Below are 72089 nucleotides of genomic sequence, written 5' to 3' on the forward strand. Positions count from 1 at the left end.
TGGGCTGCCGTCTATGGGGTCACACAGGGTCGGACACAACTGAAGCGACTTAGCAGCAGCAGCTTGAACTTAATTGTATCTACAAAGATCCTGTTGTCAAATAATGGACATGAATTTGGGACACTGTTCAACCCAGCATGGCTAGTCCCACTCTGGGCTTCCAAGGTTGCTTTTCTCTCTAGTAACCAGCTCCTGTGTGTTCTTGGCCTTCCCAGGACCACGAGCACCCCGGGCCTGTGCTCTCAGGAGACCAGGGCATCAGACGGCTCTTTGATTTGCCTCTGCTGAAAAGGTCTGAGCACCTGGGGAACTTAGCATAAAGGGTCCCCAGGCTGCTTGTGGGCAGCCTGCTTCCTGGACACCTTCCCATGGTCAGAGGCCATCCTGCTTGGGACAGGCTCACACAGGACCCGGTGTGGAACTCTCCACGCCTGTGGCTGCGGAAATGCTCTTGGTGATTCTAGAGCTTTCTGAGGCTCTTTTTCCTATGGTGGATCTTTCCAAGCAAGAGGGTCCCTTTTGGTCTGGAAAGCCACTGAGAACCTAGGATATATTTGAAGAAAGGAGAAAAATGAGTTAAATTAAGGAAACAGGGCAGGGGTCAGGCGAAGAGAACAAAGTCTTTATTTAAGGAAGAATAATACAATTTATGAAATGCAAATTCTGGGAAGGATCCTTCCTGGCTGGACTAGAGACCCGCTCTCCTGGTTGCCAGTGTACTACCTCCATTCACCACATTAGTCGATACAAAAAGAGACACAAAATTACAGTATTTGGAACTGGCCCTCCCCAAACGTCTGGATCCATGACATTCAGCTACACAGAAAGAAATTTATTTAGTAGAGAGGAAACACTGCAGCTTTCAAAACATCCAAAAATCCAACCCACTGAGGAAAATAGAGATGATGGCTTACTTTGCATAATAGGCTCCAATGATACTTCAATATTTTTAGTAATTCATGCTTCTAAAATTTGATTTTTTTTTTGCTATCTGGCAGCCTCAGTGAATCCTTGTCATATGACAAATCGAGGGAATTAGGACTCATTAAATATGGTGTTTAATAGAGGGTTACTGTGTAGCTCATCAATAGAGAATGGATGTAAACAGATTAAAATACGATGCACTAAAGTCGATGTATTTGATAGTACAGAAGTCTTTTAGGATCCTGAGGTGTGTAGCCTGAGACGATGCTGTGAACAGTGGCCAGAGCTCCACCCACAACGTTCCCTTTCCCACGTTGACTCCTTACCGACTGGGTCAGCCTGCAAGAGCAGGCGTGTGGGCCCTCGGGTCGGGGGGAGAGACCAGGGCTGCCGCACAGACTAAATCGCGTTCGGGCTGGAGTCTGTCGCGACAGAAACAGCAGCGTTCGTCCAGGGCTGTTTGCCCAGACACTTCCAGGCGTCAGCCTCTAACGCTGTCAGTGACCTTCAGGAGTAAATATTATAATCGTCCCTATTTTTATCCCTGAGGTGACAGCAGCAGAGGGACTGTGAGTAACGCAACCCCAGGCCCCGGGCTGAGCTGCGGACTTGCAGCTGACCCAGCAGCTCCTCACCGCGGTCCTCACCGCGGTCCTCACCGCGGTCCTCACCGCGGTCCTCACCGCCGCCCTGCCTGCCCCGCCCACCCTGCGAGCCTCAGCTTGGGCCTTTATGCTTCCCCAGAGTCTCCCCAGCTCCTGCCTCTGCCCCTCCATTCCTTCCTCCGTGTTGCAAACCCTTATTTTCCTAAAGCCGGAAGAGCCGTCCTGCCAGCTGATGACCCCAACTGATGTCACCATGATTGAGAGCGCTCGTGGATTGGCGAGTTACCGTCTGACTGCTGTCCCTCAGAAGCCAGGCCCTTCTTATCCTCTGATGGACCTCTCTGCCAACAGCACAGCCGAACATGGAGCTGTAGCTATTGATAAATATCCAGGGGATGGATGTGGAAAAAGTGAACAAAAGAAAAAATTCACCTTCCGCTCAAGAATCTAACATTTTCATATTAAAATGTGACAGGGGCACAAACGATTCTTGTCACATCTGTTGAGGACGGGGCCGTGCAGAACCTGGCAGCCTGCACTGTGACAGGTGAGATGGGAGGAGATGAGTGCCTAGGAGGAGACTACCTTCCAGAAAGGAACAGACGCTGGGACGTCAGACCCCGGTGGTGGTGTGGGGGAGGAATCTGGCCCTGTAGCCCCCGGGGGCCCCAGGGAAGCTGGTCAGAGGGAGCAGGGTCCAGCCGAGGAGCAGAGAGGACCAAAGCAGTGAGGAGGGCAAGTGCTCGGCCCTGCAGAGGGGCCCCGGTGGATGGAGAAATGGTCTCAGACAACGTTCTGAGGCTGGCATGCTGCTTCCAGAGGGGCTATTGGGCTTGGAGCCTGGTAACCAGCAGAGGCGAAAGAACAAAGGTGGTTGTTGTTTGGTCATTAAGTCGTGTCCAACTCTCTACGACCCCACGGACTGTAGCCCACCAGGCTCCTCTGTCCATGGGATTTCCCAGGTAAGAATATTGGGGTGGGTTGCCATGTCCTCCTCCAGGGGATCTTCCCAACCCAGGGATTGAACTGGCATCTACCTGCTTGGCAAACAGATTCTTTGCCACTGAGCCACCTTAGAAGTCCCAGAAGAACAAAGTAGTGTTCTAGAACTCCAGCCTGGAAACGCAGTTCTTTAACTTAAGTTGGTTAGTAGTTGTCGTCATGGGTGGGTTCAGTGGCTCCCTTGAAGTTGAGGGATGATTCTGCCTCCCCGGGAGGAGGGGGCACACTTGTCTCCCGTGTCTGCTGTTGTCCCGTTGTAGGTACTCACCCAAAAGATTTACTGCAGCTTCCAAAGAAGAACCAACATTCTCTCTTGCCTTAAGGATCTAATGCAAAACTATTTTTTTTCTGCAAAATCCATTTTTAAATTTCCTTTTTTACAGAATCGTTTTAAGTGATGGAAAATTTGGTGATGCATTCTCCCCAGGGACTCAAGCAGTGTATTTTTGAGGCTGAAAAAGAAGAAGCTCTCGACAACGACCAGCACATTTCAACCATGGAAGGTATCTAACAAGCATGGACTGAGGATGTTTTTCATAATATTTTCATCTTTATTGTGAATGACAGTGATAGCATGTCCAAAGAAAGTGCGAAAGCAGAGGAATGTCAGGGGAAGTCTTTTTTTGTCAGTGGCAGTGTCTCCTGCACTTGCATGAGACCTGTTATGATGTCAATGCAAATGCAAGTGCCATTACAATGTCAGTGTGAGATTTCTCCCCTTGCTTTTGTCAGTTTCAATTAGATGCTTGATGTTACCATAATGCAGTTTCTTCCCCTCCCCCACACTTAATGTACTTAAATTCTGAAAGTTACCACTTTTAAGAACCGTGCTCTATTTCTTAATGGCACTCCACAATGAACCCGTATTAAAAAGTAATACATTTTCCATACAGAAAGGAATATAAAGTAAGTTCCATAAAAGTACAACACACTTACATTTTAAAGTATATAACATTAAATATATTAAAAGCACATTGTGTCACACCATATATATTAAATACCTTGAAAAAAGCCGGCTTTGCAATTTATTTTAAGTACATGAGAACTGCATTTAATAAAATGTTTAAAATATAATTTATTACGGTAACAATTTATTAATAATGATAACTAAATGCTCTTGAAGAGGTTATTCATGAAAGAACGGTTTGTCAAAAGAAAAGACTTTTTCCATTCTAAAGATAAGGGCAATAGTCAGAAAGGCATAAATTTTGCCCTTCTTGGTAATTTAACAATTCTAAAAGAAGCATGCACATTAAAAACCTTTCCCATAACTGTTATTTTTAAAGCAGAGACACTGCTGGAATCTGATTCTGTACATAAACTGATCATTTATTCTATCGGGCTCCCTTTCTGCCTGCAAAGAGTGACACAGAGAGCCCCCCTTGCCCCGAATGTAAATACTAGCTCCTGATTTAAGTGATAGTCAGTTTGTGCTGAAGCCCGGGTATAAATATTTTACATATTGTATAACATAAACATCATTACAGCCCGTCCTCTGGGAGAGCTGGTACGCGTGGGAGATTTGTCAGTGCCTGAAGCTCAAAGCCATGGTAAGAATGTCAGAGATCTGGGATGTGTCACTTTGAGCTTTGCATCCTGTGTATTTATTTCACTCAGGCTGGTCTGTATAAAGTGCCATAAAAGGTACATGCCATACCCAGATGATGATCTGTTCCAGAGGAATGGCAGATCCTGGCCCCAGAGGCAGGCGAATCCCACAGGCTTGAGAGGGGACCCCAAAACGAAAAGACAAAGCAAAGAGGGAAGTGAAGCGTGTATTGACAAATAGTTAAAATTCCCAGATTCTTTTAGGAAACTTAGGTTTAAAACTGAGAGAAATCTCATTATGATTGTTTTCTCTTGATAGATTGTAACCTGCATCCCAGAACAACAACAACAACAAAAACCAGGCATCATGTTAACAATAGACCCAGCCTAGCAGAGGTGTGAATAAGACATGGAAAATTCAGTTATGTCAACAGGATTTGGTGTGCAGTATTCTTCTCCTGTACAACTCAATGACTGCAGGCATGAAAGGAGTGCTTGGGAAAAAAAATGTAAGAATTGATAAATGAAATAAAATATTTAGGACTGCCTGGTTAGCAGTCTGTTTTTGTTTGGGTCGCTACCAAGCTAAGAGGAGTCAGTGTTTCAGAAACAGGCAGTGGCTGCATGGCCCTCACAACAGATCATTAATGTTCCAGAATTGCTAAACTGGGGCTCTGAAATTTCAAAAGGTGGAGGTTTGCTTCAGGTGCCATCAACTTCCATAGATGCTGATAAGAGCATCTGTCAACTCAACTCATCTGTTCTTGTCACTCGCAGAGGGACCAAGGACCTTGCTTGCAGCCAAGAGCCTTGCGTCTTCATAATGGACGTTCCCTGCAGACCTGGCCAGTTTGAGAACCAGAGGAGATTGCTCAACACAAGAATCCAGAAGGAGTAAAACACTGCCAAATGTTTCATCCATGGATCATTTTCTCATTAGTCAGACGTCCATCAGCTGATGACTGGGTGAATAAAATATGGTATTTCCACACAATGGAATGTTATTTGGTGATTAGATGGAATGGTGTATTGACAGATGCTACAGCAGCATGAACTTTGAAAGCATTTGTTGTTCAGTCGATAAGTCATGTGCGACTCTGCGATCCCACGGACTGAGGCACATCAGGGTTTCCTATCCTTCACTGTCTCCCAGAGTTTGATCAAACTCATGTCCATTGAGTTTGTGATGCCATCTAACCATCTCAACCTCAATCTTACCCAGCATCAGGGTCTTTCCCGATGAGTCAGCTCTTTGCCTCAGAGCTTCAGCTTCAGCTTCAGTATTTCCAATGAAAGTATTATGCCATGGGAAAGAAATCTATCACAAAGGACCACACGTTGTATGATTCTGTTTATAAAGAAAAGTCCCAAACTGGTAACTCTATTGAGACAGAAGGTAGATTGGTGATTTTCTAGGGCTCAAGGGGATCATGGCTTGGGAGTACAGAGTCAAGAACAGAATCTAAAATTGTGATGGATGCAAATATATGTGAATATACTAAATGCTCCTCAATTCCATACTTTAAATTAATTGTGTGGTCTCTGAATTATACACCCAATAAAGCTATTGGGTGTATAGCTATTTTTTCTATTTAAAAATAGAAAAAAGTTCAGAAAGTAAACCTATAGCAGTTAAGACCAATGTAACTCAAACTGGTTCCAGTAAAAAAGGAAGATTCTAGTCTATCCAATTGGAAGGCCAAGAATGAAATGAACTCCAGGCGTACCTGAATTCCCAGTTGAGAAAATAACAAGCCTCTTCCATTCTCCATCTTGCAGCCTTTCCCTTCTTCTGAAAGGTTCAGGGGGGCTTCTGGAAGCTCTCTGCTCCCTGAAGTAGCTCCATAGCTCACCACCTTGAAGCTGCAGATCTGTCAAGAGAAGCCAAAGTCACTTTCCAAAGTGATCCATAAAAATAGCACAAGAATTAGAGTTTGGCAAGGAGTGGGCCCCTGGAAGGGAGTGGGGCAGCAGTAGGGCGATCGGTTGCTGGGTGAAAAGTAAAAGATGATGGATACAGATGAGAGCTGAAAGATACGTAGATGGATGCATGTCCATCACATAGGTTTTAAAGAAGCTTCCCAATAACATACTAAAGTATACTGTGCCAGAATGGCATACTTTTAATTACTGTACACCTTCAATATGCTTTATGTCATATAGAAAAAAATTACCTCTCATAATCATGATACTTATCTCCCAGACCATGTTTAGATTTTCTTCTGGATTGTGTGAGAGGCATACTTCTTATAAAATTTTATAAGAAAGCAAAAGTGAAAGTCGCTTAGTCTTAAGTCACCAGGAAAGCCCAATAAGAACAGAGTATTGGAAAAAAGCATAATTCAAGGAGAGAAAAATTTGCAAAAGTATGGAAAATTCTCATATTTTGGTAGATTAATTTTTCCCTACTTGGTAAGTATTATACATTACTTTTGTTCATAATATTTACTGTTTCTGTTTCTCTGCCTTGTGTACTTTCATTTTCTACCTCAATCTCTTTCTCTTCTTTTCAGTATCAATATTTGCCAAGTGAAAGTGAAAGTGTTAGTTGCTCAGCCATGTCCAGCTCTTTGCGACCCCATGGACTATAGCCCACCAGGCTCCTCTATCCCTGGAATTCTCTAGTCAAGAATACTGCAGTGGGCTGCCGTTCCCTTCTCCAGGGCATCTTCCCAACCCAGGAGGATTCTTTATCATCTGAGCCACCAGGGAAGCCCAATATTTGCTAGTATTTGCCAATTTTGATTTCTTAGCTTTACAAACTACTCTTCTGGCTTTGATGACATTATTTAAGTCGCTTTAAGTGTTTGTCATTCATTATTTCGTTTGATTCTCTTGACAAGCCTTTAAGGTAGATAACTTATTTGCATATTACAGGTAAGGAAACAAGGCAAGTCCCACTGCTGCTGCTGCTGCTAAGTCGCTTCAGTCGTGTCCGACTCTGTGCGACCCCATAGATGGCAGCCCACCAGGCTCCCCCGTCCCTGGGATTCTCCAGGCAAGAACACTGGAGTGGGTTGCCATTTCCTTCTCCAATGCATGAAAGTGAAATGTGAAAGTGAAATGTGAAAGTGAAGTCGCTCAGTCGTGTCCGACTCTTCGCGGCCCCATGGACTGCAGCCTACCAGGCTCCTCCGCCCATGGGATTTTCCAGGCAAGAGTACAGGTAAGGAAACAAGGCAAGTCCCACAGTCATGGAGAATTTTCAGCCCAGCCAATTTTGTTCTCAAGTCAGTTTATCTGAGTGCTGGGCCATTTAGTCACTTATGTCAATTCCACTACTTATGTATAATTGCATTATTTTCACACTCAACTTACTTTTGCCTCATAACTTGTGGAATGTTGAGCATATCATGTTGAAATTTCTTATACTTGTTTTTCTATTATTTAAAACATCTTTCCCTGTAGTCCCCCAGACCAAGTCATTAGCATAAGAGAAACATTATTTCGGACTGTGTGGACCCACTGGCTGACCTTTGGCTCCTCTCGAGCACCTGGGTTTGCTGGAATCTGGGCTTAGCTGAGCTCTGAGGAGGACGGGAGAGCAAGGGTGGCTGGCCTCTGGGGCACTGCCACCCTCCTTGTCGGGTCTAGCATAGACAGTTTATATGGTGACTGGCTCCTGAGAGTGTGACTACAGAAGCTTCCAGGCCTTTTAAAGACTAGGCCTGAAATCAGCACTGGATTGTTTCATTCTCCGGTTAAGCAAGCCACAGGGCAGCTCAAATGCAAGAAAAACAATGCTTCATTGGAATTAAAACCAATGATTAGTTTCCATGAATCATCAGTTGCCTTTGGGACCATATTTTACAAGCCATAAAAGAAAATTTCTTTTGCATCATTAAAACCAAAAATGCCAAGCAACCATCCCTTTCTCCCCCAGGAATCCCCACAGCATTACCAGAGTAAATCACACATAGGTTTCACAAATATTGGTTGAGAAAGACTCTTGGCTGTTTTCAAAACAGCCTCAAAGAGCAAGCATTTATTACTGCTCATCACCAGAGGAGTGTAGCAAAGGCTTTACTTGAAAGAGAAGCTGTGGAAACGTGTGAAGGATGGCACGTGACTTCATAAGTGGATATGCAAGGAGATGATCGTCTGCCTGGACAAATGTTTGCTTTGGGGGTGTTTGGTTTAAGCCTATTCCTCAAGTTAAGTTTAATATCCTCTTGAAACAGTTTTCATCAAGTTCTGAAACTGACACGCCTCATGCCTCTCACATTTCTATCTGTAATGCTTCTGTTGATTTGTAAATGATTTATTTATTTGGCTGCACTGGGTCTTAGTTGCGACACATGGGACTTTTCATCTTCATTGCAGCCTACAGATTTTTTAGTAGTGGCATGAAGGATTTTAGTTCCCTGACCAGGGATCAAACCCAGGCCCCCTGCATTGGGAGTCTTAGCCACTGGACCAAGAAGTGGTCCGACCAAGGTGCTCCCTACTTCTGTTGATTTTTAATCTATCATAAAATTGTTTTAGTTATTCTCCATGGCAACCACTCCAGAGGATCCCCACAGACAGAAGAGCCTGGGGGACTACAGTCCATGGGGTCACAAAGAGTCAGACACGATTGAGTGACTAAGCACAGCATGGCATGCTATTTTAAGAAAAGGAAAAGTAAAAATTGTCTTTTCCTTTATAATTTACCTGTCCTATTAAAAGCAAATGATAAAATTTTAAGTGTTAGAATTTTAAAAAATTTCCTTGTTGCCTCCTACATCTTGGGAAGTTGAATTTCCTTTTTTTTTTTTTTTTGCCTTTACTTTCTTATTTTTACACACTTATGCCATTTCCTGGCTTGGTCTTTAATGATCTGGTCTGATTCTCCCTTAGCATGGTTTTCTAATTTACATTTCAGATCTCTGGCTAGCTCTTACCTAATTAAGAACCATCTAATGGGGCTCAGCAACTTCTACTATAAAATGTTCCTAGAGTCATCCCCAGAAGCCTAGGAGATGCCAATTATTGTATGAAAAGAAGCTTTATTAGGTCTTAAAAGTTGCCTTTGAGGAAACATACTCTTTCGTACTTATCTAGGCTATAAAGAAGAAATCAAATTATTTGGATGATTCCTAGATGAGTAGGCGCTTTGTCCATTGGTCTGGTGATCAGGACCAGGTATCCCTTCCAACCCCAAATAGAGGGAGACCAAGGCGGGCTGGGGGGACCACCTGTTGTCTGGGTTCCTAACAACCCAGCAAGTTCATGGCGAGTTACTATGTCAGGAATAATGAGTCCCTGGTGCCACGAACACAGTGACAGCAGCTAATGAGGCGGAACAGTGTGTGATGAAACAATGACATTTTTTTGAAGTCAGCAATCTGAGCTAGAGATCAATAAGTGTTTTCCAGGGTTAATTTACTGGTCACCATTACTGACACGCCATTAGAGCCGAGGATGAGTGCAGGGGTTCAGGAGGGGGCTTCATCTAGATAAGTGTTAAGGACATCAGAGGTTTATTTCAATAATCTGAAACACTGAGCATTAATCGTCGCCCATCTTCTTCAGGGGTCCGAGCACCCTTCAGTCAATTAGCCTTGCCCTCGCCCACACCATCTGATCCTCTCTCAGCCTGGATCCAAGATTCCATCCTGCTCGGCTGGATCTAGACAGGAACACTTAACGTCTACCTGCACTTATATGGGTTTCAGGGTTGAATGACTCCTATTTCTGTTTGGGGAAATGGTAACCAAGAGACTCATTTCTTTCTGTAATAGATATTGTATTATATTGTAGGGTTGTGCTGTGTATAAATCAGATAAAATTTAGAGTACCTGGGCTTTTGTCTTGCCTTTTTTCATGAGCTCAGAGTTTGAATCCAATAGAGTCTTTTCACCTCTCTGTGCCTCAGTGTATCTATCTATGAAACAGGGATAATCATATGTGCATGCATGCTAAGTCACTTCAGTCATGTCCAACTCTTTGCGACCCCATGGACTGTAGCCTACCAGGCTCCTCTGTCCATGGGATTCTTCAGACAAAAATACTGAAGTGGGCTGCCATGCCCTCCTCCAGGGGATCTTCCTAATCCAGGGATCAAATGCATGTCTCCTTCGTCTCCTGCATTGTCAGGTGGGTTCTTTTTTTTTTTTTTAGGTGGGTTCTTTACTACTAGCGCCACCCAGGAACCACAGGAATAATTATAATCACCTTGAAATCACAACTGGAGCTCATGCAATAAAAAAGAATGTTTATTGAACCCTTGTTAACTTACTCTCTAGGCACTGAGATAAATGTTTTCCTTGAGCCATCAGTTAAAATATGTCATGACTCCAGGTGGTCAATTCCATCTTTACTACTGTTCCCAGACAAAGAGGCAAAATGCTTAGGGTAGTTGAAATCTTCTTCCTATGTCAGTCCTTTGAAGTCTTTATTTTATTAATGTATTGCTATATATACATTAATACAGTTTTCATTCCAATCCCAAAGAAAGGCAATGCCAAAGAATGCTCAAACTACTGCACAATTGCACTCATCTCACACACTAGCAAAGTAATGCTCAAAATTCTCCAAGCCAGGCTTCAACTTTATGTAAACCATGAACTTCCAGATGTTCAAGGTGGATTTAGAAAAGGCAGAGGAACCAGAAATCAAATTGCCAAATCAAATTTCGATGATTTGTTGGATCAGCAAAAAAGCAAGAGAGTTCCAGAAAAACATTTACTTCTGTTTTATTGACTACACCAAAGCCTTTGACTGTGTGGATCACAACAAACTGTGGAAAATTTTTAAAGAGATGGGAATACCAGACCACCTTACCTGCCTCCTGAGAAATCTATATCCAGGTCAAGAAGCAACAGTTAATACTGGATATGGAACAACGACTGGTTCCAATTGGGAAAGGAATATGTCAAGGCTGTATATTGTCACGCTGCTTATATAACTTATATGCAGAGTACATCATGCGAAATGCTGGGCTGGATGAAGCACAAGCTGGAATCAAGGTTGCTGGGAGAAATATCAATAACCTCAGATATGCAGATGACACCACCCTTATGGCAGAAAGCAAAGAAGAACTAAAGAGCCTCTTGATGAAAGTGAAAGAGGAGAGTGAAAAAAATAGATGGGGAAACAATGGAAACAGTGGCTGACTTTATTTTGGGGGGCTCCAAAATCACTGCAGATGGTGATTGTAGCCATGAAATTAAAAGACGCTTACTCCTTGGAAGGAAAGTTATGAGCAACCTAGATAGCATATTCAAAAGCGGAGACATTACTTTGCTGACAAAGGTCCACCTAGTCAAAGCTATGGTTTTTCCAGTAGTCATATATGGATGTGAGCGTTGGACTATAAAGAAAGCTGAGCACCGAAGAATTGATGCTTTAGAACTGTGGTGTGGAGAAGACTCTTGAGAGTCCCTTGGACGGCAAAGAGATCCAACCAGTTCTTCCTGGAGGAAATCAGTCCTGAATATTCATTGGAAGGACTGATGTTGAAACTGAAACTCCAATATTTTGGCCACCTGATGCAAAGAACTGACTCACTGGAAAAGACCCTGATACTGGGAAAGATTGAAGGCAGGAGGAGAAGGGGATAACAGAGGGTGAGATGGTTGGATTTCATCACCAACTCAATGGACGTGAGTTTGAGCAACTCTGTGAGTTGGTGATGGACAGGGAGGCCTGGTATGCTGCAGTCCATGGTGTTGCAAAGAGTTGGAGAAAACTGAGTGACTGAACTGAACTGATTGTTATAATCCTTATAACCCTTATGCCTTCGAGTTGATCTGTAGCATCTTGAAAAAGAATTTTAAATGCCCTGATTACAAATGACTCTTCAAACAACCCAATTATGCCATATAGGTGACAACACAGTGCTGCAGAAAAGTGAGTAGCTTACAATTGTCTAAGTTGAAATCTAAAACTTGCCATGTTCCTGAAGTCTGAAATACCAGGAGTGGAGCCAAGTTACTTTTGCATCAATAAAAAGAAAAACAGGGTACCAGCTGAGAAGAATTATTTAATCTGAATTATGGGGAGCAAACAGTTTTCATAACTTTAAGCATTGCTATAAATCAAAAACAACAAAGGGAATTTAAAGTGACATCTGCCAATAGTTGTAACACACTATGTCCTAAAAGGTGAATTTGACCTAAAGGTATTTACATATATATGAAGAATATAGTCTTCTTAATAAATATTAAAGGTGTATATTTTACATATGAATGCACGTTTATATACTATGAGTGAGTGAGTAAAGTGAGTGAAGTTGCTCAGTTGTGTCCGACTCTTTGGGACCCCATGGACTGTAGCCCACCAGGCTCCTCCCCCATGGGATTCTCCAAGCAAGAGTACGGAGTGCGTTGCCATTTCCTTCTCCAGGGGATCTTCCTGACTCAGGAATTGAAGCCGGGTCTCCTGCATTGCAGGCAGACGCTTTAACCTCTGAGCCACCAGGGAAGCCCATATAGCTGGCTCACTGGAAAAGACCCTGATGCTGGAAAAGATTGAAAGCAAAAGGAGAAGAGGGTAGCAGAGGATGATATGGTTGGATAGCATCACCAATTCAATGAACACGAACTTGGGCAAACTCTGGGAGATATAGAGGGACAGGGAGCCCTGGTGTGCTTTGTCCATGGGGTCACAGAATCAGACATGATTTAGCAACTGAACAACAAATACATAAATACATTTAAAAGGAATACATTCTTTTTAATAAAAAAGAATAAAAATTTGATACATATTAAATAAAGAATAGATATTAAATATATTTAAGAAGAATCAGGTCTTTTATCCAAATTTCTGGAGAAAAAAAGAAAGACAAAGAGAAAGAGAGCAAGGATTAAAAGGTGCTTCCAGGAAGGATGAAGAGTTTCAGAGCTCATCATGAACGTTCATGAAGTACGTCAAGAGGAAAAGTCTCAGTGTCAGAATTGCTGATCTGCTGACCCTCTGGTGGTACAGTGACCCCTGAAATAACACCTTCTGGCGATTCTTCTGGGACTGATGACTACTGGTTCCAAAGCAAGATGCTTCTCACCCAGATGCTTCTCCCCCACAGTCAACAGTTCAATTGTTCTTATGTTAATTAGAACTGGAATTCATTAGAGAGATGCAAAGACCTCTCTGAATGGGAGACATTTAAGGCAGTAGTTTAAAAAATGGAATAAGACTTAAAATCCCAAATGGCAAGACACACACCCAGATATCCATGACAGACAGAAATAGATTGTACAAACACAACCCATATTTCAAGCAATGATTGCAAATCAATGGTGTGGTAGCTCCAGAATATAACCATAACTCAACCATTAGTAAAGTATATTAGAATTGCTACCAAAATAGCAAAATTTATCAAAATGAGGATGCAGCAGCATTAAGAAAAGTAAACCAGTTAAAATGTGTTTTATAATTTAGTTTTCTGGACGATAAGATACTTGAAATATAAAATAAAATAATGGCCAAAGTTTAGACATTGGGGGTATTATTGACCGTAGCATTTCAGCAGAAACCAGATAATGAGTCCAAAAGAGAATCAAATACAAGTGGCTATTGGCGGAAGCAATACTCTGATGATGACTTGGCCTTTCCTGGGCGTAAAAGGGCAGGACAGAACAGACCATATGGTGTCCTCCTGACCTTTCATGTTTCTGTGTAACTCTGTATTAACAAGGCAACAGCCAGTCTAAGGAGAGAATGCCATCTGGTGCTATAGAGATATGGAGCAGGATAATCTATTAGATGGATAATAAAGGCAAGGCTGTTGGAATGACACCCACCTGCCCAGGAACTATAAAAAGCCAGGTGCAGGACCTTGGGTTGATGTTGGCCCAGTTGTGAGCAGGGAAAGCACATCGATCCAATTTGCTAGGACTCTGTTTCTATAAAAGCAAAACGATCAACGTTTTCCATTGGATCATTTTCATAACGATGGAGAATAAGTTTGCTGCTTTCAGGTGGAACAGTCATTCTATTAAGGCCACCTATTGAAATGTGACATCACTGCAGATGGTGACTGCAGCCATGAAATTAAAAGATGCTTGCTCCTTGGAAGAAAACCTATGACAAACCTAGACAGTGTATTAAAAAGCACAGATATCATTTTGCTGATAAAGGTCCGTATAGTCAAGGGTACGGTTTTTCCAGTAGTCATGTACAGAAGTGAGAGTTGGACCATAAAGTAGGCTGAGCACCGAAGAATTGATGCTTTTGAATCGTGGTGCTGGCAAAGACTCTTGAGAGTCCCTTGGACAGCAAGAACATCAAATCAGTCAATCCTAAAGGAAATCAACCCTGAATATTCATTGGAAGGACTGATGCTGAAGCTGAAGCTCCAATATTTTGGCCACCTGATTAAGAGCTGACTCATTGGAAAAGACCCTGATGCTGGGAGAGATTGAAGGTGGGAAGAGAAGGGGGCGACAGAGGATGAGATGGTTGGATGGCATCACTGACTCAATGGACATGAGTTTGCACCAACTGTGGTTAGATGGTGAAGGACAGGGAAGCCTGGTGTGCTGCAGTTCACAGGGCTGCAAAAAGTCAGACACAACTTAGCAACTGAACAATTCCAGGGTAGCTACGGAGTGAGTTCACCTTCCATGAAGCAATGCTGAGTTAGAATATGCATCTGCTAACCCCAACCTTCCACTCCATCCCTCCCCCAAGCCCCTCCCCCTGTTCTCTATGTCCATGATTCTGTTCCTGTTTCATAGATAGGTTCATCTAGTGTACAGCACAGAGAACTCTATTCACTATCCTATGAACTATAACAAAAAAGAATATTTTAAAAATATATATACATGTAAAACTGTATCACTTTGATGTACAGCAGAAATTAATACAACATTGTAAATCAACTATATTCCAAATAAAAAAATATTGAAAAAACATTTAAAAAACCACTTTTAGTGAATTCCTAAACAGAAAACAAAAAGTTAAGAAAGAATATGCAAACATTTAGCCAAAGGAATTCCAGCAAAAAGTTTCCACTTAGGATAATACTTGAGATCATGACTTCAAGGACTTTAATGTTCTCAAGAAATATTTCAGGGCCAGGGAAAAAGATGGGTTTTCAGAATGAGGCATTGTTTCTGTCTGCAGCAAGCTGTCAAAGCTTTTGAAGGCGTTCTATAAACAAGGATGAAGCATTTAGGGAAACAGATTTATTGGAGCATTCCCGAGGACTGGAGAGTTTATCTAAGAGAGTAAACAAACAAAAGGTCCTGGTAGTGAAGCTGATAAGGAAGCCAGCACAGCCCTCCATATTCACCACACATCCAGGCCCTCTGCTGCTTGTGCCTGAGAAGGAACTAGCTAGACAGGTTTTCCAGACCCCTCTAAACATTCCTAAATCATTGCGCTCCCCAAATTACAGTCCTCAGGGGTCTCGTTTCATTTTCTGAAAATTGGTACCAGGCCACCATGGCTGATGAAATGAGGAGGGTATCCAAGCAACTATTGTGCTGTTTGATTAACGCTGAGAGGCTGCAGGGAAGGGCCCAGGCTCCAAGCGTCCCATCTGAGACCAGAGCCCAGGAAACCTCTGGGTTAGCCAGACTCCCAGGCTCTTGTTGCCCACAGATTCCATCTGATAATAATCTCATCATCTCCATCACCAGCCAGACATTTAACCAGTAATTTATCCTAATCCTAGGATTGAGCTGGGGGCCCTGAGCTCTGGCCCAGACTCTCTGATGAAACATCTGCAGGACTCTGGGAAAGACACTAGAACTTGTCTGCAGAATGGTGATGAAGTCCATCTATTTATTCAATTAAAATGTGCATTTATACCTATTATGTCCTGATAACTATTCTAAATGCTTGGCTTTGTATCAGGAAAATAACAGCAACCCAAAACACACAAAAATATCTGCCGCACAGTTCACTGTCTCTAGCAAGAGAAAACAGATAATAAAACTAAATTCATTCAATGAACAGATTACATATTAGGGCTTGAATTGTGCTCTTTCCCCCAAGAAAAGATTATTTGGGTTTAAACCCCAGTCTTCATAGCGTGACCCAATTGGGAGAGAGCATGTTTACAGAAGGAATCAAGTTGAAGAGAGGTCATGAATGCGAGTCTTATTTTCAGCATGACTGGTGTCCTTGTAAAAGGGAAGTTTGGACACAGATAAACGCAGAGTGAGCACAGCGTGAAGACATGAGGGGGATGCCGTTGGCACACCGAGGCCATGGAGGATCGCTGCCGGTGGCCAGCAGAAGCCAGGAAAGGGCCCTGTAACAGAGGCCTCACAGGGAACTTCCGGCCCCAGGAGTGACAGACAAGACGTTTCTGTCCGTGGTGCATTGCTGCACCAGCCCCAGGAAACTGACACAGTGGACTGGAAGGTGAGAAACGCAGTACGTGAAGACCCAGTCCAGGCGGTCGAGGTGCTGGGGAGACCATGGTGTGAAATGAGCAGGGGTGTGTCTATACAGACCTGCCTAAAAAATGCTGGGATCAAGCAAGGACTCAGAGGACTTTAGGGAACTAGGCCGGGGGTGGGTGGGGAGTTGGGGGAAGCCACTTCTGCAAAGGGACAGGCTGGAACAGTGGCAGCTGTGTGCCTGGCACAGTTGGGGGGGCGGGCAGGGAGGCCGGTCAGGGGATGGGGAGGTGGTCGGGGGTCACGGGGATCCCCTGAGTCACACAGGGGATTCTCCCCTGAGTGACAGAGGCACCACTGAAGGGTTGTAAGTGAAAAATCATACAAAGGTCTCCTTTAGGTTTGAAAAGAATAATTGGGTGCTCTGCTGACAACAGATAATAAGGAGAAAAAGAACTAGGTGAGCCAGTTAGAGGTGAGAGTGGAGAAGGGGAGCAGGGAAGCTCCAGCAAGCTGGAAAGGCAGTGCCCAGAGGTCCTGAGGGGTGGATGGGGCTCAGGAAAAGAAGAGAAAAGCAGAAGGTGACTCTGGTGTCTTTGAACCATGGACCGAGGGGCTGTCACATCTGAGACAAGGAAGATCACTGGGGAGCAGGTTTGGGGTCGGGGGAAGGTCAGGGTTCACGGCTGGGCCCGCTGGGTTGGAGAAGTCTGTCCCCCTCCCAGTTGAGATGGTCAGTGTGCAGCTGTGGGGGTGAGCCTGGAGTTGGGCGGCACAGAGAGGAAGGCTGGAGACAGGAACCTGAGTTGCCTTGTTACATGCTGGATGTAAAGTCAGAACTACTGAGGACCCTGTGGATGGGAGTGAGAAGACCCTTCCAGTGTTTTTCAAGGTACAAGGTCAGAAAGGGTCTGGCTGCAGAGGGTGGAGAAAAGGTTTTCCTTGCCTTGTTTTTGCACGCTGGCTTCGACCCCTAATAGAAGGCTTCCTTGGTGGCACAGTGGTAAAGAATCCATCTCCAGTGCAGGAGTCACAGGAGATGTGGGTTCAATCCCTGGGTGGGGAAGATCCCCTGGTGAAGGAAATGGCAACCTGCTCCAGTGTTCTTGCCTGAAGAATCCCGTGCACAGAGGAGCCTGGCTGGCTACACAGTCCATGGGGTCACAAAGAGACATGATCAGATACAACTGAGCAGACACCACATACACATTGCCCCCTGAAGTGTGGAAATCTGACATCTCCCCTGCCCAGGAAGTGTCACCTACCGGCGCCCGCAGAGGCATTTCCCACAGGGAAATTTACCTGGGGCATTTCCCACAAGGAGTCACACGACTCATCACAGCCTTCTGTCACAGCCTTCTGTCTCTGGATAGGAGCGAACTCCAAACCACCTTCACAACCACCATATAGGCTTTAAACCCCACTCACCTTTGGTGGGATTTCCTGGAACAAACACACCCACCACAGGATTCCTCCAATTTCCAGGGCGGGCCTGGAAAGGCGGTTAGCTCCCAGGTGCCCCACGGAAGCTGCACAAACCAGGTGACGGCTGAGTAGCCAAGCTGGCATCGACCCCTGACAGCATCTGGCTGCCTGCACGTGCCCCCGTCAGAGGCCACAGTGTCTCTGAGCTGCCCTGGTCCCAGGCACACGGGAACTGCATTTTCCAATGCACTGCAAGAGGTGTTCCTGTCTCTGAAGCCAGGGGGCACCCTGCAGAATCTGGAAGAAGGCACTCAGCATATTTTGTATTTATTGGGGCCTCTCTAGCAGCAAGCTGTGAGGTACAGGTCTCACCTCAATAATCCCCACAGCAGGCCAGGAGAGGGTTGGTAAGAATGCCAAGAGAGAGCAGAGAAATGACTTGCCTAAGGATGTGAGAGTTTGACTATATAGAAAGCGGAGCACTGAAGAATTGATGCTTTTGAACTGTGGTGTTGGAGAAGACTCTTGAGAATCCCTTGGACTGCAAGGAGATCCAACCAGTCCATCCAAAAGGAGATCAGTCCTGAGTGTTCATTGGAATGACTGATGCTGAAGTTGAAACTCCAATACTTTGGCCACCTGATGTGAAGAACTGACTCATTGGAAAAGACCCTGATGCTGGAAAAGATTGAAGGGAGGAGGAGAAGTGGTGACAGAGGATGAGATGGTTGGATGGCATCAACGACTCAATGGACATGAGTTTGAGTAAACTCTAGGAGTTGGTGATAGACATGGAGGCCTGGCGTGCTGCGGTTCATGGGATCGCAAAGAGTCGGACACGAGTGAGCAACTGAACTGAACTGAAGGTTGTGGGTGAGTCAGTCCTGGGTTCAGATGACAGTCCTGGACTTTTGACTCCTAATCTACAGTTTGGTACCTTTCTTCAGAAACAGCATCATAACAAAGGCTCTAAATTAGAGCATCTAATTTTCCTTATGGCACTCAGCCTGTCTCTTAACCTCTCCCTGCCCTGGTATCTGAATCCATAAAATGGGTTGTACGACACTTGTCATCCAGGTTGTCACAGAAATGTTATGTGCATTAATCTTCCTAGTGATCAGATTGTTTGGAAATAGCTGCTGTATGAATTCAAGGTTAAGGTCAAGGTCAAAGAAAATGACTCACCTATTATACAATGCATTAGAGAAACACATTGGTTTTACTTGAATGGAAGTAAGAAAGGTGTACTGATCGGGAAGCTTTTGATAGTAGGCATTTTATTTCTCCACATGGGACTAGTTTTCTGATGATGATATGTAGGTATCACGAAATACTTTAATTTTTTCAATGTCCAAATACTCTTCCAGAACCACCTTCCCATGTATTTGAAAGTGAAAGTGAAACTGTTAGTCTCTCAGTCGTGTCTGACTCTCTGTGACCCACCACGCCCCTCTGTCCATGGGATTCTCCAGGCAAGAATACTGGAGTGGGTTGCCATTTCCTACTCCAGGGGATCTTCCCAACCCAGGGATTGAAATTGGGTCTCTTGCATTGCAAGCAGATATTTTTTTAAGTGTATGAGCCACCAGGGAAGCCCCATGCTTTTAGTTAGATGTAAATGATTGCATATAGTCTGATTTGTTTTTCAGACAAACTATGCTAGATTTATTAGTTTTGTGACATCACAGTTGTAATCAGAGGAAATGAAGGAAGACCACGGGGAAGGTTTTTTCATTCACTTCTCCTCCTCTGGGTGCCTGTCCCAGTCCATGGTCCTCTGTGGTTCCTAGAGCAGGGGTGAAGCGTGGGTATACCCGCCCCCTCTGGGTCCCGTCTAGCTCCCTGTATCACTCTGGGTCGAGTGCTCAGGAGCTAATGGAGCCCACTGTGGAGTGTTTGCTTCTTCTGGTTGAGATCAAACATCTGATCTTTATCTGTGGTGACAGGCTTAATGCCTTTCTTCTCTGACAAATTTTCAGTTGAAGAGGAATGCAAACACTGGTATCGGTGCGGTTATATAAAGAACTCTTTTGCGCAAGCCAATATTGGCAGCTTGAGCCTTAATGAATAGCAGAACCCTGAGTAGCACCTCCTGGTAGAAGGAAAAATACAAAAAGAACTAAAACCCTGTACACCTTTTCCCAGCACTTTGATGGCTGTACTGGTATCTGATGGGGGCTGGATGTCACTTGGAGCTTTAGCTTAGACTAGCAGCATTGGGCTTCCCTGGTGGCTCAGATGGTAAAGAATCTGCCTGCAATGTAGGAGACCTGAATTCAATCCCTGGTTTGGTAAAATTCTCTGGAGAAGGGAATTGCAACCCATTCCAGTATTCTTGCCTGGAGAATCCCATGGACAGAGAAGCCTGGTGGGCTACAGTCCATGGAGTCTCAAAGAGTCAGACAGGACTGAGTGACTAGCTTTCACAGCAGCATTTAATCCCACCCTTCCCAGGGACGCTGGGTGTGCAGTTACACAGGGAGCAGATGAAAACACCAGAGAGGGCCGAATTCCTCAGAACTCCCCGGGGAATTAACTGGGTTTTTCTCTGGTCCTCAGAGTGGCTCTACCATTTGCAAATGCTAAGTTCTAAGCTCTTCTTTGGAGACATAACACTCTGAAAAGTACATTTGCCCACCATCTATCCACATGTCTTATGCAGGATGGACACAACTAATTTCAGCAGCTTTCTAAGTTGCATTTAAACTTCCCCACCAGGCCCTACGGGTCTCCAGAGGTCTGGAGACCACAGCATGGGAGACAAGGAGGGTGAAGTTGCTCCAGAGCGAGGACACACCAAGGCCCTGAACAGTAAGGAGTAGACCACAGTATATGGCAATATTTTAAACTGATTCTTTTTTCTTTTCTTTTTTGCATTAAAATTCATGTGCTGGAAGGAAATTTGAAAAAAAAATTACTTGTTAGCAATTTCTGACTGTGGCTTGCATATCAAGTTCCCTAGAGAAAACTTAAATTCTAAATCCACAATAAAGCCTGAGTTAACAGGGCCATCAGAACAATGCGAAATGTAAACCAAACTTTTAAAAACGATTTTGGGGGCTTCCCTGTTGGTCCAGTGGTTGAGAATCTGCACTTCCACTGCAGGGGACATGGGCTTGATCCCTGGTTGCGGAATTAAGATCCTGCATGTCTGTGAGGTGACGCCAAAAATAAACAAATAAATTTAATTAATAGCACCATCTTAAAAAACCTGTTTTTGTATAATAGTTTCAGTGTAAAATACACTGAAATCTTTGATATTTACTTCCTTGGTGGGATGGCCTTTTCTTTTCTCACCACCCTCCACATCAGTCACTTACATTAGAGCTTTTATTTAATGCTCCACTGTACTCTGCTTTCAGTCAAGTCCGACTCTTTTGCGACCCCATGGATTGCAGCCTTCCAAGCTCCTCTGTCCATGGGATTCTCCGGGCAAGAATACTGGAGTGGGTAACCATTTCCTCCTCCAGGAGATCTTCCCAGCCCAGGGATCAAACTGGCATCTCTTGCATCTCCTGTATTGCAGGTCGATTCTTTACTGCTGAGCTATCTGGAAAGTCCCCTTTATTTAATGAATCAGCAAATATTTATTAAGTGCCCACCGTGTACAGAGTAAACTGTTTGAATCCATTAGGAGGGAAGAAAAATCTGGATGGGAAGTGGTCTCTGCCCTTGAACCAGAATCTCTAACCATGTCAGCCATTCTGACCTCAGAGCACTTAGGTCAGAATCCCTAGTTGGGTGTGAGGCTTTGTGGCTGTTGACCTGATACTCATAGCATTTGGCAACCAATTGATGGGTTCCCCTTTCTCTTCATGCCCATGACCTCAGCAGATTATACCTTTTTAGGGAGTCTCAGTTGAAGTAGTAAGAAAATTCTTATGTCCTTGAGTGACAGCAAGCTGACTCCTCCAATCCAACCACACCTCACGTTGGGTTGATTTCAGCCTGTTTGGAAATCAACTCTCTTACTGTATGAATCATCTCAGAAAACAAGACAATCCATGCAGTTTGTTACCCTAGCCTGGCTCAGCCCCTCAGCACCCAAGCCCTCCAGCCCCTCCTGTTGACTGCTGGAGCTCAGAGTCACTCCAGCAAACTCTAGGGTTCTCAACCAAATGCAAGAAGCTTTCCCTTTTGTCCTCAAAGGGTAACTCTGCAACTCCTTTGGGCTGGGCGGCTGCCCACTGCAGTGTCCCTAACTGGTCCCTGAGTGCTGGTGAACAAACGCCCTCAGCTAAACTGTCTTCTGATGAAGACCGTTCAGGAATGAGAGGCTCCCAAAGGAAGAGCAACAGAGATCGGAACATAACCAATATCAGTGCTGTGCTAAGTCACCTCAGTCGTGACCAGCTCTGTGTGACCACGTGGACTGTAGCCCATCGGGCTCCTCTGTCTATGGGATTCTCCAGGCAAGAATACTGGAGTGGGTTGTGGTGCCTTCCTCCAGAAGATCTTCCCTACCCAGGGATTGAACCCACATCTCTTATATCTCCTACATTGGCAAGTGGGTTCTTAACCACTAGGGCCACCTGGAAAACCCAAGAATACTGGAGGGGGTGGTCATTCGCTTCTCCAGGGAATCTTCCTGACCCAGGGATCAAGCCTGGGCCTCTTGCATTGCAGGTACTCTTTACCATCTGAGTCACCAGTACATGTTTTTAATTGAATAAACAGGCAGATTTCATCACCATTTTCAGACAAGGTCTATACCTTTCCCAAAGTTCTGCAGATGTTTCATCAGAGAGTCTGGACCCAGAGCTCAGGGCCCCCGGCTCAATCCTAGGATTAGGATAGATCACTGGTTAAACGGTGTGTTTTTGACTCTTGATTTGGGACTTATGTTACTATTTTGGAAGTTTAAGTACCATATATATATATATGCAACCCTTTCAGGATTGTCTCATGTCAGCTGTGGTGATACAGATGGTATCGACTTGTTGCACATTCCCTTAAATTTGTTCTGGAATTTAAGAATTAGGAGACAAATTCAGCAGAAGTGCTGTGATCGTAAAAGTATTGAGTTAGGGTTCTGTTTTGTTATATAATGCCTTTTTCTAACATTACATGATTTTGTGAGTTTGGTAAATTACTGAACTATTCTATGTCAGGTTAGTTACCTGACATAAATGTTCTTACACTGGTGAGAGCAATACTCCATTTATTAAATAACCCAGGAATGGTAACATATACAATTTTATGAACTGTTGTCATCTTTTTAAGTTCTATATCATGACAGAGATTGTTGTTGAAGTAGTAACATACTTATTATTTTTATATTATTAAAAGATCCTATACTATAAAATCATATAGATTAGGGGATTTACAATGTTTACTTAAACAAGTACTGGAGAAGACTCTTGGACAGCAAGGAAATCAAACCAGTCAGTCCTAAAGAAAATCAAGCCTGAATATTCACTGGAAGGACTGATGCTGAAGGTGAGGCTCCAATATTTTGGCCACCCGATGTAAAGAGATGACTCATTGGTAAAGACCCTGATACTGGGAAAGATTGAGTGCAGGAGGAGAAGGGGATGACAGAGGATGAGATGGTTGGATGGCATCATCAACTCAGTGGACATGAGTCTGAGCAACTCTGGGAGATGGCAAAGGACGGGGAAGCCTGGCGTGCTGCAGGCCGTGGGGTCACAAAGAGTTGGACACGACTGAGCGACTGAACAACAACAGCAGCTGATACATGCGTTTGCTCTCTGAGGTTGTGGTTGGGTCTTGGACACTTCAGACCCTTCCCTTGCTTGGCAGAGACGAGTTCGTATCACAGCTCATGTGTTGTCCCAAAACATTTCCAAGAAGAGAGAAAATGAATTCACTGTGGATGATGTCTCTGATCAAAAATCTTGGTATGTTGACATTTTTATAATTTTAATAACTTTTTCCCTTTGGATTCCTCCTATGGGCCAAAAAGAGAAACACCTTTTCAGGTGGATATTATTTTTTATTGTGGTAAAATGTACATAACCCCAAATTTACACGTGTGCAGTTCGGTGGCATTAAATGAGTCACAGTGCTGTGCAACCGTCACGGCCATCCATTTCCAGAACTCATTCATCTTCCAAACTGAAACTCTGCCCCCCTTAAACAACCCCTCCTACCTTCCCCAACCCTGGGCACACCACCCCCCTTCTACTTCCATCTCTATGAACTTGGCTTCTCTAGGAACCTCAAGTATTAAGTGGAATCCTACAGTATTTTCCTTTTGCGCCTGACTTATTTCACTCAGCATCCTGTCTTCGACTTTTATCCGTGTTGTGAAAAGCATTCTTTTAATGGGAAGAAAAGTGAAAGGAAAAGAAGGAAAATCCAGAGTCATGGAGAATTTAAATCCTCTCTTATAAACATTTATGTTCAAGTAACTGATCCAAACCACATCTCAGCCTGTGGGAACTCTGAGGCTGGAATGCCGTGTGTTTCAGACCTCTGCTCACAGCCCTTCTCCCAACCAGACGAGCATCACAGTGAGGCCCCAACTGACTTTTTTGCTTCCAACTTTCTCTGTGAATTCCTGGTGGCAGTGAAGCAGCTTGACACAGCCCTCCAGCTCATGGTATTTCAAATGTTGCCTTTTCTGCATCAAGGGCCTTATTTGAATGTTTGATATACATACATCTTTACTTTGTTTTTACAAGAGGCATTTGGGCCAGGGTATAGAAAGGATACATCAAAGTGTCAAGGAAAGTCATTGGTTCACAGAGCTGTTTCTCAGGCTCTGTTTAGTCTTTGTCCCAGTTACAATGTGCACCTTAAGATCTGGCTCCTGAGAAGAAACTGTATATTACAGGCAACAACATAAATGGGGAAAATCAAAGCTCACCTGTTTCAGTTGTATTACCCGTGTGCCTTACTCCTGATGGCCACCCAGTGAGGCCTTTCTGCTTTGCCTTATTCTTGCTAACTCTTTGAATTAAGCCTGGTACGAGTCTTGGTCTTTTAACTATACCCAACACAAATTATTCCTAACGGAAGCATTCCCTCCCAGCGTCCCCATGGAGATGGAAATAAGTTCCATGTGCCCTCTTCCTAGCCTATATTTTAATAATGCACTTATTTCATCTCACAGTATCTCTCCCATTCAACTGCAAACACCACTCATTTCCCCCCAAAATGAAGATCCACAGAAAACTCACGCTTTCATTTGTCCTCTCCGTGATGTCGGGGAGAGACTGCAGTGGGCGAGCCCTGGGACTCACTTCAGGGCCTGGGAGAAGGTGGATTCAGCCAGAGCTGGTAGAAGGTGGTGGTGGTGGTGTGTGAGTGTGTGTGCACACATGTGTGTGTGTACCCCTGTGTGTGCGTTGGTGGGTAGATGTGGGCGGGGTCAGATTCTAGAGAAGGCGGGACTCAACCATGATCGACGGCTGGCAGCTCCCACAGGTCCAGTCTGGGGGCCCTGCACAGCCCTTTGAGTACATGCGTTCTCATGCTCCTCTGCAGCCGTCTAGGGTGGAGCCTAGTCAGCAGGGGACCCTCCCTGCACAGGGACACAGGTACTGCAGAGAGCAGGGAGCTGCTTGACTGGCACCCACAAACTTTGCTCTCTCCCTAGAAGCATGATCACTGACGTGCTGGCGACAGGAATGCTGGACCGCCTGGATCCCAAACAATTACTTTCCTCAGCTGTTAGATTTTCAAACGTGATCTATCGAGTGATGCTGACAGTAGATTTTCTGCCAGCAATAAAGGTGGCCTGATTCACAGAATAATTACTGTATGCAAATGAATGTGATTTTCCTCTGCCCTTTTATGGATGACTCTGCTCTGCCATTCATCAGGGCCACAAATTTCACTTGGGAGAAGATGGATTTAAAGAGACAGGCACCCCTGGAGCTTTGCAGTGAACTTACTAAATCCACACTAAGTGTCCTCATAAACAGGCTTGCCTGTGCCAGAGTGGGGCTGCCAGACTCTGACCTTTTGATCTGTGGATTGTTGCTGGGAAAACTGTTGCGAAAACATCTGACTTTGTGTGCTCCCAGGTCAGGGGTGCTTTGCTGCTTGGAAGAGCTGCTTCGTCCAGGTGCAGGGTGATTGTATGTGTGGATCAGGAGAACCTGGTGGACCTCCCCACCACCCACTGAACCCACTTTGATGTTGTTTATGCACCTGCAGGAGGGAACGGGAGGAGCGGAAAGCCCGTGCTCATATCCAGCGCTGGATCCGATGAAATTCCAGCTGAAGTGATGTGAAACAAGAGGTGGGTTTTTGTCTGACACTGAGGTGGAAGCAAAACAGACAGGAAAAGGAAGGAAGAAATGAACTGTTAGAAAAGCTTAAGTTCCACATCTTTGGGCCTGGTTTCTCAGGGACCTGGCAGCCTCCTCTTAAGTTGGTGGCATTTCTCTGTGAGCATCAGTGCCATGAGGATGTGGGAGGGGTGGGTTTGCCCTGGTTCCAGTGGGAGGTAAGACTGGCCAAGCCTGCAGGATGGAGTGAGCCGCTGGTCCCGATGCTGGGACCGGACCAGGCGGGCACAAGCTCGGGGAACATCCGAGGTCATCACGTGTCACTGCTAAAGCCTCAGTTCCCCAGGTTTCCCCCAGCACACGGCGTGCACCTCATCCTCCGAGTGTGGAAAAAAGAGGACCCTGAGCCAGTGTTATAAATGGAAGTGCCCATCTGTCAGTGGGCTGTCTTGTTACTCATATTGTAACAATATATTGATGTCAGCACATCCAGAACGCACTTTCTTCCTCTGTCACTCACAGAAGAAAGGCAAGACACATCCATGTTTACCTGCGTGCCAGCAGCAGACGCCGCTGGAGGCCATCACAGCCTTCCCAAAATAGAGGCCCCTTGATACCGACTTTCCTGAGAGGACAGAACAGGTGAGCGGGGTCTCCAGGAGTTCCTTCTCTTCCCGGACCCAGCAGGTCTTCCCAACGGCTCACATGAGGGCCAGCACATGACATTATTTGTGTATTTCTTTGATTTTTTTTTGCATATTTTTATTTAAATTAAAAAAAAATTCATGTTAAGTGTTAAAGGTTACTTTTCATTTACCATTATTAACCATAACTATGTGGCTCAGTTGGTAACCAATCTGCCTGCAATGCAGGAGACCCAGGTTCGACCACTGGGTCAGCAAGATCCCCTGGAAAAGGGAATGACAACCCATTCCAGTCTTGCCTGGAGAATCCATGGACAGAGGAGCCTGGTGGGCTACAGTTCATGGGATCACAAAGAGTCAGACACAACAGAGTGACTAACACTTTCACTTTAAGACAAAATTTTAGATCAGTTCTTGATTGTGATAACTTTTCATAGGAAAAGAAAATTTTCCGCCCTTCACAAATGATAATGATGAATGATACCTCTTTCTTTATAAGAATTGTGCTATAATGTGGAAGGCTAATGTTGGAAAGGTGATTCAGTATTGGATAACCACAATTTATAAAGCAGCTTTAACCTGGCATACTACAGATTTATACAGTCAATAAAACATTTATTGAGAATTGTTTTTGTAGGTAGAAGGGGAAACAACCAATTTCTCAAATGGAAATTTGAGAAATACTGTCATGAAAAACTAACTCAATTGAAAAAGTTCTAAATAACATACTTTTATAATATATGTTGATTTTTCATAGGTTTGCCAAAAATGGGTAATGACTTATTATTTGGGAGGAGTCAACAAAAGTAAGGTTGCTTATACTTGTGTTGCTAGATTTAAATGCAAATTGACAGGTTTAACTTTGGTTAAAGAAAGTCCTGAGATATAAGTAACAATGTGAAGAAGACATAAGAAATTAATAACTGAAAGAGGGTTTTATAAAACAAAGTAACTTGAGTGGTATTAATTCTCAACAAGTTGACTTATTTTGTTTAGCAGAATTGTCCATCACCCTGTGTAATGGGTTGAATTATGTCCCCTGAAAAGAATATGGTGGGGGCCTAACTCCCAGTACCTCACAGTGGGACTTTATTTGAAGACAAGTCTTTAAGGTCATCAAGTTTAAAAAAGGTCATATGGGTGGCCCTAATCCAACATGGGTGTGTGCAAAGTCCCTTCAGTCATGTCTGATTCTTTGCAACCCTATGGACTGTAGCCCACCAGGCTCTTCTGGCCATGGAATTATCCAGGCAAGAATGTTAGAGTAGATTGCTGTGCCCTCCTCCAGAGGATCTTCCCAACTCAAGGACTGAACCCACATCTCTTGTGTCTCCTGCATTGGCAAGCAGGTTCTTCACTACTCATGCCACCTGGGAAGCCCTGTCCAACACGACTGGTGTCCTTAAAAGAAGGGGAGAATTGGATGGGGTTACACACATGGAGAAGACTATGCCTCTACAAGCCAAGGAATACCAGAAATTGCCAGAAAACCAGAAGTAAGCAGGAGAGAGAGGGACCTGGAATAAATTCTCCTGGAGAATCACTAGACCTTGGACTTCCAGACTCCAAAACCATGACTGCATACATCCCTGTCGGTTAAGCTGCCCAGTTGGTGAGCATACTAATACCCCCTCCTGTTCTCACCCGCTGACTGAGACCTCCACCCTGCAGTTTTTGGGAAACCTGTCAGTCATATTCCATTACCTTTTGAGGCAATGCAGGACTGGCATCTTACTTTGTCACCCAGTCAGAGCATGGAGAAGAAACTGAGTTCCTCTTGGGGTGGAGGAACTCAGGTGGATCACCAAAAAAGCAAGAGAGTTCCAGGAAAAAAACATCTACTTCTGCTTTATTGACTATGCCAAAGCCTTTGGCTGTGTGGATCATGACAAACTGTGGAAAGTTCTTAAAGAGATGGGAATACCAGACCACCTGATCTGCCTCTTGAGCAATCTGTTTGCAGGTCAGGAAGCAACAGTTAGAACTGGACATGGAACAACAGACTGGTTCCAAATAGGAAAAGGAGTATGTCAAGGTTGTATATTGTCACCCTGCTTATTTAACTTCTATGCAGAGTACATCATGAGAAACGCTGGGCTGGATGAAGCACAAGCTGGAATCAAGATTGCCGTGAGAAATATCAATAACCTCAGATAGGCAGATGACATCACCCTTATGGCAGAAAGTGAAGAACTAAAGAACCTCTTGATGAAAGTGAAAGGGGAGAGGAAAAATGTTGGCTTAAAACTCAACATTCAGAAAACTAAGATCATGGCATCTGGTCCCATCACTTCATGGCAAATAGATGGGTAAACAGTGGAAACAGTGACAGACTTTATTTTCTTGGGGTCCAAAATCACTGCAGATGGTGACTGCAGCCATGCAACTAAAAGACACTCCTTGGAAGGAAAGTTATGACCAACTTAGACAGCATATTAAAAAGCAGAGATATTACTTTGCCAACAAAGATCCGTCTAGTCAAAGCTATGGTTTTTCCAGTAGTCGTGTATGGATGTGAGAGTTGGACTATAAAGAAAGCTGAGCACCGAAGAATTGATGGTTTTGAACTGTGGTGTTGGAGAAGACTCTTGAGAGTCCCTTGGACTGCCAGGAGATCCAACCAGTCCATCCTAATGGAAAATCAGTCCTGAATATTCATTGGAAGAACTGCTGCTGAAGCTGAAACTCCAATACTTTGGCCACCTGATGCGAAGAACTGGCTCATTTGAAAAGACCCTGATACTGGGAAAGATTGAAGGCAAGAGGAAAAGGGGACGACAGAGGATGAGATGGTTGGATGGCATCACTGACTCAATGGACATGAGTTTGAGTAAACTCTGGGAGTTGGTGATAGACAGGGAGGCCTGGCGTGCTGCAGCTCATGGGGTCGCAAAGAGTTGGACACGACTGAGAGACTGAACTGAACTGGGCTGGAGAGGTGAGTCTAGGGCTGCTGGCTACCATATCTTCCTTAGTGTGAGAGAAGCTAGCAACAGTATAAAGAAACAGAGGTAACATAGAGAAATAACCAGACTGAAGTGGGAGGGAAGGGAAGCTTGGTGGTGTTGGAATCCCTGATTTCAATGGCCCTCAAGGTCAAGTGCACACCATCTTCCCAACGATATCGCATTCCTGCCTTATGTGTGTGCTAGGTCACTCAGTCGCGCCTGACTCTTTGTGACTCCGTGGACTGTAGCTGGCCAGGCTCCTCTGCCCATTGATTTTTTCCCGGCAAGAATACTAAAGTGGGTTGCCGTTTCCTACACCAGGGGATCTTTCTGACTCAGGGACTGAACCCAAGTCTTTTGCATCTCCTGCATTGACAGGGTGATTCTTTATGACTAGCGCCACCTGGGAATCCCCTTCCTGCATAATGGCTTGTTCATTTCAGCACACAAATTCCCCTAAGCTAGTCTGAATTTCTGTTCTTGCAGGTAAACTCCATATTAATACAGTACTAGAAAATGAACAACATTTTAGCATTCCTATGTACCAAAAGTGGCGTTGGGGTCCCTTTTAGCAGGTACCTAAATTTATATCACAGATTAAAAAAGGTTTTGAAAACTATATGCTTTGTTGACTTAACATTATACTCAATGAATGTTTACCTGAAATCAAATTATATTGCCTTGGTATTCAAGGTTACTCTTGGAGAGGCAGTCAAGGCTTTAGTCATTCTGATGAGAGAATTTTATTTATCTCTCTATGCAAATTTTACAAGATATTTCTTTAAATCTTGCACTGTGTCTTTATAACACGTTGCAATGACATTGCACCAGAAGGAATATTGAGTTGCAATTTTAAATATCGCTCATCTTTAGCCAGGAACTCACTGAGCTGAGACAGCCAGTATCTGGGCATTTGTCAGCGCTTATGAGAGTCTTATAAATTCTCCTCTAGACTTTTCCAACATTGTCTGCATTTGTTTGCCCCAAGTTTGTACCTCCCCCAGTTCAACCTGCTCCCGCCACAACATTCATCTTCTTAAACCTCATTCAATCATCCACTTGGCCATACATATGGCAGTTTGTGCATCACACTTCTATCGTGTGTGTATGCATGTCCATTACTCTCATCAGTGCTGAGAAGGTTTAGATCCCAAAATACAATGCTTGCCCCCAGGAGTTTTCAGTTAGGGCGCCGTTCCTGCTAGTCTACCACTCCAAAAGCGGTTAGTGCCTGCCACGGCTGGTTGGACAAAGTCCAAATGCCTTAGCTGACCAAAGTGTCCCTTAGCAGGAGTTGGAAGTGCAACTTACTCAAACATGGAAAATTTAGCTGGCATCCGGGTAGGTAATCAAATAAGCTGCCAAAACCCGGGAAGGTGTTAGGAGTTGGAGCCCAGAAATTCACGACAGACAAATGATGGCCTGGGGAGATACACAGCTGCAAGGACTCAGGCGTGAGTCAGCCCCCGAGTGGGGGAGCTCCCTTGCAAATAGATACTCAAATGTGGATGACATCAGACAGGAAGCATGAAAGCGCAATTGTTTGCCACCCTTGGGAAGTCAACCAAATGGCTTAATGATTTATTCTTATTCTTGGTTCATTCACTCAGTCGTAATGTCACCGAGTATGGGTTATATTTGCCAGTCTGGGTCCAGAGGACAAGCTAGGGCAGCTGTGGTCTGGAGAGGAAGGAACATGCCCTGGTGAGGTGGGTGATGAATGTCTATAAGCACAGCAAAGGGTGCCCATCAGCAGTTTCCCACAGCCGAGAACGGCAGCACCGTCTATGAAGCAGGAGAGAGTCCTTCCCTAGAACCAGAGTGCTGGGGGTTGTCCTTGACACCTCCAATGCTTGGTGTCAGCTGTTTCCCTCTTTCTTTCCCATAGAGACTAGTTCCACTTCTCCATCCCCTTGACTCAGTGACCCATCCTTGACCATGAGCTGTGGGCAGAGATGACTGGTGTCATGTCTAACTCAGGAACGAGTCTCTGAATTCTCGTAGCCCTAATTCAGCTGTCAGCCAGCTTCCAAGTGGAGAGTCTCCATCAGCCTGGAGACTGACTTGCTGCTGACTTGCTGTGGATGTGGAACTTGAAGGTGGAGTTGCTCTAAGAACTTCTAAACTGTCAGGATGTTGGTGCTCTTTGCCCCATGATGCAGCCGGGTCACCCTGAGCTGAGGCTCCTCCATGTCCCAGCGCTGTGCAGTCCCTCAGCTGTTCCTGCTGATGCTGCTTCCAGGTACGTGCTATGTCCCTACCCTTCTCACTGTACACTGCTATCCACCCAGCCCTCTTTCGCCACGGGTCCTCTTCCTCTCTGGCCTCCCTGTTTCGACTTTTGGTCACTTAAATAGATATTAGAATGATCCTTTTATAGTTCAGCTAAATCAAGCCGCACAGTCTCCATCCTGAAACCCTCCCCCAGCTTCCCATTAGACCTGGAAGATGTACTGCTGCCCAGGGTCCCCACGGGGCCAAGAGCCCACGTGGTCTTCCTCCCACCCACCTGTCCTCACCTCTGGTCACGTCACCCTTGTTCATTACTCCAGCCTTTATTTCAAGTCCCCACACTCCAAGCTGCTGCCTTTGCCGGGAATGTGCTTGCCTCGACCTTCACTCATCTAAGTCCTTCTCTGAAATGTCACCTCTTCAGAGAGATCTCTCCTGACCAGAACACCCCAGGAGCTTTCTCTCCCCACACGTGTTAATTTTCTGCAGAGCACTCACCGCCATCTGATGTTTTTCTTGCTTACGTGTTTGCTTGTTTTCAGTCTATCCCCATGAGGATGCGAGCCCATCTGAAGCAGGGGCCTTGCCTTGCTTGTTCAGAACTGTATTTCCTAAAGCAGAAGGAGATCTGGAGTCAAAACGTGTAGCTCTCATGCTTGAGGGAGTGGCTCTGCATGTGAGGGAAAGACCACGAGCCCAGGGGCGCCAGGCGACCGAGGAGCAGCAACCATCAGGGATGTGGCCCAGCGGCTTTCCTGGCCACCTCTGTGCTCAAATTGACCCAGTGAGCTGTCCTTGACAATGTGGGCAGAGATGATTGGCATCATGTCTGTGCAGAAGCATTGACAATTCAGGGATGAGTCTCCGAATTCTCTGATCCTGCCTTGGTGATCGGTTCTGTAAAAATTAGACGTATGGCACGTAAGTGAGGTCTTTCCTCTTTCTCTTAAAAGATTTTAAGAGGAAATGAGCTTCTGGAGCCGCACTTTGGAATGAAAGTGGTGAAGAATTTCAGAGCATGATAATAGAATACTCTTCTATTTGTGAAAGTCTCCTTCCTGGAGACCTTTAAAAATGGGATACCATCAAGATGGAGTTTAATTTTTACTCTGTTCTGAAATGCAGTGGTGATGTTAACAATCACAGCCATGAGAGGTTGCTCAGAAAGTCACCATCCCACATCTCTGTGCAATATTGATTGCTTGGAACCAGAGGAAAGCTATACACTTTAATAACTATTTCAGTGTTTTTCTCTTTTACTTGAAGACTGTAAGGAAATAGCACTCAACAGAAATGGTGGGATTAAATGAGGATCAGCCCGTCTTTTCACTGTTGAGGACATATTTAGACTTGTCTTAATAGGGTTTGCATGCTTTAGCTTTCCATGACTTAGCTTTAAATACTGTTTTGCAGCAGGTAAGGATCCTGTCGGGGCAAAAACACAGGCAGCTTTTTGACACTGCAAAATGTCAGACCGTATGGATTGAAGCTCCTTCCGGCTCATTTAAAACAGCATTTGGTTTATTTTTTTCTACTTTATGATGTTACATCTTCCTTTCTGCTCTTAGACAATACCACTATTATTTCTTCTGACTCTACTTTTTCTGGTTAAAATGGCCTATTAAGTTGGGAACTTAAAGGTTGTTTAAAATGGGGTGAGACATTCAAAACAAGGAGCAGGACTGGGAAAGATTCTGGTTCTCTTAACCCAACATATTCGGGGAGCCTGGTGACTTGTTTTATGGGCTATGTGAACACGGCGAGCTATCTGATACAACCCTGACGCAGCCATAAACTTTGTTTTAACAGACATTTAAACAAAGCCTGCTCATTCTTAAGGTTATTGAAATTGATCACTCGCTACCTAGACTGGAACCATAGAGAAATTTATTGAGCCCCGAGAGGGCTGGCACTTGAGCCGCTTGCCAGGTAAACCGAGGCCTGGGAGGCACTCAACACAGAGCAGGTGGGGGCAGGGGTGTCGGGCTCTAGCTTTTAAGTCTCCAGAGCTCCGGCCACAGGCCACTTGCTGGCCAGGTGGTACAGGTTTTTGTTTTGTTTGGCTTTTTTGGTTTTGTCTTTTAGAATAGCAATTTAAGCTGGAGTGGCTGCTGTTGCTGCTAAGATTTTAGGCACACTGCCAGACATTTTCTTCACAAAGAAGAATGGGCAAAAGCCAGAAGCCTGCTGATTTTGCTTTGGTTGCGTGTATGATTTTTTTCATAGCTTCCCGGTTGGTCCTGCCTGGCCTTTTGTCTTCAATCTTAGTGATAAGCTTATCAGAATCCCAGCCTGTTGTCTTTGGTTGATGATTGCCGCATCCTTCTAATGATATAATTCTAAAAGAATTCGAGGAAGGAGGATAAGATCCAGGCCAGCTTGGGAAAATCCAATGTAAAGTAAATTCTGGAGGGGAACCCCATGTGCCAGGCCTCCTCTGCCGCCCTGGGTTGCTGGGACGGCTTGACTTCTCCCTTCCTCCCCTGCTCCCAGTCAAGGAGTTCTTCCTCTGAGTCTTGGATATATTACCTATACTCACAGGTTCCTACACTTCCCAAAACTGGCCAAAGGGTTGCAGACATACCGCTGGTGAACAGTTAGAAAAAAATAGATATTTTTTCAGTCATAGCATCCCACGGTGTCTCCACGTACAGTCTCGTGACACATGACAAATATAAAATGGCGTTTCTTAGAACTTGTCAAAAATAAAATCCAGGTTGAGTGTGAATTGCCTTTGGGAAAAAAAAAAGAATAAAAACAATCTGGAGTCTGTGTTTCAGGGTCACCCAGCCTACAATTGGGGTGAAAGGTGAAGGAGAGGAACAAATTGTTAATTAGGGGATGTTAAATAAGACCAGTGTTAAAAAAAGGAGAAAACCCAGTTGACTTCCACTTTGTGAATCAGCATTTAAGACATTATTTTCTGATTTATTGTGGAGGGGGTGGAATTTGAGATTTTCTGTTTGAAGGAGTTTTAAAATTCAACAGATCACAAAGAAAACATGTCTGTGAACTGCACTAAGAAGTAAAATTAGCATGTGTTAGCACAGAAATCATGTAACACTCAACTAGCAATGTTTCCGGCACAACACGGAAAGCTTTTCCTGAAGAACACTGTATTAAAATGACTCCTAATACTTTGACTGTTTTAGAACACAAAGTTTGCAGGGTTGATTGCAATTACAGAGTGCTTTCTTTTCATTTCATTTTGGTTTATATACTCTTAAGTTTTTGCTTCACTACCTTGCCTCTTAGACTTCTGTCTGTGTGTCTGTCTGTCTCCTCTCTCTCTCCACATACACACACACACACACTCACAGAGTAACCTCATTTTTAGGGTTTTTCATAGCGATTGCTCCCAAAGAAAGGCTCTCCACCAGTGCTGGTGCCTGTCACCGCAGCCCATCACTTGCTTGGTAATTAAACTCTGACTGATTTATTGACTGACAGCCAACAAATCCCAACCCGGTTTTTATGATATACATACGTCCCCGGGCTAAATTCACTCAAATAACAGCCCAGAGAGGGTTGGCGAAGGAGATGGAGGCGGGAGGAGGGAGAGTGATATGAAAATAAATAGGGAAACCAGCATCCCTTGGCCAAAGCAGACATTTTGCAAAAGAAAGAAAGGAAGGAAAAAACTCGATGCGACATCGTTTTCAAACCCTGAGTTCTGGGGCACAGGGGAGGTGCTGGTAAACACCATACTTCAGCTTTGAGATCCATTTGAAGCGCCTCACGTACAAAAGCGCCCTGAAGGGGAAAACAAGATGGGCTTGCAGCTAATATTACAGTCAAGTTCCAATTTTACCTAAGGGAAGGCGGCTTTATTAAAAGTCATGGCTGAAATTGCGTGACAGGTGCCAATACCCCGCGTCCTGACAGATGTGCCGGTTGGCGGATGCCGTTCCCCTGTCAGCGGCCCCTGGATGGAGCTGCCCGCAGCCCCATTTGTCTCTCTTCCAGCGAGATCACACACGCCCGATGTTTGCCTCCAAGCTGCTCGGCGTGGTTTGATATGTGGAATCCTCACAATGAGACTTATTAAAAGACAGTCCATTATTTTTATTTAGAGCGTTTCCAAAACAAGCAGAGCGCGCACGGAGATAATTTAAAAATCGTGCGGCAGGCCGTCTCCTGGCCAGTCTGGCTCCGTTTGAAATGCATAAGAAAGCAGCATTCTGGTCTGTGCACATACACACACGCACACACACACACACAAACACACGCACACACTTCCCTGTTCATGATGGCTGTAATCGGAGCGACAGAGTGTCAGGGCATCTCCTGGCCAGCCTGGCTCCGTTTGAAATGCACAGAAAAGCAGCATTCCAGTCTGTGCACACACACACACAGACACACAAACACACACACACATGCACGCACTTCCCTGTTCATGACGGCTGTGATCGGAGCGACATTTAACCCCTGACTAATAGCCCTGACACTCGAAAGCACTATTTTGCTATAAACCACGGGAGCATTTCAACATGAAGGATGAAACTTGCTGCCTTTTTTCCCTAAATCTTTCTTCCTTTTCATCTTCTTTTTTTTCCTCTCCCGCTTTCCTTGCATCCCTCTTCTATTTTGTTACAGGTGGGTTTTCTCATTGCAGCGAGAGATATAAAATACTCCTGATTGGCTGTATTTATGGGGCCTTTTCGTCCTCCTGTTGGTTTCAAACACAAAGAAAAATGGTCTCTCTCGACCGTGCCTGGTTGGAACAGCAGGTAAAGCTCCAGCAGCCTCTTCTCCCCAGCCTCCAATGGAAAATTATTGCAGATGAAATGATTCTGTCCTGGAAATAGTAAGAGGAAAGTTTCAGGTTAGAGAGCGCTCATGGCACACAGTGGATTGGCCACCAGGACGTGCAGGACCCAAGCCGGCTTTGCTTTCTCAGCAGGGGAAAGGCCGGAGGCAGAGCGGCCTCGAGAGTTGGACCATGCTTCCGATACCAAAGGGCAGGGTTTACCAGCATGACATTAGTTCTTAAGTGTGCAGACCGCTGGGCCCTCTCAGGTGTTCGAACCACTGGGCCCAGGGCCGCCTTGTGGCTTTACCCAGTGGGGTGAGAGCCAGCACAGTGTTGATCAGCATCGCCTCCGTGACCTCATCCAGAAGCAGCGTGGACACAGGCTCACCTCCTCGCACCGAGGGCGGCTTTGGCCTGTCGCCCCAGCCAGCAGTCCACATGCTGGGGTGGAGCCCATCGCGGAGCAGCCTTAAGGTGTGGCCCACACAACACACGGCCCTGGTGGAGTGCTCAGGGAGGGGCTGGTGCAGTCAGCCCTGTCACTCTTGCTGACTCCCCCCAAAACTACGTGGCTCTTGTTTTTACGGGCATCCTGGCAAACCACAAACAGTAAAAAAGAAAAAAAATCATAATGGAAAAATTAAAAAAAAACCCACCAAATCACTGTCCTAATGGTGACATGTAAGATGGGTTCCAAGAAAGGACAGCCTCCTGAGGCTCCCCAGGTGACGGGAGCAGGTGGTCAGGTGAACTGCAACACCTTCATCCCTGGAGGCAGGTATGGTTGCAGACCCCAGAAGATGCATCTGTATAAATTCATTCATCTGCGTGTGTCATTCACGCATCACGTGCCTATGAGCCTCCTAGGTCATTGTGCTAAGACACCGAGTAGGTCGTCCTAGCTTCACAGAGGTCACTGATATGTTTAAGCAGAGAATAGGAGATCCTACATTGTTCTTTGCAAGAATTATGTGTATTTACATATTGCTTCTGCTGAAGGTATTCATTAGCTACTCTGTATATATTCTGCTGTGGAGCGTTTGGGTTATCTCTTCTAGCGCCCTTCCTATCAGGGAACCCAGATGAATACATTCAGTGTTCTTATTTTCGTCAGTTACAACATCACTCTCACCTACTTGCTGTGTGAGAGTGTTGTGAAAGTGTTGGTCATTCAGTTATGTCTGACTCTTTGTGACCCCTTGGACTGTAGCTCGCCAGGCTCCTCTGTCCATGGAATTCTCCAGGCAAGAGTACCGGAGTGGGTTGCCCTTTCCTTCTCCAGCGGATCTTCCCAATCTTCCCAAACCTGGGTCTCCTGCATTGCAGGTGGATTCTTTACCGTCTGAGCCACCAGGGAAGCTAGTGAAGATGCGTAGACTTGTTTAAAGTCCTCAAGACGTGTATTCACTAGGAATAGCATCTATTGTTTTTCTCTGACTTCCGGATGTTTTCCTTTTATTAATAGTATTGCTAGTTACTGAGCTCCCCAGAGGGAGAAGCAGCTTGTAGAACTGCTGCCCCCTCCTTCTCTAGAAGACCATGCCATGCTATCTTTGCATTCAGAGGCTGTCCATCCAGAAGAGCACTGATCTTCCCCACAGTTGTTCCACCTTTCGTAAATATTAGAATTATTTTGGGGTCATTTTCATTGTTTCATTTACTTATCAGATATATTCCTCACTTTCCCCACAAATATCCATTAAATTGCTGAGGCCTGATGATATACAAACACAGACATCCATGCCCTTGTGGATCTTAAAACTCTAAGATCCTGTACTTGATTATGATCAAAAACTTCAAAGTTACTTTATAAACCAAATTACTGAGATTCATTTTTTGTCTATTTGTGGTTATCTTGTTTTTCAGTTGCTAAGTCTTGTCCCATTCTTTACAGCCCCATGCAGCATGCCAGGCTCCTATGTCCTCCATTATCTCCCGGAATTTGTTCAAAGTCGTGTCCATTGAGTTGGTGGTTCTATCCATCCTCTGTTGCTCCCCTTCTCCTCCTGCTTTCAATCTTTCCCAGCAATAGGGTCTTTTCCAATCAGTCAGCTCTTCGCATCAGGTGGCCAAAGTATTGGAGCTTCAGCTTCAGGATCAGTCCTTACAGTGAATATCCAGGATTCATTTCCTTTAGGATTGACCAGTTTGATCTCCTTGCAGTCCAAGGGAGTCTCAAGAGTCTTCCCCAGCACCACAGTTGGAAAGCATCGATCGTTTGGTGCTCAGCCTTCTTTGTGGTCCACTCTCATATCTGCACATGACTACTGGGAAAACCATCGTTTTGACTACATGGACTTTTATTGGCAAAGTGATGTCTCTGCTTTTTAATATGCTATCTATGTTTGTCTTAGCTTTCATTCCAAGGAGCAAGCATCTTTTAATTTCATGGCTGCAGTCACCATGAAAGTGAAGAAAGTGAAAGCAAAGTCACTGAGTCACGTCCAACTCTGTGACCCCATGGACTGTAGCTCACCAGTCTCCTCCATTCGTGGGGTTTTCCAGGCAAGAATACTGGAGTGGGTTGCCATTCCTTTCTCCAGGGGACCTTTCCCACTCAGGGATCAAACCCAGATCTCCCACATTGCAGGTGGATTCTTTACCATCTGAGCCATCAGGGTAGTAAAAGAAGGTTCTGTGTTTCATTTTGGCTGAAGAAGAAAGGTATTTGCTTGTGAATTTTTTTGTGATTCTTTCTTTTCCTTGCTTAGAAGGCTTTGTTGTCTAGTAAATAAATTCAGGTTCTCTTTGTTTTTGGCGTTAAAGGTCCTTCCCAGTCTGACCTTGACCTGATTTCCCAGGCTCCCAGGCATCTGGGCCCTCCTGGCAGTCTCCTGTCCTCAGTGCTCTGGACAACAAAACCTGTGATTTGCTCAACAGGATGTGTGTTTCCCAGCTCTCAATCTTTGTATAAACTCTTGCTATGCCTGTAATCACTTCTGGGTTGGTAAAAATCATGTGTATTTTTCATGATCGGTCTTTATGGCTTTTTCTGACCCACTGTTCTGTACCCTTTGTGAATATCTCTAATATAGCACTTTGAACACTGTATTAAACATTTTTTTTTAATTCCTCATTTGTGGTATCAGCCTCGAATGCTCCATGGACAGAATCTGTGTCCTTCTCATCATTACTCTATACATGAACTATCTCAGTGAGGTGACTGAATGTTTCCCACATACACCCAAACCTCACCTCTTTATGGGCTTTATAGGCAGTATTTCCATGGCTTTGAAACAAACTCTTATTGAGTCCTTAATAATTCTTGAAATATCTTCTGGGGGAAAATCCATTCCTTCTGGAAGACTTCACATTCCTGTAGTTAGAGCCTACCGTTTTCTCCTAAAAAATGCTCAAGAGCTTCACTCATACTTCTATGGGGGCATTAATATGCTACGGTGTAATGTTATTTTAGTCCATAACTTGTTACCATGACTAAAATACTTAGAAGGTATGTAGTGACACACAGCTTCTTTCTCTCATGTAGCCCCATAAATACAGTGATCATCACACAGGAAGTGAAAGTGAAAGTCACTCAGTCATGTCCAATTCTTTGCAACCCCATGGACTGTAGCCCGCCAGGCTCCTCTGTCCATGGGAATCTCCAGAACACTGGAGTGGGTAGCCGTTCCCTTCTCCAATCACACAGAAGGTACATCATGAATGCTAATCCAAAGGCGAGACAAATGAACTGATGCTCTACATATTCACAGACTACTTCAACTTGATCTGTCTAAAGTTGACTTTGTCATATCGAAGGATGGCACATGGTTCGTATTTGTCATTCAGGGTATCCTCTTTCTTCTCTCAAGGGTGAAGAGACAGTCTGGTGAGATCAAAGTTAACTTGGACTCACCGCTTTCCTTGAAGAGCCTTTCTTGGACTTTTTCAACTATTTTTTGACCTACACTCAGGATCCTGGTTTCTGTAACTTTTGAGCCCAAGATAATTAGAGTTGTGAAGATTGCAGGGAAAACCTGCAACATGCAATGAAACAGAAAGCACGGAAGAAAGAGAATGAGGAAGGAGGAATGGAGGAGCACCAGCAAGTCAATGACGCCTTCAATTCTACCTCCGGTTGCAGGATGTTTAAGCTTCAGTGCCAAGCACTGGCCACTTAACATGGTGGAAGTGTGCCAGGATTTATGCTGGCTTAGATCATTCAAGCTAGTGGGACCAGCTGTAGGGGGGCTCTGGGGACCCTGTTCAATATCATGACTGAAAAGGGAATGGTTAATACCTTTTTTGAGCTCTTTCAGGAAGTAATTTTACTCATATTTCAAGAGCCACAGTGTATTCAAGAATCAAAACTCTACTTTTCCTGTTTCTATGAGATTTTGTCTGTGGCTTTTATTTCAAGTGGCCTAAAAATACTTTTCACTGCTAGAATGTCCCTTCCCAGGTCACTGACCAAGCCTGTATTGAACTGGAATGGTTATGAGCTTGGGGTCTCATCTTCTTTTCCACTTCTGATGGAACTTTCCTTCATTTTCTTTTCTTTTTTGTTTAAACCAAAAAATTTGGATGAACAAATCCCACTGATTGTCTTAAAGCTGAGATGTGCAGTCAATGGATTCATCACAGAAGGTCAGGAGCAAAAAGAGGTAACTGGACAAAATTCTCTAAAGGAATGAAAATAGAGAAGAAAATGAAAGGAAAGTGGAGGAGTTGCCCTCTGACTGGGAGAGACCTGTGCTCACAGCTGGGACGTCCTGAATGGACCCCCTCACACACAGCATCTGCCACCTACCCACTGAGGGGAGAGTTAACAGGCTTGGACGAGAGAGAGAGACTGGGATGCTCTCATGGAGAAAAGAGTTAACAGGCTTGGACGAGAGAGAGAGACTGGGATGCTCTCATGGAGAAAAGCCAAATTAGTGGAAGAGTAACGCCGAGTAAAAGCTCAGTAAACGAATGTGTGGTTCAAGGAGTCAGTCCAGCCACACCCATCTCCCAACCAAGTAGCGCCTTCACTGTGTTACGGGTGATACTGGCTCCATCACACAAATGCAGCTGCCTCCACACACAGAAATTCATGCCTGATGAAACGATCAACCTCAGTTGTTATCTTATAACGACACATTAGTAGCTGCTGGATATGTGTTAGGACACCAGGTCTTTTGCTGAGTTGAGAAAAGATCGTCAGGTTTGCAAGAGTTTCTCTATCACTCGCCGCATTCAATCATTTCAGCACACTTTACCTAGAGATTATTTTACACTCAATGAAAAGACTCTTTATTACCCCAAACCCTTGGTCCCCAAATTCTAAATCTGTTTGTTAAGTATTCTGTGGCTCCTGAGATTGTGGAATAAATGTCAAACAAAATGCTCCTAACTAATTTGCAAGCCACATTTGAAAAAAAAAAAAAAAAAAACCTTATGTCATTCAATATAGGAATCTATTTTGAAAACAGTTCAGTTGGGTTCCCTCCCCAAAGGCCAAGGTCCTGTGGAGGTTGTCACTCGTTCCTGCTTTGTTTGGAAGACTTACCTACTCCCCTCACTGAACCAGTGTTGGGGTTCATGCTGGGAAAACAGGTATTGACACCATCTTTAGGATCTGAGGGTAGAGTCAGAGGTGTGCACACATGCGCATGTGTATGTGTGTTTACATGTGCACATGTGTGCATGTGAATGTGTGTGCATATGCACGTGTGTGTGCTTAGGCCAGTGGTTTCCCTCAGAAGACCTGAAAGGATGGGGGGAACTTCCCACTTGACACTGGCCTGGAGACTCAGAGATCTGCCTCAAGTGATGGCTCAGCATCCAGCTCCCTTGGAGGGAGGCACCTCTCCCCACAACATCTCCACCCCCACTTGGTGTGACCTCACTTTCAGGAAGGATGTGCATGTCCTTCTGGTTTCTTTCTTGGGGAAACGCGTGGGAGGCTGTGAAGGTTGGAACTCTGTGCAAAACGTTCCTCTGGTCTTTGGGAAGCATCACACTTGGTCTGCCATGTTTCTCACTGGCCAGTTCCTTTAGTTGCTGCCCAAATGTGGAGCAGAGTCGATGAAATCCCACGATGTGAAGAGGTGAGGCCCAGGCAGTCAAAGGACCCGAGACCTTTCTGTGTGGCGGTGACTCGCAGGCTGTTGACCAAGGTCCGCGCTGACCGGTGCGAGCCTGTGCCGGGCGTCTGTGGCTGCATGTGGAGCCCGTCCTGGGGTTCAAGAGATGATCAGTAGCCAAGGCAACAGTGGCCTTCAGCCCAGCTAGGATGCCTGGGGAGGGCCGTGACGGGCTGAGGGGCAAACACAGGAGCTGATATGAAACAAATCACTTCTTCCCAGGAGTTTCGGAGGCGGTGGTGTGACCAGAGAGAAATCAGGCTGAAAGGACATCTGCTCGCGTTCAATGTGTTCAACTGTCTTCTTCCCCTAGGGTGTGAGTTCTTTAAGAACAAGCCCTGCAGTCTGTTTATTGTATTATTTGAGACCCTGGCCCATAGTAGGAATTCAGTAATTGTTGCCTAAACTATGAATTTTGTTGAAATATGAGAATTTCAGTGTGTTGCAAATCATTAGAAATCTGGAACAATTGTTGTTTAGTCACTAAGTCATGTCTGACTCTTTGTGACCCCGTGGACTATAGCCTGCAGGGCTCCTCTGTCCTTAGGATTTCCCAGCAAGAATATTGAGCGGGTTACCATTTCCTTCTCCAGGGATCTTCCCGACCTGGAGATCAAACTCGGGTCTCCTGCATTGGTAGGCAGATTCTCTACTGTTCAGCACCCGGGGAAGCCGCTGCAACAGTAGAGAGTGTTTTTTTGTTTTTTCTAGATAAATTTCCATAGACAGTACCAGATACAACAGAATTCTCTTTTCTGATTATCTGTCACCCACCTTCCAATAGCCCTTTGAAAGCTTGCTGTTTCATGATGTGTGTCTATCTCTGTACAGAGACACACACTATATTTTAAGGTCTAATTCAGGCCATCTGCTCTTTCATGGAAAGTGATTGCTCTTAGATTCCTTTAATGTTTCTACTTATAAAAGATCATAGGTCTGTATAATAATTAGTCTTTTCCTACTAATTGGTGGCAACTTGAATCCCCTTTTATCTAGCATGAAAATGTTTTAAATATTAACTAGGTTTCACAATCTGCGTGCGATTTGTGCTGCGTGACTGTGGCAGAGAGGGTCAGCTGGTCGCCTGAAGCAAGGCCAGCCAGGGGCTGCGGTCCCTGCAGAGTCACACACGGGTCGGGCGGCCCAGCCCCACAGCCATCTGAAAGCGGCTGTCCCCAGGCGTCGGAACACTGCCGCTCCTGGAAGCCGGCCCCCCGCTGAACAATGTGACAGCCTCATTTGATTTTTAGGAGTCAAGTCAGTCAACTCGTCTAACATTTCTGCAGTGTGATCAATCAAGTAGGTCAAGGAATCGAATCACGTGTGGGCAAAGAGTTCTAGCAAAAGCAGGTTTACACCATGTACTTCATTGAAATGCTACATGAGACTCTTTTCCCTGGCGGTCCAGTGGTTAAGACTTCACCTTCCAATGCGGTTGATGTGGGTGCAATCCCTGGTCAGGAAGCTAAGATCCCATACACTCAGGGCCAAAACACTAAAACATGAAACAGAAAGAAATATTGAAACAAATTCAATAAAGACTTTAAAAGAAGTTACATGAGGTAGGCATCATTTTAGAGAAAATCTATATGTCCTGTAGCTGCATCTGTGTTTATAGAAGTGGATATTTTTGTAATAATATGCACTGATTTATCATATAGATGGGTAACTAATTATGTCAAATGCATTAATTAATTATGTAATAGTGTGTATTGCATACTATCAATTATATAATAAAATTATATACTATGAAATAATTTAATCATTAAAATCACATGAACAACCATGTCATTATTATATAATCATTTTATTAATTAATGTGCTAAATTTAGTGATTATAATTAATATGATAGTTATATATGTTAATGTAAGGCATTGATAATTTATGTGTTAAAGCCATTGTCTATAGTAGCAATATTTTCTAAAGATTAATACCTGTATATTGCTTTCTAGTTTAAAAACTTGAGTAATGCTAATACGAGCCATGACCCTCAATTCCAGCAGGCCCTGGAGCCCTCAAGCCTCGGGAGGGCTGTGTGAAGAGGTGTGAGGCTTTTCCTCTGAGTCCACCCTTCCAGACAGTCTTGTTCTCCAGCTGAAAGGGGAGCAGGAGGCGTCCCGCCACTCAGAGTCCATCTCTGTTGGCAGCTCTGGGTGGCACATGTCAGGGCCACGACATACCCTCTGCCCCCTCAGCTCTCTATTGGCTGTGAGACGCCCAAGGAGAGGGTATGGCCCCCTTTGAACGTGTGGTCATCAGGCAGAGGTTGTCCCTTCTCCACAGAGGTGAGCTGCCAGGTTCCACCTTCTGAACCCACCTGCTGAAGTGCAAATGTGTGGCTAGAATAACCAACTGCACCCTTATCCCCTGACAGTGGACAGGACCTGGCCCACCAGCAGGGCCCTCGGGGAGCCGGAGACAGAGCGGCAAGGGCTAAGCGGCTGTTGGACTCATGGCCCAAGGTGGACAAATGGGGCCGTGGTGAACCCCAAGGTCAGAGATGGGAAAGCGAGGGCAGAGAGGAGGCAGGGGCTTTAGGAGAAGGAGCAGGACACCTCGGTATGCCATAGAGGAGCTGGTGTGCGGAGGGATACAGGGATGCCCCGAGTCTTGGCCCATATGAGGGGCTGGTCCTGCTGGCATCTCCAGGAGCTGCCTGGACTCTCTGCACACACTCACAGAGAGAAGTACGTTCTCCCCAGTTCCTCATCTTTTCATCACTGTGTTAAGTGTGACCTTGAACTTATTAATTATCCACAGAAAATCTGTGGCACCACTGGCAGTACCTTTTGCCTGTCAGGGTCTTCATGTACTATTCATTGACCAGAAAGAGGCCAGGGAGCATCATTCTGCTTCACTCTGGGTCCACAAAGCAGGGGGCTGTGACGTTTATGATTTGTGAAGGAGGAAACAAATCCCAAAGAAGAAAACAAACGTACATGGAAGAGGACAACACACCTCAGAACTGCATCAACCTCCATCTATTTCATGGCAATGTCTTCCAAAAATGTGGGTTGTTTTTTTTGGAAAGGGGTATCTTGGAAAAATACAAATAATGCCTTATTTTGATTGCAATGTTTGAAAGATTATTATTTTTGTCTCACAGAGAATGATCAATAGTTTGTGCTTTTATTTAAAAGTCACACACCATGACTTGACCCCATCCTGACCCCTTCCAGCACTTTCCCAGGTACATCAGTTGTGGAGCTCTGTACTTGGAGTACAGACTCAGAGCTCCAGTCCTTTCCATACTGATGAGATAACGCATGTAAATCTCTTGGATTACTGCCTGGAATTTAATGAAGGCTCAATCAGCATTAGTGAGTTATTACCATTATTCTAGTTTCTGAATCCTCGTGGTTTGGCTGGGAAGGTTCACTCCAGTAACTGGGCCCAGTGACTCTGAGTTTGCCTATGTTGTCCTGCATTCATTAGAGTCACATGTCCTGAGAGCACTCTTTGCACCGAGCCAGAGTCCTTTTCCGAATAATACCACTTGAACACCATCAGAAACCGGCTGCTTAGTTGTTCCTGCTTCTTTTGGTTTTGAAGTGCATGTTCATTTACTCTCTCAAAACAGCACTTCACATAAGTGAAGAAACTACCCCCAAAAAGGTTTTGGTCTCATAAAAATGTTTTCAAGTATGAAAAGTATGTCAGTTTCTCAGTCATGTCCGACTCTTTGCGAACCCGTGGGCTCCTCTGTCCATGGAATTCTCCAGGCAGGAACACTGGAGTGGGTTGCCATGCCCTTCTCCAGGGGATCTTTCCAACCCAGGGATCGAACCTGGTCTCCTGCATTGCAGGCAAATTGTTTGCCATCTGAGCCACTAGGTAAGCCCTTCAAGTATGAAAATGTAAGCTAAAAAAAGTACCTGCTGAAAACTGGCAAACAAGCCATTCATCTTAACATGCAAAAAGACTTTTTTTGGTCAATGAGTAGTACATGAAAAACCCAGTAGTCAAAAGAGTGGAACAGACAGTTCACAGAAAAAGTCGTCAATTGATAGGATTTCCCTGGTGGTCCAGTGATTACGACTCTGTGCTCCCAATACAGGAGGCCCAGGTTCCATCCTGGTCGTGGAACTAAGATCCCATGTTCCCCATGCCGCAACCAAGACCTGGTACAGCCAAAACAAGACATCAGCTGGTGAATGGACATGTAAGATTGTTTGTCTTCGCTAGATCTCAAAAACGTGAATTTTTAGAAACTCCTACTTTTTGTCTATTAAATTCTAAAAATTTAATAATGCTCACCATGCATGTCAATGTGATTATAACAGTCTTTATGAGTATAAAATGACTGAGCGCCTGAACACTGGGGAGACATATATCAAAGAACTTAGAATACTCACATGCTTTGAGATTTTCTTTTATTATTTGGTACAATAGTATCTCATTTTTTAATTAATAAATTTTTAAAGTGACACATGATATATTGGAAAGTTGTTAAGAGAATAAATACGAAGAGTTCTCATCACAAGGGAAAAATCATTTATTTTTCTTTATTTCTTTTTTTAATCCATATGAGATGACGCATGTCAACTAAACTTTCTGTGGTAATCATTTCACAAAGTATCCGTATATGTCAGTCAAATCATTAAGCTGCAACCTTAAAAACTATACAGTTTATGTCAATTACATCTCAATAAAACAGGAAAAAAAATCAAATAGTCTTTAAGATTTGCAGCAACAACAGCAACTGACCCCTGCAATTGCTCCCATCCTGCCTCTTTCCACTTTTCTGACAGTAGGTCATCCAGAACTATCTTACCTATACACAGTCTGAGTTGTATCTGTTTGAGATTAATTTAAATATATTAATCCCAGCCCTCTGTTCAACTACTGCTTATTTATGAGATTTGTATAAACCCTTGAGAGATTTACTTGTGACTTAATTCACTTTGCAATATTTTAATTTTATTCATGTTGTGTTTATCACCACAGCACCTGTATCCCATGCAGATAAAAATTTCCTAGATGGTGGTTGTTGAAGCTGTGGTGCAATGAAATCATTGCTCTTTCGAAGCAAAGAAAAGGCAGGTGCCAGATGCGAAAAAGTGTGCAGGTAGGCTTTCTTGCAGCGGGGAGCAGGTCTGTAGAGACCTGGGCTTTGCAGTTCGGAACCCCATTGTCAGAATTGGTACTGCTGCAGGAAAGCAGTACTCAAGTTCTCTTTGCCAAAGCATCATAAAGGCAGCTATAAAAACGGTCAGACAGATTCAAAGATCCGTGTTTACTAGGTGAGATTTCCGGAGGACTTTCCTGCCAGCCCTCTTCCTCTCTGGCAAGGCACACTCCCATCCTATCTTCAGTTTGGTTCATTAAAAACATACCTTTTCCTCTTCCTTCCCACTTTCTGCTCCCAGTCCTTACTTTTTCCTAATGCTTTGTTCCTCTTCCTTTACCCATTCAGCAAAATATTTACAGAACTGTAGAAGGTTCCAGATACTGTTCTGAGGATACAGTGATGAACAAGACAGAGAACGTTCTACGCACATGGAATCTTGATTCTAAAAGTGAAAGACACACAATGATCAGGTAATGTCAAAACGTCAGGTGTAAGGAGATACTAAGCAGGGAATTAAAATCAGCGGATTGATAGAGAATGATCAAGTAGCTTCTTTAGCCTGAATGATTAGGACAGACCTCTCTGAGGATACGATGTCCTTTCATATGTATTTAGTGGCTCAGTGGTGAAGAGTGTAGGAAGAGACACTCCACTTGGTCCTGTGTGAGTAATGATATTGTTCCCTCTAATATATATTTTTAATATGTTATGTAGTTCCCCTTTTCTAGTGTATAACTCAATTATTTTTAGTAAATATGCCAAGTTGTAAAACCATTTTCATAAATCAATTGTAGAATATTTTCATCTTTCATCTTTCAAACGGCCAGGATTCTTCTTGGCCATTTGCTGTTGTTAATCCTTGTTCCCTGCTCCAAGAAATGACTAAGCTATTTTCCTGTCCATAACTGCTAAGATCACACCTGTGTAAGTCTTTGTGTGGATGTATGTTTTCACGTTTCTTGAATAGATACTTGAATGGAATTGCTGAGTCATAGCAGAGATTTATATTTAATGTTTGGAGAAATCGCCAAATGGCTTTCCAATGTAGCTGTATTTCTTACAAGGAATGTATGAGGATTCCTGTTTCTCCCTATCCTTGCCAATATTTTTATTGTATGTCTTTTTTTTTTTTCTCACTAGAGCCATTCTAGTAGGTGTGGAATGGTATTACATTGCATTTCTAATTCACATTTCCCTACTGCAATGTTGATCTTGTATTTATTGGTCATTCATATGTTTTCTTTAATAAAATGCTTACAGAAAGCATTTTTTTTTTTTGATTCAGTTGCTTACCTTCACATTGTTTCAGAGAATTTTTTTTTAGGCTTTTGTTTTGTATAGTCTGGATACAAGTCTCTTGTTAGATTTGTGTTTTGCAAATCCAGTCCAGTTAATTGTCTTCATTTTCTTAATAATACTGTTCAAAGCACAAACATATTGAATTTTTGCTGAGCTTCAGTTTACCCATCTCTTTAATACTTGCTGATGGTTTCTCTCAAGCTCAGCTCATCTCTTCACTTGCGTGTGCTAATCAGCACTGTGATAATACTGAGGGGGAGCCTCTGCAGACCTCTTCTCTGAAACTTGGCTTTGTGGGCCAGTTGTATTCTCTCCTGAATACAACTCTCTCCTTATCTCCTCAACTTAGGGTATTTGCTGGTTCTTCCTAGGTTCCTCCTCTCTGCACTGTGGTCTGGAACCTCTCTAGTCAGTAAGCTGTGGATGCAGAGAGTACAGTTCATTTGTTTTCTGTCTCTCAAGAATCTCTGTCCTTTGTTGCCTGGTGTCCAGCTTATTTAAAACAGTTTAAAATATATATTTCTATTCTCTAATTTATTGTTACTATTTTGTTCCATGTTGGAAGATAAATCCAGTCTCTGTAAATAAATCCATCTCGGACAGAAGTGAAGTCCCATCACAGAGCTGACACTGGGTGAGATCTGAATGGCAGAAGGTGCACAGCCTTCTGAAGTCTAAGTGAAGGCTGAGAGGTAAAATGCAAGAAGAACTTATTCCTGGTCCAGAAAGAACAAATCTGCCAAAGGGAAGATTCTGGGTGGAAATAAGTAGGATATGTTTTAGAAGCAGACTAGAGCGATTGAATCCTAACACTAGAGGAGAAGATGAGGTTAAGACAAGAACATGTAAAAGTTGACAGCCCAAGGCAAGGTGACTGGATCGCCTTGGAAGTGCAATGGATGCCTTTGGCTTCTGCCCCTATCAGACTTGATCCCCGTCTCTGACCCTTAAGTGGTCCTCTGAGTTTCCTCTTGATCTTTGACTTGGTGATGCTCAGCTATCTTCACTCTCTCTCTTAATATTGCTCCTATTGCCTTAATAATAAAATTTCTCCATTTTTCAACCCTAAGAATATGGAACCATAAAAGAAACCCAAGAAGGCCAGGTAATAATAAAAAACCTTCCCATTCTTACCCTTGTAAGAATATCTGTACACGTGCACACACACACACACACACACACACTGCCATGGGGAGAGGGTGGATTGAGATAAGCCACAGAATGTAGGCAGAAATAATGGAGGCAGTTCTTTTCTGCCCTCCCTCCCCAAAGAAGCATTCTCATGAAGAAGAGAAGCAGAAAAGGCAACAATCAATCCTGACTGGACTTCTTTGTGTCCTCTCCTATGATTTCTTGTGGAAAACTGGAAATTTGGAAATTGGGAAAAAGCTGAAATAATTTACAACCATAGCAATTATTATTATTATTATAATATATTCACTTTATTACCTCTCCTGGGGAGAAAATTGTTAGATGCTTGGTATCTGGAGCAGAAAGGAATTTACCCTGACAAGGTATTTTTTTGTGAATTTGTTTTCTTTGGTGTGTGATGACTGGGATTGCTTCTTAATGGTCTCCTGATGTTTGACAAGATCTCCAAGCTATAATTGTACCACTGCTGGTTGGAAAATTTTATCCCTGTCAATTTTGTTCCTTTAGTTATATTTTGCTAATAAAAATGTCAATACATAAAACACATTCTGTTGCCTTTTTTTTTCAAACCAAGCTTGCATCTATCTCATCATAATTTATGACTATTTCTGCTAAAGATTTGCAACTTGCTGAGTATCCTCTCATGCTTAAAAGTCCCTCAGAATCAAAGAATACCCACAATATGCGTCTTGCTAATTTTATTTTATTTTAAATTTTTATTGGAGTGTAGCTGCATAACACTGTTAGTTTCTGCTGTACAGCAAAGTGAATTGGCTGTGCAGGAAGGGAATGGCACCCACTCCAGTATTCTTGCCTGTAGAACCCCAAGGAGACAAGAGTCTGGAGGGCTACAGTCCATGGGGTCGTGAAGAGTCGGACACCACTGAAGCGACTTAGCACGCATATATATATATATATTGTGTGTGTGCTAAGTCTCTTCAGTCCAAGGAAATCCAAAAAGAAGGGATATCTCATTAAGGCCATAGAGCACTATAGAGCTCTGAGTAGAGTTCCCTGTGCTGTACAGCAGGCTCTCGTTAGTCGTGTTTTATACATAGCAATGTATATATGTCAATGCCAATCTCCTGGTTTATCCCACTCTCCCTCCCTTGGTGTGCATATGTTTGTTCTCTACATCTGTGTCTCTATTTCTGCTACATATAAGTATTAATATATTTGTGTTTCTCTTTCTGACTTACTTCACTCTATATATTCTGCTAATTTTAAAATTTGGTTCCATTGTATGCCAAAAGCATTTAGCGCTTTATATTTTCCACACAATGTATTGTAAGCGTCCAGATGCCAGTGAATCTAGATATCGTGTGCACATCAATGACACCAAACTCAAAAGTTTTAGAATACAGTCCCCTGCCTGTGGGACCCGTCTGATGGCTCCCGTGTGTTCCTAGACCCACCTCTTACCGTTTACTGCGTCCATCCTGAATCTTAGCAAGTTGGACACATAAGCGTCAGAGACACAAGAAGAGATGTGATTTAAGGGGCACGTCTGTCTCCAGGAAGCTACAATATAAAGGGCAGGGAGAAAAGAAGAAGGAAGGAGGGAAGGGAAGAAAGGAAAATAAAAACAGGGTTAAGTGGTGATGAGTCATTTAAACACTATATGATCTGGCGACTTCAAATAGTAAGAGAGAAGCCATAACTCTTGCTTCTCTGGTCCAAAGCATGCTCTCTTCTCTACCTGGTGAACAGGCTTCTCTAGATCCAATTTACTTCAGGCTTGTCGCTTTCTATCCTGGAGAATAACTAAGTTTATAAAGATCCTCTTGCCTCCTGGGCGTCTTAATCATGATAACTGGTGCCTTCACCTCTCCCCACTCCTCCCCACCTCCACCAAAGTCCATTTCTTTCGTGCCCCCCAGGATAGAATAACTTTTACAAGGCAATCTGTTGTCATCCCGTCAATTTTCCTTTGTGAATGGAGGCCAGAGTAGTGCATCTTCAAGGGTCACTCTGAACGATTTATTCCTGCAGAGCAAGGCTTTCATGCGCTCCTGTAATGCAGACTGCAAACCAGAGGGCTGATACTGTGTACAGCCCAGTTCAGAAGGCATCACCAATAACACGCACAGGACACAAACAGCCCCTCAGGTGCCTTCATTCCTTTCTCTGAATTCTTTCTTGACTCATTTTGCGTTTGAAAAACTGATCAGAGTAACAGCCGAAATACCAGAAGTTTTAACTAACTGCTGCATCCTCCTTGTTTGAGGCTTACTGACAGTGAGAAGACCCAGAGTTCTCAGTCTGCTTCAAAGGGTGCTCAGATCCTTCTAAATCTAAAAAAAAAAAAAAAAAAAAAAGATTCTGGTTTTCCATTCTTTACCACAATGTGAACACGTGCAACGTTACTGTTTATCATGTATTTCAGCATTCTGAAGAGTTTAAGGCAGAGAGCAGCAGATTTCTCCCAGTCCTGTAAAACACCTGCTTCTGAGTCCAACCTACTCATGAGCAGTCCGTTTTGTGGAAACGGGACCTTCGATTCTCAGAACTGGGAGTATCTTAAAACTCTGCTCATTCCTGTCATCTGTGTCTGTCTCTACATCTCTGGCATCAGAGAGCCCATTCCTTCCTTCCCATCCCTGCCTTCTTTCCTTTATTAGAAAACATCTCCTCATGCTGGACTCATATCCACCCCCCAGTAGTCTCCACATTCTGTGTCTGGAATCCGACAGTCTCTGTAATTTGGTCCCAGTATTCCTCAGTGCTTGTCTGAACTCACTTTTCTTCCCACCCATTAGCTCCAGGTGAACTGCTTCCAACCTGGAGTCCACAATAGCGCTCCTGGCCTGCAATCCCCAAGCTTTACTCCATCGTATTTGCTGTCTGTGGCTGGCTGGTCCCCTGCAAACACCACTGCGTCCTCATCCTTGAAAGCTATATCTCACTTCACATGGCAGAAAGGGCTTTGCTGATGTCGGGAATTAAGGACCTTGAGATGGGAAGATTATCCTGAATGATCCAAATGGTCATGATTAATCCCAAGGGTCTTCATAAGAAGGAGGCAGGAGGGTCAGAGTCAGAGAAGTGGGGCTGAGAGCAGAAGCTGAGGGAGGAGCTGTACAGGCAGAAGCCAAGGTAAGAGAGAGATTGAGGCTGAGCTGCCGGCCTGCGCTGGGAGGGGCCCGGAGCCAAAGCAAGCAGGCGGCCTACAGAAGCTAGAAAAGGCAAGGCAGAAGATCCTCCCCTAGAAACTTCTGGAAGGAACCAACCTTGCAGGTGCATTGGTTCTAGAACTTCTGGCCCCCAGAGAAAATAAAGTCATGGTTTCTTAAACCTGTCATTTATAGTAATTTGTTACCGCAGCCAGAGGGAGCAAAGAGACGCTGAAATGCCATCCTGTCTTCCTTCTCCTCCTCGCCCTCCTCTTTCTGCTGGTTGCAGCACTTCTTTGTGTCTCCCCTCTGAAGGGGTAGACCTCCCTCTTTGACCGGAACGATTATTGCCTCGGTTACGTTCAGGTAAAGCAAAAATCGCACTGTATCACTCTCTCGCAGCCTATACATGAACACTTCTGTAAGTAGTTGGTTTATTCAACTTTTCCATATTTATGTGGGCTTCGCAACTTGATTATAGCCTCTTTGAAGACAGAAAGTCTGAATTTAATTTTACCCTGCTGGTTCCCCTAGAAGCATACCCAAGACCTTAATAGGCGTGATCCATCAGTTGCTCTTCTAGCGCCTCAATCACACCATCGGCCAGCTGACACAGGAAGAGTGTGTTTTGACATGGTAAGAATATAACCTTTGCATCCCAGGTTTTAAGCCCAAGATATTTGAGCCAATACACTTATTTCACTGGCTACAGGCTTACCTTTCTCTCCTCTAAACAGGGAATCAGCATCACTAGGATTTTCCAAACTACTCCGAGCTCTGACTATTTGCATTTCTTCTTTTCACTGTTTCAGTGACTCTTCTATCCTATCAATTAATTCTTCATTTTTCCAGTAAATCCCTTTCCTTTTTCTTTTTTTAAATAAGAATTTAAGCATATTGGATTTCTTTTTTTTTTAAACTCAAGTCCTGCCAAACCCACATAAAACCAAAATATAATTAAATTTCGCAGTATCTTAAAACGAGCATCAAACAAGAGAGTGCATTGAAATTCCCCATTTCATTTGTAGCTGCGTATCAGTGAGTGCATTAAGGGTCCATAAAGGCAGTTTTGCTTTTAAAGGCAGGTGTTGGACAAAGAACTTCCTGCAGATGAAGGACTGCAACACCAGAACCACCATCCGTTTAAAATAATTCAATTAAGCGGAAGTCACCCTATAAATAAACATATTGAAACGTCCAATGGAAAACCAGAGTAATGATTAATAGAGTGTTTCCATATCAAAATTAACCCAGTTTTTAACATCTGCATTATTAGAGTGTGGGCATGTCCGTGGCTCACCATGCTCATTTTTGCTTTACAAACACATATTAAACGTACATTCCATTATGCAAACTTTTACGCATGTGTATAATCTTTGCAGTAATTTAATTTATTTAGGGGAACCATAAAAAACTTATATCCCACTGATTTAAAAAATGTGTATCCCCATCTCTACGTTGAATGTATTCATTTACTGGGGTATAAATTTTGTTCGCTGTTATGGGTTTCACAGGCCCTAAGAGCCCCAACCTGCCTAGGACCCCTGGGGACAAAGTGGAGCCCCATGACCCTCTGAGCCTGGAGGCTTTCTTTTAATGCGATCCCCTTTTTGGTTGTCGTTGTTTTCAGGGAAACAAGCGCAGCTTGTACTTGTGTCTTGGATGAGTTGATGCTGTTGTCCCAGTACAGCCCAACATCTCTTTCCCGCCTCTCACCCCGGCCAGCACGATCATCTCCGACTCCTCGCTGGCCTTCAATAAGGACAGTATGTGCTGTGTAGCAGCTGCAAAAGACTTCACAAACGCTGGCTGACGAGAAGTGACAGCCCTGTATATCTCTCACTGGCATTGACAGCTGACAGATGGATACCACTCACACACAGAAAAAGAGCCCCCGGGACGATTCCCCAGCATTCTGTCTGTTCGTAGGGCCACATTTGATGGAGTGCCGCTCAGAATAATAAACCCGCACCGATCCGCCGCCGAGCCCTTCTCGAGCGCACAATGCCCTGGGTTTTTTGTTGCTTTTTTTTTTCCCCTCTAAAACATGAACAAACCTATACATCGAAGCTCTGTTTTGTGCATTACTTTCTTTCCATCTTGGTTTTGAAAAACAATAAAGAAAAAAAAAGAAAGAGGAGGGAGGGAAAGAGAAAGCAGAAGAGCCCCCAACATTTGTGACTTTCAGACAGGGGAGCGATCCGTGTATAATGGCACAGAACCCTGCCTGGGCTGGGTGTTTAATAATTCCTTCATCTCTCCAATCTGTTTGTTATTATCCTTTGGATTGTTTTTATTTCCTTCCATAAATCAGCCCATCCTTAAAAGCATCGCTGCTTGGTTAGCTGGGAGACAGTGACATAAAACTGGACAGGAGGGAGGCGCGTGGATACACAAGGAGGGAGGTGGGGAGGAAACACAGAAAGCACCCCCTCAGCCCCCTGGGTCGATGGACGATAAGGGGAGAGGAAGAATGGAGGTGAGAATGGGAAAGCCCTCCAGCCTTTTGTCCCTAGATTTGAAGACTGTCTCTGCAGCTTTTGCCACCGCCCTTGTGTTGCCTTGAGTCGCCCAATCAAGTGCACCAGGACCCAGCTGTGTCCGGGAGGCGTCCAGCTGCCAGAATGGAGTGGGAATAGAAGGTGCCTCTTCCACAAGGGGCTGGGGCGGGATCTGAAAACCAACAGCCCCAAGATAAGAAAAAGGGAGACTCACATCAACACAGCCTCCAAAGTAGTTTGTGATCTACACATGAGCTCTTAGCATGTAGCAGGGGAGAGGGCTGGTTTGCACTTGGATTCTCTCATGAGTTACATTGGAATGTTTTAGGGTGTTCAGGTCATTTGATCCTTCTGTCCAGCTGTCTTATAGACACCCATGGCAGGTCAGCAGATGACACATCCTGATGATTTTTCCGCCTCCTCTCCTGACCTGGTCTCTGGTTTGTGGTCCCCGCCCGACAGCACACAGTGCCTCTTCCTCCAAGACTGTAGTTTTTGGCAATGTGGAGGCTCTGAGAGGGCAGCAACTGGGTGCTGAGGTCTTCCTACGCTGATGGCTCCCATGGTTGCCATAGAAACCAAAGGCTGGGCTCCCACCAGGCACTCCGTCTCATCCCGGTACCCGGGGGTGTGGCCCATGTGTTTCTGTGGACTGCCGCTTTCATGCTCTGCTAGATGAGGAGGGCAGAGAAGTCCATTGCCCTGGCCTGGAGGGCATCAGCTGCCAGTCCACTCCAGAGCTGCTGACCGCGGAGGGTCACTACTTAGATGAAGGAGGCATACCGGGCTAGGATTTTTAAGCAACCCCAATGTGGGGAGAAAATCTTGTTTGTTTAACACATCCTGGAGGAAAGCGTTCTCCTGAAATCATCTCCCTTCTAAGTACAGTGGGTCCCAATATCCATGAAACAGTAAATGTCTGTGTAGCGGCAGGCTGATTGTCAACCAGGAGGGAGACACTCATGGAGGTAAGGAGTCCTAACCAAGAGACTGCATTACTGCTTCTGGTTCTCAGAAAGAAGAAAACCCCTCGGTGGCCGGCAGTGATCAGGGTGGCCACGCTGGCAAATATGAATGAATGAACAGTACTCTCGACCTTGAAAATCAGTCTGGTGCTATTTATGTCTGAATGAGCTACTCTGAGGTAACAAGTCTGGGTTTGCAAATGGTCCCGGAGTGATGCTACTCACTTTCACAGCACGTGCTCTGTTGCCCTTTTCTTAAATATTATGGGGTGTGGTGTCACTGCACAAACTAACCCAGAGTGTGGTTTCAATATCCATGTCTATCAGCAGTCAAGGGTTCCTACCACAATGCCCATTCTTCCAGAAAGGCCTCTTGATGAAGGATCTGTAAACGCTTTACAAAATCTCAACTAATGAAGTTTTGCATCCCCCACAAGGCAAACAGCACATATCACTTCTGCCATGCGCTGTGATCTTCAAAGCGGCGGACACAGTGTTAACATATTCAGATCACCTAATTTGTCTCTCATAACTTCATAAAAAATTCCTTAATGGAAATTTCCCAAGTGGACCTTGGCGAGAGGAAGTTTCCAGTGAGAGGAAATAAAGAAAGAAAGAAAGGATCACTTTCACTTTATGGTTTCTGTTCCTTTTAATTAAATAAAAGCAGCCGAGTGTGCAAAACTGGATTTGTGCCATATTACTCAACCTGAAGGGAGCATGATGTCAAGTTGCAAAAATCTAAAACTATGGAGAGTGTACCATTTAGGAATTAGAAATGTTTCCCCTCCAAGGGAAGTGTTTACTTGGTATAATCACCTTTTGAATCTATACACAGTCTTCTCACACAATATACAAAATCTTAGGTGTGGACTCCAGCTTTAGATGGGGGTGGGGCGCCATCTGAGTCTTGACCTGAGTTTGGTCCACTCTGCTCCTGCTGCTCATTCTCGGGGGGGCAATGATTATAAGACTCTGCATCTGACATAATGGGAGCAAACATCCATGGAGCCCTCCCAGTACCCAGGGCGTGTTGCAAGTGCCCTGGTGGGTGTGGCTTTGAGCTGTCCCCCGGCCCCACAAGGGGAACACTGCTGCTGTCCCCAGCTTGCAATCGGAGGAGCTAGGACAGTTTCTCCTGGTCCTGGAGCAGGCTGCTCCCTAACAGACGGCTCTTCTTCACCATCCCATACTGAACTCCTGTCATAAGGTTTTTCCAAGCAAAACTGATTTGAAATGTTACCAATTGTGCTGATAATTAAATTTTATGTAATTTGTATTAACTACTCATTAATGTTCTAAGTCCTTCCTCCCTCCAATAATGATAAGACTGAATGAAAGTTGGCTTAAAATTAAAGAGAAGGTAATTGTGAGAGTCCCAGGAAGGAATGACGAGGAGGCAGAAAGGAAGGAAGAAAAGAGGGTACACGTGTTTTCACTTTAGCAGCCTGGAGGGAGAAGCAGGAAACTTGGGGTCAGGGGTCGGATGGCGTGGCCGCTTCAGGACCCCGGCAGGGCACCTCGTCTTCTGAGAGACCAGCTGTGGGGCCACCCCGACAGGACCTAGACCTTGTCCTTGACACTGGCCTTGTCCTGTCCTGCCTCCCATGATGTGAAAACCGCCTAGCTCTGGCTGCTCATTACAACCGCAGAATTGCCGGCCACGAGGTCTAATTGGAATTGATCTTGGGATAAATGCACTACAACAAGCTTGACAAAGTGTTTCACAACACACGGAAGGAAGAGCCCCTGTCTTCCTGGGCCGGCCGGGAGGCTACTCAATGTGACCACCTCCACCCCCCGCTCCAGGTGCGGTCTCAACGGCCCAGCCTCGCGGAGAAGGACCAGGCCTCGTCCTGCTAGGAGCAAGTCTTGAAGACATTCTCTCAGGAGCCAGCTAAGCTCATTCCTCCATGGCCCTAATGAAAAAGATTGTCACACGCCTTGCAAGGAGCACCCTGAGGCAATACCAGTTTTGTGCGCTCAGCTTCGCAGGCCTCTGTGCCTGGAGGTGCAGGCGGTGGGGGGTAGTATTCACCCCCATTCATCACACACTGTTCTCCACCTTTCCGCTGATAAATCATCATCAAAGTAAGAATCCCCAGAATTGTAAACTTGTTACAGGCCCACTCTACTGTTTGGAATAAAGTTTGGCCATTAGGAGAGTGGTTGAGTTCATCTGAGCTCCTCCCTCACCCTCCTGAATTCCAGTCTGCTGTACTTCTTTCCCATCCACTGTCCAAGTGCAGTAGCCAGCTCCCCGGGCGCCTGAAATAACTGCACCCCCACTTCCCAACTTCTGGCTGCCTCTTCCCGGGAAGGCCCAGAGGTTGGTCCACCAGTGTGTGGACCCACAGGGCACACAGCATCCTTCTCTGCTGGACTGCAAGCTCCTGCGATCTTGGGGGTGCCGGAGGAGAGCTGTTATCACAGGCCTGGGGATGCTGAAGCCAACGGGACTCTGAGCTACGAGCTGCTTCCTGGAAGTGGCCTGATCACTGACCTGGTCACTGGGTAGTGGCACACTCCAGGATGTCTGGAATCCAAGGTGCTCCTGGGCAATGACTCCGAGTTTCTTTGCGACCACAGTTTGAGGCTTTTATTTTTAATTAAGGAAGACAAGGGCATGGTAAAATGAAGGTGTAATATATGTACATACATGGGTGCTCAGTTCAGTTCACTTCAGTTAAGTCTCTCAGTCGTGTCTGACTCTTTGCGACCCCATGAGCTGCAGCACGCCAGGCCTCCCTGTCCATCATAAACTCCCGGAGTCCACCCAAACCCATGTCCACTGAGTTGGTGATGCCATCCAACCACCTCATCCTCTGTCGTTCCCTTCTCCTCCTACCCTCAATCTTTCCCAGCATCAGGGTCTTTTCAAATGAGTCAGCTCTTCACATCACGTGGCCAAAGTGTTAGAGTTTCAGCTTCAGCATCAGTCCTTTCAATGAACACCCAGGACTGATCTCCTTTAGGATGGACTGGTTGGATCTCCTTGTAGTCCAAGGGATTCTCAAGAGACTTCTCCAGCACCACAGTTCAAAAGCATCCATTCTTTGGCAGTCAGCTTTCTTTATAGTCCAACTCTCACATCCATACATGACTACTGGAAAAACCATAGCGTTGGCTAGACGGACCTTTGTTGACAAAGTAATGTCTCTGCTTTTGAATATGCTGTCTAGGTGGGTCATAACTTTCCTTCCAAGGAGTAAGCATCTTTTAATTTCATGGCTGTAATGACCATCTGCAGTGATTTTGGAGCCCCAGAAAATAAAGTCTGACACTGTTTCCACTGTTTGCCCATCCATTTGCCGTGAAGTGATGGAACCGGATACCATGATCTTAGTTTTCGTTGAGCTTTAAGCCAACTTTTTCACTCTCGTCTTTCACTTTCATCAAGAGGCTCTTTAGTTCTTCTTCACTTTCTTCCATGAGGGTGGTGTCATTTGCATATCTGAGGTTATTGATATTTCTCCTGGCAATCTTGATTCCAGCTTGTGCTTCATCCAGCCTGGTGTTTCTCATGATGTACTCTGCATATAAGTTAAATAAGCAGGGTGACAATATACAGCCTTGATGAACTCCTTTTCCTATTTGGAACCAGTCTGTTGTTCCATGTCCAGTTTTAACTGTTGCTTCCTGACCTGCATACAGGTTTCTCAAGAGGCAAGGCAGGTGGTCTGGTGTTTCCATCTCTTTCAGAATTTTCCACAGTTTATTGTGATCCACACAGTCAAAGGCTTTGGCTAGTCAATAAAGCATAAATGGATGTTTTTCTGGAACTCTCTTGCTTTTTCCACGATCCAGTAGATGTTCGCAATTTGATCTCTTGTTCCTCTGTCTTTTCTAAAACCAGCTTGAACATCTGGAAATTCACGGTTCACGTACTGCTGAAGCCTGGTTTGGAGAATTTTGAACATTACTTTACTAGTGTGTGAGATGAGTGCAATTGTGTGGTAGTTTGAGCATTCTTTGGCATTGCCTTTCTTTGGGATTGGAATGAAAACTGACCTTTTCCAGTCCTGTGGCCACTGCTGAGTTTTCCAAATTTGCTGGCATATTGAGTGTATAGCACTTACACAGCATCATCTTTCAGGATTTGAAATAGCTCAACTGGAATTCCATCATCTCCACTAGCTTTGTTTGTAGTGATGCTTCCTAAGGCCCACCTGACTTCACTTTCCAGGATGTCTGGCTCTAGGTGAGTGATCACACCATTATGATTATCTGGGTCATGAAGATCATTTTTGTACAGTTCTTCTGTGTATTCTTGCCACCTCTTCTTAATATCTTCTGCTTCTGTTAGGTCCACACCATTTCTGTCCTTTATCGAGCCCATCTTTGCATAAATGTTCCCTTGGTATCTCTAATTTTCTTGAAGAGATTTCTAGTCTTTCCCATTCTATTGTTTTCCTCTATTTCTTTGCATTGATTGCTGAGAAAGGCTTTCTTATTTCTCCTTGTTAGTCTTTGGAACTCTGCATTCAAATGGATATAGCTTTCCTTTTCTCCTTTGCTTTTTGCTTCTCTTCTTTTCACAGCTCTTTGTAAGGCCTCCCCAGACAGCCAGTTTGCTTTTTTGCATTTCTTTTCCTTGGGGACGGTCTTGATCCCTGTCTCCTGTACAATGTCACAAACCTCCATCCATAGTTCATCAGGCACTCTATCAGATCTAGTCCCTTAAATCTATTTCTCACTTCCACTGTATAATCATAAGGGATTTGATTTAGGTCATACCTGAATGGCCTAGTGGTTTTCCCCACTTTCTTCAACTTAAGCCTGAATTTGGCAATAAGGAGTTCATGATCTGAGCCACAGTCAGCTCCCAGTCTTGTTTTTGCTGACTGTATAGAGCTTCTCAATCTTTGGCTTCAAAGAATATAATCATCTGCTTTCGGTGTTGACTATCTGGTGATGTCCATGTGTAGAGTCTTCTCTTGTGTTGTTGGACAAGGGTGTTTGCTATGACCACTGCATTTTCTTGGCAAAACTCTATTAGCCTTTGCCCTGCCTCATTCTCTACTCCAAGGCCAAATTTGCAGGTTTTTCTTGACTTCCTACTTTTGTATATTAGTCTCCTATAATAAAAAAAGGACATCTTTTGGGGGTGTTAGTTCTCAGTCACGTCCAACTGTTTGTGATCCCGTGGACTGTAGCCTGCCAAGCTTTTCTGACCATAGAAGTCAAGAATACTGGAGTGGTTTGCCATTTCCTCCTCTAGGGGATCTTCCTGACCCAGGGATTGAACTCACGTTTCCTGTGGTTTCTGCATTGCTAGGCAGATTCTTTAACACTGAGCCCCCTGGGAAGCCCATGATGTATATATAAATAAGCATACTTATGCACTTATAATATTTGTACATTTCAAAGCCTACCAAGTGGGGAATTGTGACCCAAAACTGATGCTTCATTTGTGTAAATTTGCTTTCTATTTGCCATGGATTCTTAGACACAAAGCAGATTCTAAGAGAAAGAGAAAACTTGGAGGAGAACAGAGCAGGAAGTGAACTCCACTTTCTACCATTGTCCTTATTTCTGTGGACAGAACTTCATCAAAACGCAGGAAGCAGCTTCAGACACCTCGGTCATTTCCTGCTAGCCTCCCATTCTGTTTAGCAGTTTCAATCGACAGGTTTGGTGGCAGGAAAATTTCATCAAAAGGGTGTCAGGAAAGTTTCAAGGGATAGTTGTGTGTTCAGCAGTCCCCTTGAATGGAGCTTAATGTTATTCATTACAGAGCAGAGATAATCTTCTGATCCTCACCTCACATGTTTGTTGTAAGGATTAAGTGAACTAAAAGCAGGTTCTCTGTGTGAAAGGAAATGGTAAGGCACTGTGCAAATGTTTGTATATAGGCTATTCAAGTATATAAGATCACACTGTTATGTTTGTACACAGGATGTTCAAGTAAATAAGAAGACACTACTATCTGTGTATATAGAATATTCAAGTAAATAAGAAGACACTGTTTTTTAAAGAAACAAACCAGTTCTTTCTTTTCTACCAGCACCCTATCGGCCAAAAGATTGCAGATAATCATGGATTAATTGCAAACATGAAGAAGGAGACTGAAGAAAACCATATCAGAGCTGTTGCTTCAGGGCAGACTCCAGTGCATGAAAGCTGAAATGTTTTCTGTTATCGGAGATCCTTTTCTGGCACCTGAAATTATTTCTTTCATGTCTGATACTGAAGAACGAGGCAGCACAGCTCCCTGGAGATGAGCGATTGTTACCATGGTCTCATAACATATTGGCAGCCGATGCGGCGTCCATGTACACCTGTCACTCAAGGCTGCGACGTGCAGATGTGGCCGGCAAGCTCAGGTTCAGACCCGGGGCCCTCTCTGCCGCCAGCCACACCTGGCACTCTGCACACACAGGCATGCGCTCCAGCACCCCCGCCCACCGCCTGGCACGGCTGTGAAGGCCACACGCGGTAGTCACGGGTCTGCGTGTCAGTCCTGGGACTCGGGCTGGCAGGCGTGCAGGGCAGCGGGCAGATGTGTGGCCGGATAGACAACACTGCTGCCCGGGTTCCCAGAACACCCCCAGTCCCGGCCCAGTAAGTTCCTTCCAGCCAGAATCAACTGTCTCCTCTTAGGCACAAGACTGAGGAACGGTTTATAAATTGGGGGGAACATTTTCCTAGTTTTTTGATTACACAGTAAAGACCTCAGCATATAGCTACTTAAAAGCTATCAAAGAAAAACCAAGGCTTCCTGTTATTTCAAAAACAAGTTCCCTGGTGGATGTGGTGATGAACTTTTGCAAAGGCTTGGCTCCAGAGCAGAGATGCAGGAGTGAGCAGGTGGTGGTGCTCTCGGGGCGAGTGGTGCCCCGTGATCCGACTTCATTCCATGCTTCAGTGTGGGCCAGGCTCCACAGAGCCTGAAAATGAACTTGAGCCTCTCTTACTATTGTTATCGTTCAGATAGCCAGAATAACCAGATTTTCAACCTAAAATCTATTCACACTGAATTTTCCCATGGGTTCATGCCACCAAATTTATGCCCAAATCCCTGCTTAAAATGTAGGTTTTGATCCTATTTAAAAGACCATAGTGACTTCAGATTCTTCCTTCTTTTCCCTCCATCTAGGCCCCAGGGAACCAAGGTTTAGGTTATCTGTTTGCTTGGTGAGAAAATCCAGAAAGACAGAATCTGTAGGCTTATATTTACCTTTTGCGACCAAAGTTAAGAGCTCTGCAAACTATCTCCCTAGAGGCTTAAATTTAAGTACCCCCTCTTTTCCTACAGGCCACACTCAAAATATACTAAAAGTATACCTAATTAGAATTCACAAAGAATAATTTTCAGTGTGTGAGGAACACTATGCATAAAAAATATAGGTTGTATGTGTGTGTGTGTGTGTGTGTGTGTGTATGTGTGAAAAAAGAGAAGAAAACTATATAGATTCTAGTAGGAGAGAAAGCAGAGAGGGGAGAAATAAGCAGGGGGAGGGGTGGGTAGGAATTGCCATTTCTTCAGTAATTGGCTGTATCAGGCCTTCTGGGAGCTCCTAATCTCATTTAAACTTCATAGTGAACTTGGGAAGTTTGGTGTCAGTATCCCTCATCTATAGATGAGAAGACTAGTCATCAGTCCACATCAAATAGTTGTGAATGGTAGAGCTAGTGTATGAAACCAAGGCCCCTAACCCAAACTTGCAGTGCATTTCATTCTACCTGGTAAATATAGATCTAGTTTACTCAGAGAAAATGAGGTTTGAAAAGTACCAGAAAAGGGGGAATATATTTATAGCTATAGCTGATTCACTCTGCTGTACAGTAGAAACTAATGCAATATGGTCAAGCAACTATACTCCAATAATTTTTTTTTTAATCACACAAAAAACCACCAAACACTTCCTGCTCACGTGGGTTGTGGCAAATAGTGATAACCCAAATAGTGATTCCCATTTTCCTTCCTTCGTCTCTGGGCAACATTCCTTTCATCTTGGGAAGGAGAAGGTCCAACTCTGTGAATCACCTGCTATCAGCTGGGGTGAGGAGGGGCTGGCTAGCGTGGATCTTGTCACCTTGATGCTACCAGCCTGGGTCCACTGGAGAATTATCAGTCCCCGTCACGCATCCCAGTCTACCCCTGAAGAATGAGCTTCAGGAGTCGAGGGGCTGGGTAGAGCGGCTGCTGGGGCAGCCCTGACCCAGGAGACCCTGCTGGCCTAGACGTCCCCGTGTGACTCCGAGCTGCGGCTCAGCATGGGCCTGGAAGAGGAAGACAGAAGGCGAGCGCTCCTGTCCGTCACCCACGATAAGAGGCAGCATCACCCAGTCCCAGTACCATCGCTGGACTTCTCGTTCGTTCTGCTCTTTCTACACATCCAAGCCTTTGCTTTTCCCCAGTGCAGCCCACAGTGAATACAGATTTGAATTCGCTCCAAGCAGACGTGGGCATTTGCCCTGTAATCTGAGGGGTTACTCATACTCTTCCACCGGGCTAATTAAAAAAAAACAAACCACAAACCTGAGACAAGAGTAGCCGGTGGCCCTGGCAGTTCTGTCCAGTTGTCAGACATCACGGTGATTCCCTGCCTTCCCCACAGAAGCAGCAGGCGCCCGAGGGCTGGGCTTGCACGTGTAAGGATGGAGCTGTGTTTGCAGCTGCTGGTTGGGGGAGGCTGGCTGGAAGCAGAGTTCCCAGTTACTGCAAGATGCCAACGGAGGCCAAGATGGAATTCAAGGCCCCTGTGATAGAAGAACGTGGAAGTTTTCAAGGAGCCAATCATCAAGCTTAATTCCTGGGTTGATCTCCAAATAGCAATTTTTTTTTTTCTAATGTGGGAAATATCAGAATGAGTTCGAGTCTCTCCACCTCAAATTCATAAATGCATCACTTTATGGAATCATTTGTCCATTTTTATACGCTGATTTACAGGACCAGTAATGTGATTCATCACGTCATCTTGTAAATAAATGCGACACTTCATTAAACAAGGTAATCAAATTTAAGCAGTTCTCCTTTTGTGTTAACCACCGAGACCTTTACATCTCCATTGCTCTAGAGACTCTCCTACCGTAATGACACAGATTCCAGGAAACGCGCACCGGGCATCTCCTTATGGGGTGGGGAAGGGTGCTTTCGCAAACAACCAATAATGACATTAATAACAACCAGCAATTTGCTGTAATGAAGCATTTTAATATCAGGTGGGGGGAGAGTTTGAAGGGGAGGAGGGCACATCGCTTAGATTCATTAAAGCCGGAATGTTGGAACATCTTGGAGGATCTGTTAGCGGGCTAACAGAACACTTTAAAAGAGTGCATTTCGGGAGGAAATTTTTCAGCTATTTTTGTATTTGCCATCTGGAATGACACTGCAAGCTGGCAAACGCAAGAATAATGTATGATATTTCCATCACAGAGAGTTAGTTACGGATTCAGCTGGGAATGCGAGAGCGTCTGAACACCAGTCGGATAACTGTAATTACCCCAACTTTGACCTTCTTGGACGGTATAGACAGCTTCAGTGCACTTAATGTTCATTTCCCTGTGGAAGCAGGCGATGTCTAATGACTGAGATGAACAGAGGCAGTACCTGCCCTGTGCAAACTGCGACCAGGAGCAGGATAGGGGGAGGAAGGTTATGCTTTCAGGTGACGGCGGCGGCCTGAGGACTGACCTCCCATGCCCCAGGTTCAGGGAAGTCAGCTGACACCCTGGGCCTCCAAGCGGCAGGCTCAAACATCCCTTGGGTGTAGTGAGTTCTCATGCCTGTTGACGAGTAGGTTATTTTCAACTGAGTGTTTAGTATAGTCTCAGAAATAAATATCCAAAATACATGGGCTGAAACATTTCACAGATCATCCAACATAGCGTAAGCAGTCACCTCTCCATCTTGACTGACAACATTTTCCAACCATAAAAGCATTCACTTTGTTGTGAATTTACATTGCTGATGCTTGTGAATTAGAAAGGACTTTCCGCAGAATAGAAAAGATCTAATTATAATGACTTCTTCAACCACCGGCTCCAAAGTTTTAACAGAAATAAAATTTTTGAAAATTTCAAGAGTTGATTTTTAATAGCTTAAAAACTTTGTCATCAAGATATTAAAAATTGGAACAAAAAAGTTTTTCTCTTTATGGCCCTAAAAGAAGTGGCCTTGTATCTGGCCTTTAAAATAAGAATTTAAGTGTTTTTTGACAGGCAAGAAATAAAACACGTTAGAAGTTTCTTAGAAAATATGTGTTGACGTCAGCCCGCTGGACCAGGGTGCTGGGACTATGACTATCCCAGTGGGGGAGTGACCATACCCTTTTGATCAGGGCTCCAGGTCAACGCCTGTAACGCTTTGGGGGTGCACCTGGACCTTTTTGCTTTGATTTTTGTTAAAGCAAAATGAGCAAAGACACATGAGTGAAAACAAAGCACAAAGATAGTGACTCTGTAAATTAAACAGAGTGTCCAAGTGAGGATAATACAAAATACAACCAGAATGGAACAATATCCAATTTTATAAGAGCTTAAAAATATACCACAGTAGTAACATGACACAGCACAATGCCGTGGCGTACTCTGCCACACAACGCAAGGCGATCGAGTGCTCTTGTTAGGGTATCGCCTCTACTCACCTACTGAAGGCCATCCTGGCGCTTCTAAGTTTTGGCCCAATAGAATTTTTCTTTGGGGGAAGTACAGACGCCAGTTTTAAAGTAGAAGCGTATGTAGTTGAGAACAGCACAGAGAACACTGCTCAATATGCTGTAGTAGCCTGAATGGGAAAACATTTGGAAAAGAATAGATACATGTCTATGCATAACTGGATGTGCATGACCGAATCAGGGAGCTAGCACAGACATTGTAAATCAGCTATGTGTGCGTGCTGAGTCACTCAATCATGTCCAAGTCTCTGAGACCCCAGGGACTGTAACCCACCAGGCTCCTCTGTCCCAGGGATTCTTTAGGCAAGCATACTGGTATGGGTTGCCATTTCCTTCTCCACGGCATTTTCTAGACCCAGGAACTTAACCCATGTCTCTTATGTCTCTTGCATTGGCAGGCGGGTTTTTTACCACCAGGGAAGCCCAAAATCAACTATACTCCAACACAAAATCAACTACACTCCAATATAAAATTAAAATGAAAACAATTTTCTTTAAAGGTAGCTGTCTTTCCAGTTTCTAATGCAACCTGCTTCATGTTGTATGAAGGCTTTGAAAATCTAGATCCACAGGAAACCACAGCTGCTGGGGCCCCTGCTCCTTGGGCATCCTGTAAAACCATCATGGAAGGAAATTAGGTTATTCCTTTCCCATAGTATCCTGGGGTTTGGCAGTGTGGACTGGCGTTTCCATTACACAAGGGCTTTACCAACAGTATTTAGTGGGACTCCATGGAATTTTTAATTGCCCTGCTGATCTGATCATTACATTAACTCATTTCTAATAATTAATGTTTCTTATATTTGACTAACTCCTACTTGGTTAAAATGATTATTATAAAAAACACAATGTAAAATTTTAATTTTCAGAGTTTCATGTAGACTTCCTGAGTCTACATATATATGTGGGTGTGTTTATATATATAGGGGAGTTTGTATATATATAGGAGATGATTCTTAATTCTTTATCTTTTATTTTTGCAGAATTTTCAACTGATTTTAATACATTATATGCTAAATTTAGAATATATATTAAGTGCATGTTTTGTTTATGCTATTTTTAGTTTGTATCTTATAAATTAATATTTGTACATTTTAACATTGTTAATACTTTACTGAAATGGCCTGATGTATCTTGAGTCCTTTGTAGTCATTGTATTACTTTTGAGATATTCCATGATTTAAAATGTTTTTATTCTTATTTCACACTTGGTTAATAGTTTAATGAATAGACTTTTCAATTCTGCTCAGTAGATCTGAATTTTCAATATAGAATGTTCTGTGTTCATTACACCCTGCTCTTGTTTCATGAAAAGACTAGGTTCTTTTATCTCCCTGAGGATATCAGTGATTTCTTTTTTTAAATTTTCTTCAATCTTAATCTCTTTTTCCTCTAATAATTTTAACCTTTTGTTCATTTTGGTCTTTGTTTTTTATTTTGAGCAATTTCTTTAAATTTCTGCTCCTTCTTGGCTCATATTTAAGAGGAAAAAAGAGAAAGGACCCTTTATGTAGGATCTTTTATATAGTTAGGCTCTACTAACGTACATAACCAAGCCTTACTTCATTCCAGGTATGTCTCGTCAGCTATGCCTTTGAGAGATATCGTCTTCCACTTATCGTCTTTTGTTTTTCTTCAAAAACTGATGATTTTAGGTTGGGCATCTTATCACATCTCAGACTTTTCCATCTCTTAAAACTTTTGTTTTCTTTTTCTCTGTCTTCTCCTCTTGGACAACTTCCGTAAATTATTCTCTATATTAATAATGCAATTTCCTGGCTAGTATAAATTCTGACATGTACTTTTTCCTAAAGGAGACCTTTGGATCCCTTGTAATTCTTCTGTCTTTACTTATCTCCCATTTCCTCACTCCCTATTGTGTTCAAGCTTCCAGCTTTGATGTTCCACTCCTATTTCATAACTATACCACTGAAAAGATACCAAAAAGTTTTCAAAAATTTAATCTTTTTTCCTGTGCTGTGCTTAGTTACTTAGTCTCGTCTGACTCTCTGTGACCCCGTGGACTGGAGCCTACCAGGCTCCTCTGTCCATGGGATTCTCCAGGCAAGAAAACTGGAGTGGATTGTTATGCCTTCCTCCAGGGGATCTTCCTGACCCAGGGATTGAAGCTGGATCTCCCATATTGTAGGCTAATTCTTTACCATTTGAGTCACCAAAGAAGCCCATCTTATTTCTGACTAGAAATCTATTTGAGCATTCTGCTCTTTCTCTTCCTAGCCAGAACATGCCATTTCTCATCTCTTGCAGATGTACTTTGAAGACTTTATCACCCATCAGAGGGGTGGGCTCTGCAGACCTGCTCTAAGTTCCATTTTTTGCTCGAGTGTGGATTCTTGTTCTCAGCCTGGTCATCTGGTGAATGTGCCCACCAGAGACTCCCAGAGTCACTCATCGACTGTGTCCCTTCATCAGATTTCCCTGGAAGGGAGCCAGTAGAAAAGTTTTCCAACATTCAGTCTATAAATTGTCTAGAAGTCCTTATTTTTGTGGCACATTTGAGTCTCCATAAGCATTTAGTGAGAAGGAATCAGCCTGTGTTGGGAAATTTTAACAGACACCATTTTTAGATGAAAAGCTTGATAGGTCCTACCCAACCTGCCCTCCATCCACTTTTCAAACTTCCAGAAACCCACTGGTTTGTGGAATAGGCCACACTCTGCAACATTTCTCCATTTCTCAGGAAAACAGCCTACTGTTCTTATTTTCCCATCCATTAAGCAAGGGCGTGTTCATCTTTGGCACTTGGCTGTGTGTTCATTAAACCAACGGCTGGCTCTGTTCCATGTCTTCTTGATGAAATGATGAGAAATGTGGTCCTGAACTGACTGAATATACATGATGCCATTGAGCCCTGCTCCTTGGTGGCATTAGTATTGCTATTATTTATTATTTACATATTTAATAACTTTATTGATATTATGCACTGTTAGTGCTACTAATTATAACACAATAAATATAATTTATAAACATAGTTTATGGGGATCTACGTAATCAACCACTAGCGACAAAGCCTGCTGCAGCTGCAGACACTTTTCCCTGTAAGCACAGATGATCCTAAGAAAGAGGGCCATTGGCTCACAGAAAACCTTTTAAATAAGTATTTTAATGCATTGTAAACAGATTTCAAGTAACACGTGTTACTTGCTTCAAAATTTATTTTTGAAGATTGCTTCAAAAATAAATCCAAATGATCATTTTATGAGAATGGCGTGCTTCCCTGTCTCTGAAATTTCACAAAGTGTTCACAAAGATTCTCCTATAACATGCCGGCAAGATTTATTGTGTGGAGTGTCAATTTAAGAACTGTGAGGATTCCAGGATAATATTATGGCCAAAACATAGAGGTGCCATGGGATAAAGGAAGACATCTCTTGTCTCTGGGAAGAGAGGTGCTAGGTCATGAGAGTGTTTTTCTTGGATTCAGAGATAGAGAAAACGAGGAGTGGGTGAGAGACTAGGGAGTGGGTACAAATTAGAAGTGGATGCAACTGAATAGGTCAGATTTCCAGTCATCTATTCAAGGGAGTCAAAATGTTGGAGGAAACAAGCCTTGATCTGCTTCTCAACTCCTGAGTGGCCATCGCTAGGTGTTGGGTGATGCCAGCAGAGGAGAACAATTTCCTAACTTTCTTCACCATTGAGGCTCACTGAGACTTCACACACATCCATATCTCACGCCAAAAATATCTTACTGTGCATAGGTTCAATCTGAAAAGGACAGATAAACCAAATAATTTATTTCTAAGCCAAATAATTTATTTCTAATAACATTGCTTTACATGCAAGAAATATCACCACAGAGAACCACATCTGGTGTTGGAATCAATCATGGCTTCGTGTAATTGGACCTTTTGTGCTCGGTTGCTAAGTCATGTCCGACTCTTTGCAACCCCATGGACTACAGTCCGCCAGGCTCCTCTGTCCATGGGATTTCCCAGGCAAGAATACTGGTGTCTGGGTTGCCGTTTCCTACTTCAGGGGATCTTCCCAACCCAGGGATCAAAGCTGCATCTCCTGAATTGGCAGGTGAGTTCTTCACCACCAAACCATCAGGGAAACCCCAGTTGGACCTTAGTTAAAGGTAGACCTTGCTTTGTCTCATGTGTGAAACGTGGGCATGGAGAAGCCAGCCAACAATGTCCATCTTTATGTCAATTATTTGCTAGTTATTTCTGGAGGGGCTTGGCTTCAGCCTCACACTGTGTGCATAATTTAGAAGCGTTTAAAGTGCCTTTACCAACCTCAACTAGCTTCTTCTGCAGCATGCTTCTTTTTTGCTTTTCGATACATCTTTTTTTCCCCCCAAAAAAACACACACTTTGCAGACCTAACTCTTCATCCTTCAAGGTAGCTCCTTTTAGTTTCAATTAATATGCTTTCTGACAGGAGACCTATGTTTCATTTTTAGGAAAAAAAAGTGTCTTAAGTAGGTAAGTGTGAAATATTCTTAAGTACCAAAACACCATCCAATACTGCTCTTTGACCTTAACTTTTATTCCAAATGCCCTTTGAACACATTGTACACATATTTACAACAGTAATTTGGGCTATCCTCCTCACCCCCAATCCCTAATATTCTTCAATACAAACAAGATAAATGAGATTCTCTCGGTACAAATTTTCTTACCCACTGCCTCACTGAATCAGTTAAGAGTTCCAAAACTGAGATGCTTCCTGTAATTAATACATATATTTGATGTAGTTTTGTTCAGTTTTCCT

At 44.1% G+C, this 72089-nt stretch overlaps 1 long non-coding RNA gene across 1 annotated transcript; it reads left to right on the forward strand.

Moving 5' to 3' along the window:
- The first annotated feature begins 16141 nt into the window (after positions 1-16141).
- On the forward strand, positions 16142-30120 carry LOC138985390 (uncharacterized). The gene is made up of 4 exons (XR_011462448.1): positions 16142-16376; positions 25907-25991; positions 26503-26622; positions 27974-30120. It is a non-coding gene; the product is annotated as an uncharacterized lncRNA (long non-coding RNA).
- The last annotated feature ends 41969 nt before the right edge of the window (positions 30121-72089 follow it).

The sequence above is a fragment of the Bos mutus genome, chromosome 24, assembly GCF_027580195.1.
Source record: "Bos mutus isolate GX-2022 chromosome 24, NWIPB_WYAK_1.1, whole genome shotgun sequence".
NCBI classification, from domain to species: Eukaryota; Metazoa; Chordata; class Mammalia; order Artiodactyla; family Bovidae; genus Bos; species Bos mutus.